The sequence below is a fragment of the Salvia hispanica genome, chromosome 5 (assembly GCF_029641045.1).
Source record: "Salvia hispanica isolate PSC_SH4W2 chromosome 5, Shi_PSC_v1, whole genome shotgun sequence".
In the NCBI taxonomy this organism is placed as follows: Eukaryota; Viridiplantae; Streptophyta; class Magnoliopsida; order Lamiales; family Lamiaceae; genus Salvia; species Salvia hispanica.
This window is the reverse complement of record NC_142696.1, coordinates 20110643-20182731: the sequence shown is the minus strand read 5'-3', so window position 1 is coordinate 20182731 and position 72089 is coordinate 20110643. Positions and strand designations below refer to the sequence as shown.

The following is a 72089-nucleotide window of genomic DNA, read 5'->3' as shown; positions in this document are numbered from 1 at the left end:
TGATACTAGTTGAATTAATAATCTAAACTTTATATTAAAAAATGACTATATTAGAGCTCAAAACATAAATATTCAAATTGATCCTATAACTTATAAATTCCTAAGGTAAGGATAAAACTTATAATTATTTTTTAAAAAGGCCCAAAACTTGCATTTTATATATGTATACATATTATAGATCACTAGTATTACACCTACCCGTGCGATTGCACGATCAATTTTTTTCACACTTATTTAATATAGACCAATTTTGCTTTAAAACATAATAAAAAATAAATCAATATGAATTACAATATCTTAATAATTTTAATCTATTAACCAATTTATTAAATATAGTATTAAAAAAAATCAAACTATAAGCTAAATCATCCAATTAAACGATCCGTTGAAAAGCCCATTCAATCCATTTTTTAAAAATTCATAAATATTAGTATTTGTTTAACCTTAAATTTATGCGTGGTTGCCTTGTCGCTTCTGTCGTTCTTCTTTATCGATTTATTTTTCTTCCCCTTTCCTTGAACTTTCCTTCTATATGGTTTCTTAAGATAAATTATAAATAGACTTTGTTATTTTTAAAATTAGAAACAATATTATTATACAAAAAATGTAAAAAAAAAATACAAATAATAATAACAAAGAATTATACAACTAAAAAATACTACTAATATATTTAAAATAATAAATACAACAAATTGTAAAAACTTGGGAGAACTCCGAGTCATAATAATTGGATGAGGAGCATTTGAAATAACTATCATTCAAATTCGGCATTTGAAAAAATCAATACACTCCCGTCACCTACAAAATACGAATCAAATTTAAATTACAAAAATATTTAATGCTTAATAAATCATAGAAACTAAAAAATATATTAGAATCAAGAAAAACTAAAAACATCCCCAGTACTATTTTTTTTTAATCCTAAAATGTAAATTATAATTTTAATAAAAATAGACCAATTTAAATTAAATTATTTATATTTTATTATGAATTCGATAATTCAATAATAACAAATTATAAAATTATTATGCAATAAATAATCAATTAAGATAAACTAATGATTTAGATAATATTAAAATAACAAAATTACTTCACGAAGAAAGAAACTCTAAATCCATTGGACTTACAAATCCTAAGATATTTCACCTTATATCAAGATCCAGATACAAAGGGTCCTATAAGACTTCCCTAAAAAGATTAAATATTTGTACGTATCCCAAAACAAACACTGACTTTGTACTTGTAATCATTTGCACTCAATACATAATGAAATGGTGGTTGTAGAACTAAAGATGAAAGAATTAATAATTTAGGATTGATGAAAGAATTAGAAATTTAGGATTCTTGCTGCCATTACATCTTGGCTTTGGAAATACCTGTCACGCCCGTATTTTACTAAGGATAGTAAAACATGGCTAATCGTGACCGGGGATGGGAATTAAGAAGAGGGGATAGAAATTGGGAAAAATAAACATGGGTAGATCATATATTCAAGGGTTATTTGAAAAGAATATACTTTGAATAGACTAGCTCGATCATAAAAACTCGAGTTAGAGGTTCATACAACACAGCTTTATCAAACATAAGAGTCATATAGAAGTGAATTGCTTCAATGCACAGCGGAAATGACTGAAACATGGTTCCATGTATGAAGACATGAACCTCCGAGAGTACTGCATAAGAATAAGAGTAAGCCCCACTTTGGATCAACACTCTCCACTTCATCACAGCTCAACCTGCACATTTAGAAATACATGCAGGGCTGAGTACAAAAGGTACTCAGTGAACACATTGCCGAAAGATACACATATACATTTATAAAATATTGGCAAGCCATCATTAGAGTAATTCTTGGGGTTTTTCCTTAAAAAGACCCAAGCTTACTAAATTCATTTACTTAAAAAGTTCGTCTGATCAGACTTCATTCCTTCTGTAATTTGCCATATCTGAACATTCCTTCTGTGCCGGGAAAGTGGCCACTTTCCACGGACACCGGACCGGCCAACCCTCTCGATGACACACAGTCCACGTGTACACTAGTCCGAGTAGGGACTCTCCCCTTGCTGGGACCCGAATTCGATTCTTACTTTGATTGGCATAGCACATTCGGTATAACCAACACAGATAGGCATCATTACATAAAACCAAAACAATTTATGGCAAGACAATATCATTTGCATAGATAAATATTATCTCAAAATATTTCATACTTTCATTTGTACATAAGTACGAAAGTTCACCTTGTATGCTTCCAAACTCCGTAAAATAATACTAACTCACTTGGAGTTACGTTCCTCGCGATGGACCTTGTCCAGTAAAAGATAATCACGATTTAACTTCAAGAATTAAATAAAAGCATATGATATGCACCTAGGATATGCATCCTATCTTCTTGTTCTTTCCAACGTTATTCCTTTCACTTAATTAAATAGAGAGATCACTTAACTAAATAAAATCAAGAATTTACTTTAACCAACTTACGCAAGCATACATATTTAAATTAATTCAAGGGAGTATAAGCCTAAGAAATTAATTTAATCCAAGCTAAATCTTAACTTAAAAATAAATCAAGTATAGTCTAATAACTTAACTAATCCAAGAGGAAACTAATTCATAAACATGGACTCATATATTATTTTTATTCTGACCCAAGCACTTAATCAATTTAACTATCTTGGCCCAAAGAATTAAATTAAGAGGTCCAACTTATTTAATTTAAAGAGGCCCAATCTTGAAAAAAAACTTAAAGCCCAAACTAATTTCAAATAAGAGCCCAAGACTATGAATAATGAGAGAACCTACTCTCATTCTCTCCTCTTACTTCCTGCGCCTCCATTCCACCCCCAACGTCTCTCTCTCCCTCTCTCAACTCCCTCAGCTTCGCCGGAATTCCGCCATGGCTCGTCGGCGTCGACCGGACCGCCGGTCAGCCTCCACCGGCGTCTCCCTTCTCTCCTTTCTCTCGTTTCTACCTCATTTCTCCCTCTCTCGGTCAGCCGCTGCCCAACTTAGGCTCGGCCTTCATCCAGCGACGATCTGGTCCCACCAGCCGCCGCCTGCCACCGCCGCCGCTGCGTACACGGCGGTCTCACCGCCGTCGACCGAGAGAGGTAAGGTTCTCACATCCCTTTTTATTTAATTTTTCTTACTAAAGATTTGATTTTGAAAACACAAAACTTAGTGTCTGATTTCGAAAGTTGTAGAAACGGATAGATCGTGAAAGAGGATCGAAAAGAAATGAATTTCGTTGTTGCTCGCCGGATAGCCGCCGGAGCTCCGTCGACATCGCCGGGCAGAAGCTTCGGCTTGAGGTGAGGCTCCTATTTCTCTAATTGTTTTATCGATTATATGACTTTACATAAATTGTATGTAAATTAGGCTCAACATAGAATAAAATGGTTTTTCACACTTTAAAAGAAAGAGCTGAAAGATTAATTATTTGGGAGCATGCTTGATTGTGATTCTACGTTCTATATGATTTCTTGCTAAAATGACATGCTTGATGAAATCATGCTTGAAAAAAAATTGAAAAGATTTAAAGGGAGTTTTGAGAAAATCCTACCTCAAAAGAATGATAAAGATTGTTTGATTTGTGCTTCAACTTGAAAATACTCCTCCCCTTGCTTGCTTGAAAATTTGCTCGTAAAAGAGGTTTTAAGTGTATAAAATTTTAGTGGAAAACTTGTATGTTTTTGAAGATGAAAACCATTCATGTTTTATACTACTTTTCTGACAAGAAAATAAGGATCATCATCCCATTGTAAAACACGTCTCGATCATGGTTTAACACGTACCTCTTTGCATGTAGTAACTCTCTTCGTTCAAAACACGTAGGTAGCAAATCCCTTGTTGATCAACACGTAGGTGATGAGTCTTTACTATGTAATTCATTTCGCTAGACATTTGCATATCTTTCGTGGCACGTTCGTCTGCATCGTGAAGGATGTTTTTGGCCCATTCTATTGAAATCTTAATAAGCATGAATAGTCCTTGACTATTCACCACTATTTCTTACTATTCACACCACTCATGAAGAGATACACCTACACACATATTTACACATATATATCTTCTCGTATGCATTGATGTCACTTTCAAGTGAATAGTAACATCTTTGTCTTTGATCCTCATTCATAGTTGACTAGGCTTAAAAGATGAGATTGATTTTCTTACCATGTCAACATTTCTTGTGTGTAGGATCATGATTTGAAGAAAAGGATGGCATCTAAAGAGTGTAGCTTTGGTTCTCCGAGAAGCCATTATTCTTCAGTATTTTTCTCACTTGTATAGAAGAGACTCTATTATGTATAAATAGACATTCAATATATACTTCTACTATAATTGTATATGGACAATTATTTCATAATTTCTTGTATGTTCTTGCACATCAAACTCTTAGATCAATTTTTTTCTTTCTCACATCAACACTTGATTATTAATATAAAATCAAGAACAAAGTATAAAATAATACTTTATTTATTTGACACGTCGAAATATATATATTTTTTATTTATTTATTTATTTTTTTCCGGGATGTTACATTCCATCCCCTTAGAAAAATTTCGTCCCGAAATTTGCGCGATTCATAGGAAACAATTTTGGATTTTGTTCGTTCATTTTCTCTTCAACCTTTCACGTTTCTTCTTTTCGTCTTTGGTATTTCAATAACACATTTATCCTTGGTGACTTATGTGTTCTTTAACTATTGCAACTTTCCATCTAATATAGCTTTCGCTCCTTCACGTAACTCCGATGTGTTTAGGATCACCCATCCATGGTGTATAATGCGTTTAGGGGCAAGTGTAATTTGAGTTTGTGTTATATGGAAAACGTTGTGCGCGAACTTGAAGCTTGGTAGTAATGTCACTTACTTTTTGGAGAAACCTATAAGGTTCTCTATAACGAGTCTTAACTTATTCTTGCAATCTAGTCTAGCTATACCCTTTTTGAAGAAGATAATTATAGGAAATACCTAGTCTCATAGGCGTTAAACTCTAATTTATTGCGGTTAGAAATTTGTACTCCCTCTGTCTCACGTTACTTGACTCTTGAGTCATTTCTTTTTTGCAGTCGTTTTGGAAAAATAATAATAAATAGTTCAAATGGAGAGAAAAAAAGTAAGAGAGAGAATAATGTAGAGAAGAGTCTTAACTATATTATTTTTTTTTACTTTATTTTCTCTTCACTTTAATTATTTATTATTATTTTTTCGAAACGAGTGCAAAAAAGAAGTGACTCAAGTAACGTGGGACGGAGGGAGTATAAAATTCCTTGTCAAGCATGTGCTTCTTTAATCATTTCTTGGATTTTCTGAATGATCTCCATCATCTGGTAGTCATGGTTCGAGTCCAATATTTTCCCTTCTATCAACTTAGTTCTAATAAAGATAAAATCTCCACATCTAGATGGCTTGAGTTGTGCTTGAGAGCTCTTGCAAGATTCTTTAGAATTTGAAGGTGAAATTTTGATTTGTGATATTACGTCATTACTGTCTTGCTATTCCACACATACGTTAGGATAATTCGGAATGAAAAACTGTATCAAGGGCACTCTTGGCATAATGATCTATAGTTACTTAAATGATGATATTTCCTTGTGTGGTCGTGGGTAAACGAACTCTACTGTTCTGCATTCCCAGTTCTATTTGGGTTTCTTCCATGATTTAAATTTTTTTCATCGAGTCGTTGGTGTAGGGCCTTAACTTGCTATCAGCCAATCGTTTCTCAACAAACGATGATATGCTTCTTTCTTGTCGAGTCATCAGCTTTTCTCATGTCTAGGTTTATTTTGGTACACTTGGAATGGCGGTGAAGAATATGTCTTAATTTTATTCATGATTTGCTTCTAAGCTCTTCATTATTTGGGATGTAAAGTCTTCATTCACGTGTGAGGGCGTTGTCATCCTTCTTACGATAGTTTCCATGATTGCTTTTATCTAGTCTTTGCGTGTTCTCAACTTGTCTTCTCAAATTGGATTCTACAACTAATGCAGTCATCCTCTTTTATGCTATTTCAAGTCCTTGCACGGTTTCGAACTTAGATTTCTAAATTCTCATATTAGATCTTTTTGAGTAAAGAGGTTTAGTGGGTGCCAAATCCTTTGGCTTTAAAGCATTGGCTGCTACTTTAGCCTTGCCAGAATGGAAGTTTACGCTACAATCGTAGTCCTTCGAGCCACCTTCGATGTCGCATATTTAGATCCTTCTGCTTGAAAAAGTGTTTACGGCTGTCATGATTCGTTAAAATCTCACATCGAACTCCATAGAGATGATGCCTTCAGATTTTAAGTGCGTGCACTATGGTGCGCGATTCCAAATCGTGTGTTGGATAATTTAGTTCATGTTGTTGAAGTTGTTGTGATGCATCAGGACGCTATTAGGTCCATTGCTTGATGCGTCGGTGATAACACCATAGCTTGTTCATAGCTACAAGATTGTTATTATGAGTACAATGATAATCTTCTCCTTTCGTAGTGACGATACAGAGTTTACTTTATATTCCATCCATGGTCACAATTTACGCCTTCTACCTCGATATCCTCCAATCACCATGCGTCATCTCCTCGTTTCTTTCACCTCCATCGTAAGTTCTCACCATCCTTGCTAGGTTTAGGCATCTCTGCTCATTTTTCAACAGCTGCCCCTTCAAGCTCCAACTTGAATCGCATTTCTCAAACTGTAGGCCCTCCAATCTCCCTCAACTCAAGGCCAAAGCAACACAAGCTAATCTCCTCAACTCAAGACCAAAGCAACACAAGCTAAATTTATAGAACATGGATAGCTTTTTGCATTCTTCTCGTAATAGAAATGACACACGTCACGTTACATTCTTACGTTTAAACCCCTTAATTATTTGCATAACCGTAAGCATTAAAACAATTAATCGTGTACTACATTTAAATATCTAGTAACATGTTGGAGGCCAATATTTCTAACGGACAAACATTATTGCTTTGAAACATGAAACACTAAATTGGACCTTACATTTCCTTTTCTTGTTATACTAACATGAGTCAACATAATGCAATTTTTCGATTATAGACTAACAATTAATAAAAAAACAGTTATAAGCATAATGGCATTTAATCTTACCATGAAATATTAAATGAGACCTTACATTTTCTCTTCTTGTTATAAAATCGATATTTTTAGTCAACATAACTGTTGGATATAACTGCCCTATAAGATTTTAAATTTGTATCTAATTATTGTATAAATTTAAATTAATTGCAAGTGCACCTAAAACTTGCAAATATTCAAAATTATGCCCAAAACTCGCCTTTTATAGATTAGTTTAGATTAGATTTTGTAGAAAAGAAAAGAAATCAGTTTTATTGTAATTAATTATTCCATAAATATTCAAATTGGTCCATAATTTATAAATATTTCAAAATAAGGACAAAACTTACAAATATTTCAAAAAACGGCCAAAACTCGCCTTTTACATATAGAACTAGTTTTAGCCCACGCGCTATGCGCGACACAAAATATTTTTGTTTTATTAATTAGACATTGTGAATAAGTAACATAAAATAAAAAATAACATCATTACATAAGATAAAAAAATAAAATGTAATACATTATAATCACAATATGGATTAACGATATAAAATTAAATAAGTTTAAATTAAATCAACACGAAATATTTATTAATTACAACACTTATATAGGTATTTACAACAAAGAAAATTACCATCCTTAATACTACATACTTTAATATTAAATTACTAATAATATTCAATTGGTATAATTATTTAATATACCACTACAAAATATAATTAAGACAATAATATCGCCATAAAATGATAAATAATGAATAACAAAACAAACAAAAAACACAAACCACATCTATCACGACTCTTCTTCAGCCTTATTTTTCTCCTTAATCTCTAAATTGATGATTTATGCGTATGTGCAAATGCAAATGTGATATTTATGATTTTTGTCTTCTTTGCTTCCTTTAGCCATTTCGTTGTTAGGTGTTTTTCTTTGCATGAAAATTATGGAAGTGACGAAGTTGGCGACGAATGTGTAAAGTTGTAGCTTCAAAATATTATAGATAGTCAACAACTTATGTGATTTCTTTATTTGTAAAAAACAAAATACTGTAGCCTAGACGAAAAAATAAAAAAAATTAACATGAAGAAAATACTTAGATATGAAATAATATCACTAAAATAGAATGATCTTCAAAAAGGATTTAAAAGTGCTCTTTGTCTTTTACCATCTTTTGCACAACTCTCTCTCCACTATCTCCGACTCACGTCTTTTGTTCTTCGTCTTTCACTCTCTCATATGACACTTGCTCCGCCTCATTTACCGTTTCCACAATGATAGAACATGTATTTATAGACAAAGATCACCAACAATTTCTAAAACCTTTCAAATGCAACTATACATCACAAAAAATGAAAGAACATTTATCTACCTAATAAATAGTAATTAAAACATATATTACTTTATGATATAAATAAAAAGCGTTAGAAATCATGTATAATCATATTCAATCCATAATCTTAATTGATTATTATTAGCTAAACCCTAAACCCTAGTATCAACCCGGTGTGTTGCACGACTCATTAATTTTTCTTTATATTAACTTATTAACTTTGTATTTTGTGATAAGTATTATGATACGAAATATAAAATCATAAATATATATAACTTGGGAGTATGAATAAAGTGTGATATTAAAACTTTTAATTAAATTTATTTATTTGAAAGTTGAGGTGTGCAAACATATTTTAGTTAGGTATGGAAATTTAGAAAACATGTTATAGGTTACATATATTTACTTAATGCAAAGAGAAAAGAGAAAAATTCAATTAGAAAAATTTACACAAATTTCTAGAAATTCTCTATCATTGTTTCTCCCTCGTGCCAATTTTAACTATTTACACCATTTACATCCTTGTTTCTTGAAGATTTCTTGCTAGTAGTTGCCGCTATCAGCTCGCTGTCAACGTCAATATCTTCCATTTCAGCCTCAGTCACTCTTTATTGTAGTCACAACACCCCATTCTCACTCACTCTTTATTGTAGTCACAACACCCCATGTCCTTCGTCTTTCACGGGTCTTTTAATGACTCAGAAGTATTGTTAGGATGTAGATCATCGAGAAAGGTAAATCCCAAAATTTCATTTTTTGCTGATAAGATCACATATTAGGAACATAATAATTGCACAAAAATAGTGCTTAAAATAGATAAATAATCACAATTTTTTTATAGAAAAAATTCAGTGATGCAACATGTATAAAGAATGCGATGAGGAAAGGAATTATAAGCCAGAAATGATACCATACCTTTGGATACATGAAATTTTGCCAACTTTTGGGGAAGTTGATTACCGTGGGAGGAAGTATAATGTATGATGTGTGAATATTTGGTGTGTGAATATTTGGAGTTGTGAGATAATATAGGGCATATATATAGAGGCTTTTCTTAATAGTATTCATATTGAAATTTATTATGTGTAACTCACATTTGATTGGGGGCAGTTTCATTTTTTAATTAGTGTAACCGAAAATTTATTTTTAGTGTAATTCACATTAATTGAAATTATGACTGTAGTAGCCGAATATCAACTCTGATTAAATTACGTAATCCAATGTATTCAACATGTCCAATGTGTTGTTGTATAGTGTAAAAATGATAAATTTGAATAGAAGAATAAACGGCTCAATTAATTATTTCATAATTATAAAGAATATTGTATTACGAATGAAATGAATAAAAAGCAATTAATGAAAATAATCATTATAACTGCTAGTACATTAAAATATTTTCACAGCTAAATTAATTTAATCAAAATTTACTTTTGCAGTTTTTATTTATTGCATTTACATCCCTTGCATAAAATAGTTATTCAAAATCACTCAAAACTCGCCTTTTATATATGTATAGATATATAGATTTAGATATAGATAAGTCATAAAAATTACAAACATTTCCTCTACCTGATCAACTCCCTCCGTCCCCGATTAAGAGTCACACTTAGACCGGGCACGAGTTTTAAGAAAATGTAAAGAAAAGTTGGTTAAAAAAGTTAGTGGAATGTGAGACCCTTTTTTATATTGATTTAATAATAAAATTGAGTGAATTGAGATAGTGGAATGTGTAATCTATTTACTATTTATAGTAAAATAAAGTATGACTATTAATTGGGGATGAACCGAAATGAAAAAGTGTGACTCTTCGAATTGGAATTGGGGCGGAGAGAGTATTTTGCAATCATTATTGCTTCAATGTACATGATTATTAATCTGGGCGGCCCACTTATCTAGCACATCTTTCAAAGCAAACACAAATCTGGCCCATTTATTTATTGAATAAAAACACATCTTTTGCGATCTCCTACGAGCACTTCTCTTCAAAAACACACCAATCATCTACTAGTACTACTACAGCCGTCGCCGCCTCCTCAGCCCCCTCTTATTGTTGGCTGACCGGCCAACTCGTCGACTCCCCCTCGCCGTTACGCCGTGTACTTGTGCTCGCTGTGTTCTTCTCTCCATCAACGCAGCAACATAGCCCTAGTTTTCTTTGTCCATCAGGTCACTTTTCTTCTTCGACGTTTCATCTTCTTCTTCCATCTCAGTCCACGATCTGCTGGTTTGCTTATTTTTCCTGAATTGGAATTTGTGTACCTAAAAATTAGAATAATAGTAAGATTTATGATCTATTGTCAAATTGTTTGATTTTCATTGTGAGGTGTAAATTTATTGGACAAATAAGTTCTCTTGGTGGTCTATTGGACAGTCACAGTAGCTTGTGGAGGGAAAATTGAATTTATGTAATTTCCCCTAAAATCTGCTTTTCTATTTAGCATAGATTGCCTGGACAGCTGGACTATTGCAGTTGCTATCATCGAGTTTTTGTTTCTAAGTGAATTTTTTTATGGAATCAGGAATACTTGTAATTGGGATGGTGTAGTCTGTTGGTCCAATTTCTTGCCTAAACACCTGGAAGGCACATCCTTTGTTCATGCCATGTCTAAATAACCACAGCCTGTATATTATGTGGTTATAAGAATCAGATGAACTGCATAGCATAATCCCCCTTATCTTATACTCCCTCTGGTACCCATTAGAAGTCCCATTTTGCCATTTTCATCCCGTCCCCATTAAAAGTCCCATTTCACTTTTATTATTTTTGATAAGTGGGCCCTACATTCCACTAACTTTTTCTATCATTTTTATTTATAAAGTCAAACAATTTCTTAAAACACGGGCTTGTAAAAAATGAGACTTCTAATGGGACCGGAGGGAGTAGTATCTTTTAACTAACACATTAGGGTCTTGCAGCCCACATTTGTACATTTCTTCATTAATTAGAGAGCATTTTATATGTTTGATGAATTAGGAATATAGTATGAAACTATATGCAAGTAGAGTTCCGGTATATGAAACTAAATTGTAGGTATGAATACTGTATTCTGCTGCTGGTTATGTGTGGAATTTCAATGTACTGATCTATTCCTTGAGGATGTAAAATTCACTCTTTTCGATCCTCTCCATCCTAACACAGGCACAAACGCTGTTTTAAGATGGCAACTCACGAGGCTGATGGAAATTTCCTTTCTCCATCTCAAATAGAATCACCCGAACTAGCAGCCATGCAGGAGAAAGCTCACAAAGGTTCTACAAGTTCTGGATCCAAGGTCTGGGAGATATAATTAGCTTATTTTGTTGGTGGCTCATCTACTTTCTGTTTTAATTGTTATTTCCATGCTGCAAGAGCCCAGTGCCCGAAATGCTGTTACCAATTTAAATAAATTAATGTGACATTGTTTCCTTTTTTGTTTGATGATTAATCTTACTAGGTTGGAAGATATATTTTTCTGGATTTCTTAATTGAACTTTTCTCTTATTGTGGATTTGGATGGTTTTGTTGGCTTAAGGACTGAGGTTAGTGACCTATGGGGGTAGTTTCTCAATCCACCCCAAAATGGGATATACTAAAGGTCTGCTCTTAGTTAAGTAAAATAAATTAATATATTCAGCATTTTTGGCTGGTAGTTTTAGATATTCCATATAAAAATCATGTTTTTTTGGAGAATGCTTGTTTCGCTTAGAAAGCAAGAATGACAGTTGATAAACTTCGCAGACAACTGGTGTTTGCCAAAAAACTTATAGTAGTGGAGAAAAAAAAATTAAATGAGAAAAATATCATATGCCATTAAATTCTGGAAACAATGTGGGGATCAGAGCATCCATATATTTTCATCTCACAAATGAAAAGGTCCACATGAAAACTGTTGCATGTTCTGGTTGTACTATTTCACAATTTTATATTCATCAGAAAGGTCAGTTGCAGAGCATACTTCTCCGATTGTCTGTTATCTATATGTTGCCTAATGTTACATTTATCAAACTTCACTTTTTGCAGCATGAATCTCGTGATCGTACAAGAGATAGGGAGAGGGAGTCTAAAAGCAGAGACAGGGCAAGGGAAAGAGGTAGAGACAAAGATAGAGACAGGGACAGAGAGAAGGATAGGGAAAGGGACAGAGACAGGGAAAGGGAAAAGGACAGGGATAAAGACAGGGAGAGGGAACGGGATAAAGATCGTGATCGACATCACCGAGATCGCCACAGAGACCGAAGTGAGAGAAGGGAGAGGACTGGAGATAGGGATGATGCCGATGACTACTACCGAAGCCGAGACTATGAGAGGTGAGACAAGTGCAACTTCTTTTGTAGTATCTACTCTACCAACAATTTCTTTCTTTGTTTCTGTTAAGGACTGAAATTTAAACATTCTAATTTCAGGCGGAAAGATTATGATAAAGATAGGGAGGAAAGGCACCGGCACAGATCTAGGTCTCGTTCAAGGGCTAAATCTGAGCACAGATCGAGGTCACGTTCACGCTCACGCTCCAAAAGGTAGTTTGTGATTGTACTTTCTGAGTCTGCTCTTGTTCTCTTTTTTGCCGATGTGAGTTCGGAAAGCCTTAGCAACATGGTGCTATAATTTGCAAAGAAAATCCATCACACTTGCAGAATGTTATATCTTGTTTCTTAATTCCTGACATTATATTCAGCCTTTGAGGGCAAGGGGTGGAAAAAAATAGGTACTGAATTCTGATTTAATGACTCATAGTAAATTAATAATTTTCTTTTACTCATGTATTGGGGTTGATGCATATAGTCAAATTTATAAAGTAAATGTAATTGATTTCACCTATTTAACAGATACCATTGGCCACTCTTTGTCTTAGGTGAATAAATGAAAACATCATCTTATTAGCTGACACGGTTGGAGGCTTTAGTTACACATAACTGGCTTAAACAGCATTGTTGCTTGGATATGTATGATTGCATCATACTCATTTGGCACTCTGAGTAACTGATATTCGTTTTTTAGAGTATGTTAGTGAGCAGTCATGTTACTGGTTTATAATATTGCTTGAAGTTAGTTAGTATTTACACCAATAATTGTTTTACTAATATGAATCCCTGCCCTTCTGTAATACCAGAATTAATTAATTTGGGGGTCAATAACTCGTTCAAATTACTTCATGTGTTTTAAATTCAACTATTACCGCCACATGTTTTGCTTGTCTCTGGCATTAATATTGTACATTACAGCAAAAGGATGAGTGGTTTTGACATGGCTCCTCCTACTGCATTGCTTCCAAATACTGCCGCTGCCGTTGCAGGTACAGCCAAACACTTGGCCTGCAGTTTTCTTTTTATGTTAACTATTATGTTTCTTTTCTGTGATATAGTGTGGAATGGTCGTATCAAAAAAATGGTTTCATTTTGGTAAGCGTACTCGGTCCTTCAATTGCACATCACATTTTGGAGTACTAGTCCCTAAAATTGACAGTTCAGTTTTTTATTTAATTATTTGCTTGGTGATGGAAACTGAGAGAGTTTTGGTTCTTGTTGTGTTTGTGTTTTCTTGTTTGTTTTGTATGTGCTATGTTATGTTCTAAGAAGGCAATGTTGGGCCACTAGCCCCACTGTGCTGACAATGGGCTTGAGCTGACTTCTGTAGCTTTTATGTACAAGGAAGAATGAATACAGGTCTTGTCCATCTCTGACCAGGATTGCATGTTTGGTAGCTTTACATAATTTCTGTTAGTTGTTAGAGTTCTATTGTAAATCGATATCCTATATTGGAATATAGTCATGGAGAAAATATAGTAATTAATATCAACTCCATCACTTGAGAATAAGATGGACTGCGTTTTTTATGATGGATGTAACTTGGTGTGACAACAGGTCAACTTTCGGGAGCCACCCCCACAATTCCAGGAATGTTCCCCAATATGTTACCTTTGCCAGGCGGACAGGTTTTCTAACTTTAACCTCTGACATTTATTGTAGCTCTTTAATATAGTTCCTGAAAACATATCTTAAATTTGATTTCAGTTTGGAGCCCTCCCTGTTATGCCTGTGCAGGCAATGACTCAGCAGGTCTCCTAATGCTGCTTTATGTATTATATGTTAAATCTTAATATGAGAAATCCTTTAAGAAATTTTGTTTTGTCAGGCTACTAGGCATGCTCGCAGGGTCTATGTTGGTGGACTTCCACCAACTGCTAATGAGCAGGTGATGCTACGTTCCATCTCTATAGCTCTTGTATTGTAGCTGGGTATATCCATTCCTAGATTTGGCAATTGGCACTAGATTCTTAATGTCTTGATTTTTATTGTTAAGTCTAACTCTTCTGCCACTAGTTAATGAAAGTTATAATTCTTCTCGTGCTGTTATTCGCATGTGAATGGAGTGATTCTGTTGGTACAACATATCCACATCCACAGTTTTCTTTAATATTTTGAGGGCAGCATATTCAATCATTTTAAAGGAGTCCTGTCCTTTTCACAGACTTTGCTGTTAATCCCTGATTTGTGTATTTCTTTCCTTCCTCGTATGTATTTTGTTTCATTTTTCTGTGTGATCAACAAGTAATTCATTTTTATGTTCTCCTTGTGCAGTCTGTGGCAACATTCTTTAGTCATGTTATGTCAGCAATAGGAGGAAATACGGCCGGTCCAGGTAACATCTCTACACTGTTATAAATCCTTTGGCTATCCATATATCTGTGAGGGATTTTATGTAATAATTCATATTGTTCTTTTCATTATTCAGGAGATGCTGTTGTCAATGTTTACATTAATCATGAAAAGAAATTTGCTTTTGTGGAGATGAGATCAGTTGAAGAGGCTAGCAATGCAATGTCTTTAGATGGCATTATTTTTGAGGTAGCAACTGATCTTACTGCAAGTTTAATTTTTTTTACTACAATCTTTTTACTTATTGCTTGTTTTGAGATGCCAATTGCATGCATTGCTATTGTGCATTTCGACTAATTTCTTCTTCATTATTCAGGGTGCACCTGTTAAAGTTAGAAGACCAAGTGACTATAACCCCTCTCTTGCTGCCACGCTGGGCCCCAGTCAACCTAATCCCAACCTGAATCTTGCAGCTGTTGGGTTAACACCAGGATCTGCTGGGGGGCTTGAGGGTCCTGACCGCATATTTGTTGGTGGGTTGCCGTATTATTTCACAGAATCGCAAATCAGGGAGCTTCTCGAATCCTTTGGACCGCTTCGGGGTTTTGATCTGGTTAAAGATAGAGAAACAGGGAACTCCAAAGGCTATGCATTTTGTGTTTACCAGGACTTATCTGTTACAGATATTGCTTGTGCAGCTCTTAATGGGATAAAGATGGGTGATAAAACGCTCACTGTTAGGCGTGCTAATCAAGGTACAACACAGCCTAAACCTGAGCAGGAGAGTGTGTTATTACATGCGCAACAACAAATTGCATTACAGGTAATAATACTCATGTTCTCTGATGTCCCTGTATTCTTATCATGATCCTCAAGGCTGTTGAATTTAAATGTGAGTCTGACTGGTACAGTTGTTGAAATTTGAAATGAATGTCATTTCTTTTGCAGAGACTCATGTTAGCACCGACTATTGCACCAGTTACAAAGGTTGTTTGCTTAACAAATGTGGTTACCCCCGATGAGCTCATGAATGACGAAGATTATGAAGATATAGTTGAAGACATGAGAATTGAATGTGCAAAGTTTGGTTAGTAATCTGAGCTCCTCTGCTTCTAAAATCATCTTTTTCTATTTTTCTTAGTTTTTAGTGGGGCTGAATAATTCATTTTGCGGGCAGCGTTTTCAACAACTTGTTCTGGTAAACGGAATATTTACATACAGAAAATCCTATTATAAATGTGGCTGATATACTTTCTTCAGTGGATAAAACACTGATTCTGAATTTTGAATTGAAATTTGCAGGTACATTGGTGACTTTGATAATACCCCGCCCAGTTCCCGATGTAGAAAATGCACCTGGTGTAGGGAAGGTTAGTTGTTAAGCATTCTTTCATCCCACTAGAAGAGATGTGTTGCCTGCAATCAAATATTTTGTTGTGCCACTGATGAATGAATATTGTAACTGGTGATGTAGGTTTATTTGGAATATGCGGACACTGAAAGTGCTGTAAAAGCTCGGCAAGGACTGAATGGAAGGAAATTTGGGGGAAATGAAGTTGTTGCAGTTTTCTACCCAGAAGATAAGTTTTGGGAGGGAGATTACAGCGGATAGTTCTGTCGGCTTGTAGGAAGTTTTCACTTATTTAAATTTGAAGTAGGTTTTGCTGCAAAGACCTGTTGTGATTTAGTTCGCTCTTAACGGCTTCTATAACAATTACTGTGTGTGATGTTATGATTTTGATAGGATGTTTCCTAGTCTGTTCTTGGTTCCTAGTAATTTACATCAACAGATACCTTATTCTCAAATCTTTGATAAAATGAGAAAAGAATTGGACAAGGGTTTGATCTACCTTAGTTAAGTGTTAGCTTAATTATGCAGAGGTGAGTGGAGATCACCCGAGTTTGATGCAATCAATCTTGTTTATTTTAGGGGAATATTTTGACCTGAAAAAATCAGATCGCCCCAGTTGATAATAATACATTAATAATAATAATAATAATAATAATAATAATAATAATAATAATTATTATTATTATTATTATTATTATTATTATTATTATTCCCTCTGTTCACGAAAATTCGTCCCGGTTTGATCGGGCACGGGTTTTTAGAAATGGAAAGTGGGTTGGAAAAGTTAGTGGATTGTGGGTCCTATTTTTATATATTAGTTTTATAATAAAATGTGAGTAGGAATGAGTTAGTGGAATATGAGATCCACTACCAAAAATGGTAAAAGTGAAATGGGACAATTTTGGGGGACGGACGGAAATGGAAAAATGGGACAAATTTTCGTGATCGGAGGGAGTATTATTTTATTTTATTTTTCCTTCCAGTTGATAATAATACATGTTCCTTAAAGTTATGCTTATAGGTTGACTTAAAATTCTCTTTTATCGTTTTATAGATATGCAAGTAGATAGCTAACAAACACTATAAATGCACAAAGGCAAACAAATTTTTAAGAACTCAAATTTTATTTTTCTAAATAATATGAGTACGTCGACATCCATAAAATTCCTCCAATCATGTGTATGTTTTATAAAAATGACATACACAATACTTGCAAAGTAAAAGGAAAAGGTTGCGAGACAAGAACATGTATTTAAAATTATGAAATCTCCATTTTTACCCAATTCTAATTTCTCTAAAATGACACATATTTTCAAAAGGCAATCGAACTTTGAGCATAAAAAACTGATCTATCAATGGAATAGCTAAAGCCCAGATATGTGTATATGTCAACCCAAATTATATCCGTGTTGTAAACAAATACTTGTAGTGTGCGAGTTCGAAGATAACATGCCTGGTTCATGTTCGAACTAATCATTTCCTTAAAAGTTCGGATTTTGTTTAGACATTATTGGGTTGGATTGTTATTAAGTTGACTTGAGAGTCGAGACCGACCCAACCAACACAATTTTCTAGGCATATTATACATAGAGAGAGAAATGTTATGTTACATACTGAGCACCATTAGCTAACATTGTTTTCGTTTAGTCTATGTTAGTATTAATTTTCTGCTTCAAAAATTAAGTTGAATTCCAATATTATAAATATTTTTGTTGACATTAAATTACATAAATATCAACAATTGATTATCCTTTTATTAATTTATTTGAAGTTGTAGATAAAATAATAAATTGAGACCTCAAAATTCTTAGTATTCCATATTTGCAACTCAAAAACTCCCAGGTAGAAAACTGGGTGTCTCCACAACAGAGACAAACAACTCTTTCGTCTCTGAAGAAGTCTGACCAACAATTTTCAAGCCAACTCTCTTTAAGTCGAGATCTTTTTGGAAGACTCGATAATAATTTGGTTAATATCAACCTTGGCATCCCATCAATTTTTTTACTATAAAATAGAGTTGCAAATACAATGAGTGACATTTCATTCTGAACAGAGGAGTGCAATGCTAATGTGTATCTGCTTCATTTCATACCAAACATTCGAAAATCATACTCTACAAGAAGCCAAACCAGCAGGACAGAAAAAACAACAATCAAGAAATGCAGAGAGCAGCAGCAATGGTTTACCATCTCATTCTTCAACCTCTTCAGTAACAGATGGCAACACGCCCTCTTTCACGAAGTTTGGATCAATAAATTTAGCCACAAAAGCCCACAACTTATATACATCATCAAAATTACTCAAAAATGCAAGTGAGGCAGTCACAACTTCAACTCTAATAAACCCACTTTTTCCCCCATTTGCCATTGGCTTGCAAAGGGTGGTATCATCAACACTCACAGGTCCACGCTGCTTCGACTCTTCTATGATACGTATGTGACTCAGTATTCCGACACCAAGACAGATACCATGCAATTCAGCGAGCTTTTGTACAACCTCCGGGCTGATCAGACCCCTAGTTCTGTCCCTCACATTGAAAGCCACTGCAGCGCCTCTTTCATATTTAATCTTTGGCCCGTATATGTGAACAAGCGGCACACTGTCTTGCCTACCCGAACTAGGCAACCTTAGTTGAAGCAGAGAGGTCACAAGCCAATTGATCAAGAAACGAAGCCGGGAGGTGGTCTTGTTCAGGCCCAACATATTTATATGATCCAGATGCTTGCAGATTATCTCAGGTTCACCCCTTTCTGATTCTTGCTCGTCATACTCCCCATTGCTCAAATAGTCATCATCGTCTATACTATTGGGAGACGTTTCTCCTGGCTCTGGAGCCTGACAAATATGAGCTCTGTTGTCTTCTGTGCTAAAGGATACCCTTCTCCCTTTATTTCCAGCTGTTTCACTCTCCTCTATCCCAAAAAACCTGCCTCCGGCAATTCTACTCTTTTCTCGCCTTTCCAGCAATCTAAATTCTCCCTCTGTCTCTCGTCTTACAGCACTCTCTTTCTCGAGGCATATCTCAGAAGCACAGCCAGTCTGAGTAGTCAGACGATTAGAGCCCCTAATAACAGAGCAAGTTGAATTGTTGATATCGACTTCTTCTTCAATCTCTTTGAATTGCTGATTATCCGGAGTCCTATATTCTCGTGAAGCTGGATATCCTTCCGAGAATGGCTCTTCTTCAGGTATCTCCTTGAAATGGTCTAGTTCTTGAGAAACTGATCGAACAGCAGCATCAAATGAAAGAACCTCATGATTCCCCGGGTTCAACTCCTTGTCATACATTCCGCTGCTTGGTAACTTTGAGGCATTCGGAGAAGTGAGTTTATTGTTCTTCCTGCTAAACCAAGCCGGCGGTAGAGGAGAGGATGCCATATGTTTGTTTGAAGGAGCTGCAGCATCCGATCCTATTGGACTCTGACCCAAATCAATCCAAAGTGAGTTATCCGATGATTCGTCTTCACTGAAGACTGGACTTTTCATCATCTCCCCGACAGAAACACTTTCAGTTTCTTCAAATATGGTGCTTGCCCCATCTCGGTCAGAGCTATTATCATGCTCCATCTCGGTCTCGAACACATCCCTCACCTGAGCAGAAGTGTAGGCACCAGAAAAGGCCGGCAGCTGAGAATCGCGACGATTCTCACAATTCACTTCACCAGTCCCATTCACTTCTTCATCCTCATCACACCCAAATCCAGGGATATTATCCATAGAATCACTCAAGTAGAGGGGAAAGACGGGGCTTATTTTGACTATACCCGACCCAGCATGACCCGATTGATTTTGAAGACTGCTCATCACAGATTTCTTGATCAAAAGGCATCCAAAACCAGTTGGATCATAGCCGAACACTCTGTAGAATGACGTGATGATGAAGTCTGGCCGGAACAAAGACAATCCAAGAGAATCCATGTCTTTCGGGCCCAATGCTCCAGCATCGAGCAAGACATGCCAGTTGTTCTGTTGGGCTAGAGCCATCCACTGATATGAGTACTTGGAACCAGTGACTCTCGACTGAACAGGGAACACGAATAGACCGGTTGCTGAATCTTTCTTCCTCTTCTTTTTGTTTGAAATCTGCTTCCTCAAGTCAGTCGAACAGAGCTTGAGAGTAGGCCATCTAAACCACGCGCTTTGAACCTTGGCACCTTTCTCTCTAGCACTCTGAGCCATCCAGTTCACAGATTGACTCTCGTGATCAAACATGGTCAACAACCTCTTGTTAGTGTGAAACGGATATGACTCAGCAAGCAACTTGAAAGCTGAGCCACGGCTCACAGTGAAAACAAGGCCGTATTCATTCTCAGGGATGTTCAAATAATCCATAATTCTAGTCTTGATATCATACTCTACAGTCCCAATCTCAGCTCCCCCGTATAAAGCATGATTACTTAAATTAGCCGTGATCTCAGACAAACTAAACGTCGACGATTCCCAATAATGGATACTTTGCAACAATGAAAACAATCCAAATCCACAGTAATCAAGGCATACCTTTGAACCAACACCCAAGAGATGCGAGTACTCATCCTTCCTTAGCTGCTCAATCTTCTCAGATGACTGGTATTTTGGATACATCGTCAGGAACTTGGAGAAGGCCTCAGTTAGCTGAGGAATCGAGTCCTCAGACTCGAATGTGCGCTCGGCTGCAAGAGCAGTGGCTCTGAGGAACTCCTTCTGGGCATTGAGCCGTGCCAGTGACCGCGAACGGCCTAACCCCTCATCTTGATTGGCCAATGACTCAGCATCAATGTCTTGGGACTTAACAAGGGAGCCATCTTCGGAAGCTTCTTCAAGAGCCTCCCTCAATTTGTGTTCGTGCAATTTTCTCAGAATTGAAGGATTAGCCTGAATTTCCTCATTTGAATGCTCAGAACCATCTCTTCTTCTGCTCTTTCTATCCAATAGCAGTGCAGCACAATGAGAGAGTGGTTTCCATAGAGAGAGATGCATTAAATCTTGCTTTCTTCCCCGTTGTTTGCTCTCAGAATTCAAGAAATTTAATCTGAAGTAGGTGTATAGAATTCAACAGAGCCAGGGAAAACAAAATGAAGCTCTCTTTTCCCCCCTTTATTGGTGAAGCCTTCTACTCGCTGAACCCAGATAAATAAAGGAAAACCAATTCAAACCTAATTTCAAAAGGAAAAAGGAATCAAAGCAAGAAAAAAGCTTCCTCAAGAATAAACCTTTGCTTTAAAAAAAAAAAACCATTTAAATCCCCCAGCTGAAGGAGGAAAAGGGCAAGAGCATTTGCTTTAAGCAAACATTCAAACAGCATGGATAGATATTTGAGTTTAATCATATGAAATGGACAAATGTAAATATCGGGGCAGATCAATGAAACCCTAAACGCAGCATTTATTCCGAATCAGCTCAGAGAAGATGAAAATGAAATTGCAAAATGATGCGTTCAAGATTAAAGTTTCGAACATCCAATTTTACAAAAACCTCATAAACGGAGTAATCAAAATCTACAATAAATTACCTAGCGATGTGCAGAAACAAAGTGGGGAATTTTGAAGCTTTTCGCAAATCGAATGAAGAACTGAAGAAGCCCCCTACCTCTTGTTTGTTCCTGACACCTGAAGCTACTATGAGCTATAAATCCTCAAAACTTGTGTTGAAACAATCATATCTCACTTCATTTCAGCAAACAAATTTAAAGCTGACCTTCTACAAGGAACGCATATTTACTACAGTTGTGAATCGCAAAACATACCTCAATTGATTACATTAACATACACTCTTACTAACATTGACCTATTAGGGTGCTCTCTATCTAAGCTAGTGGAATTCTTTATTGTAAAACACACTTAACCCAAACATGAGTTGACATGAAATGACAAATTGACTTTCTGTTATTAATAAATCTTTTATCCGCCAATTTCGTTTAATACTCTCATAGTCTAAAAAAAATACACATTGTACAAATTTTAATATATAATTAATAAAATAGAGTGACTACAAAAATAGTCTCTGGACTATAAGTTTATCTCGTCCATAATTCATGGACTTTGAAAATATCGCCAGACATCCCTGGACTAAGAATTTATTTCGAAAATGATCATTTTTCATCGTTTTCGGTCGAAAATACCCTTTTGGGGGTTTTTTGGAGGTTGGACAATTTGGTTTTTTTATACTTTTAACATTTTAAATTTGATATTATTTCAGTGATGTACTAAATCTAATATTATTTCAAAATTATCATTCCTCATCCCTTTTGTCATCCTTATTTTGTTTCTTTATTTCAATATTAGATTTAATTTTACGAAATTAAATTTTAAATTTCAATTTTTAAATATCAATAAATTTTTTAAATTTAAGAATTATTAAATAACAAAAATTAATAGTCATAATCAATATTTGATAGTGTCTAATATTTAATTAATAAGGTATGCCAACGCCTTAGTTTTAATCAATATTTAATAGCTTTAATCATAAATAGATCATATAACACGATTTATTCTGAAATAAATATGCATCTAATGTAAGACTGATATAATTTACGTTTATTAATTTGAAAACAATCAAAATTTACTAGAATATTTCAACAAAAATACTCCTATATAAAATTTTTAGCGAGATCAAATTTTTAGTGAACTTCATAATATTTAATCACAAGCAATTATAGTAGCCGAACGAAGGCTAAATAGAGTAGCTCTTATTTTTCATCATGATTAATATTATTTTTCTGTACTTCTTCAATTTAGCTGGATATCATATTAAATAACAAAAATTAATAGTTTTAATCAATATTTATAGTGTCCATGAATTAACAGTTTTAATTAAAAAAATTTATTGATATTTAAAAATTGAAATTTATAATTTAATTTTGTAAAATTAAATCTAATATTCAAATAAAGAAACAAAGTGAAGGATAGTAAAAGGGAAGAAGAATGATAATTTTGAAATAATATTAGATTTTGTACATCACTAAAATTTAATATCAGATTTAAAATGTTAAAAGTGTAAAAAGATCAAATTGCCCAAACCCTCCCCCTCCCAAGGGTATTTTCGACCGAAAACAGTGAAAGAAAGACCATTTTTGTGATAAACCCTTAGTCCAGGGATATCAGGCGATATTTTTAAAGTCCAGGGACTATGGGCGAGATAAACTCATAATCCAGGGACCATTTTTATAGTTCACTCAATAAAATAAAAGAGATAAAAATAATAATTAAATTATTTTTAATAGATAATACGGCTCACCTCATTAAAAAAAAATATTAAATATAAAAATATGCTATCTTTATACACATATGAAAATGAAAAGAGTTTTCAATTTTATGAGTCAAAGGGAGTAAAATAGGTTATTTTATGAGTCAAAGGGAGTAAAATAGGTTAAAGAGTTTTTTTTTAGAAAGGTCTTAGTTGGGGGGAGGGGGGGAACTTTTTTACTGATACTATTATTATACACTCCCTAAAGTTCCTACAAAGTACGAACATTGATTCGGCACCCACTTTAATGCATAATTGGAGAAAAGTAAGAGAGAGAAAGAAATAAAAAGTTTTTAAAGTATTTTTATCGGGGAATGAGTCCCACCTTATTAGAGAAAAGTTTCCAGAAATAGAAATTTCATACTTTTCAGGGACGTCTTCAGGAACGAATGGAGTATTATTTTGATGCAAATGGTCAATTTTAGGTGATAATTGCGTGCTAAAGATCATTAATTCCGACTTAATTCAAGTTCTTCCTATCTCTTGTAAACTTTAAAGCACTTACAATAAACGAGAGTTATAAACTTCTTAGCACTTACAATGGAGGAGAGGAGGGAAGGGAGTCCCAGCGCGTGGCTCCCGCATTGTGGGGTTTGAGGACTAGCATGGGGATCGAGTCGGGGATGGCCGGGAGGCCGTGAAGAGTGCCAGGAGAGATGCGACCACTTGCAATATCCAATGTGGCTGGCAAGTCTGTGCCGAAATGGAGTGCGGGGGTGGGTAGGGTTTTTGTATTTTTTTAAAATTTTTTCCAAAAAATCCTATAAATACATCTCAATCTCCGGTTCTTCTTCATTCCTTCACTTCTTCTCTTCCTATCAATACCATTCTCACTTGCTAAGAAAATCAAAGGAGCTGCTTCTTAGATATTTAATTGTATTCGTCGTTTTCAAGTTTTAGGATTTTGAATTTTCTAATTTTAAATTTTTACGATTTGTAATTTTATTTTATTATCTAAGAAGTATTTCTCCGCGGCTCCCCCATCGTGGTGTTCAGGGACGGGCGGGAGGCCAGGAGAGGCGCGGCCGCTTGCAACGCCCACTGTGGCTGGCGAGGCTGTGCTGGAATTGAGAGTGGATGGTTTATATAATTTTTTTAATTTTTTTTAGAAAATCCTATAAATACACCTTCATCTCCAATTCTTCTTCGTTCCTTCACCTCTTTTCTTCCTAGCAATATTATTCTCACTTGCTAAGAAAATCGAGCTTCTTTATAGAATTTTAATTGTAGTTGTCGTTTTCAATTTTTGGGATTTTGAATTTTCTAATTTTTAGGATTTGAAATTTTTAAATTTTTATGATTTACAATTTTATTTTATTACTCCCCTCGTCCCGGCTAAGATGACAAATTTCTTAGCTGGCACAAGATTTTAGGAGTTATTGGTTAATGTATTTAATTGGAGAGAGAAAATGTAGGTGTAAGTATTAAAATAGAGAGAGAAAGAAAGATGAATATTTAAATAGGACTGAGAAAAAGTGGTTAGGTGTATTAATTGGAGAGAGAAAATTACCAAAAAAGAAAATGTGTCATCTTTGTTGGGACAAACTAAAAAGGAAAACGTGTCATCTTAAATGGGACGAAGAGAGTATATAATAAGTATTTTTGCATTATATAGTGTCTTAGGGGTGTGATCAATTGCTAACTTTCTTAAGTTGCTAACTTGCTAACTCATCAACAATGTATTAAAAATGTCAACACAATGACATTAAAATGTCAACACATGATTATGTTGAACTTCAATATAATGTGTTGATATTATGTGTTGACATTTTAATGTCACCGTGTTGACATTTTTAATACACTGCATTGATTAGTTAGCAAAGTTAGCAACTTAAATAGTTAGCAATATAACACTCTGTGTGTCTTATATCTAACTTTTAGAGGTAAAACAATGAATAGTTTCAATTAAATGTTCTGGTTTAAGGAGAAGGCGTATATTGTAGGAGTTGTGATTTGAGACAGAAATGAGAGAGAATGAGACGGACCAAGAGTCCTGGCCTAGGGAGAGGGTGCACGTTTTAAACTCTCATGGACAACCGTAGAAGTTTAACCTTTTGTGATTTTTTCACAATTATGATTTTTGGTTAAACTGAAGTAGAGGTGCATTTGGATATCTATACTCTATAAATATATAAAAGGGGAGTTTTGGGAATAATTACACAAATGCCATCAATAATATAATTTTTTTTAATATACTTACTATATTATTAAATTTAAAATATTAACTTAAATGAAATATTAATACTATGACTCTTCATTTTTTTCATGATTAACTATCCACTAATGACATTCATTGCCACTTACCCACTAACCTATTAACTTTAGAATTTATATAGTCCTCGAACTGAAATAACAAGGCTTTATTTTGTTCATCTGCATTTGCAATTGCCGTATGAAACGAAACAACCCATCTACATTACATTCTTCTCCAACTTGAATCCTTCCCTTAATCCATAAAGTACTAGCCTTTCGCGGTTGAGATCAGGTGGAAGGGGCACAAGATTTCGCTGGGCTCCTTCAGGAGGAGTGTGAGGAGGAACTGTATTAGGGAGGAGATGGTGAAGAGGGTTGATGGCCCCTGGCCCCCTACGGCGCGTTTTGGAGTGGGATGAAGAGTTCCACACTGTTTGCACCCTCACTGGGAATAAGGAGAATGTGTTTAATTCGTGGTATGGGTGGTAGCAGCTACACGAGAAGTAGGCAATGTGGGGGTATACTATTAGAGTATACAACCAGTTTTTTTTTTTTTTGGCAAAATGCATGCATATTGATATCGGTTGTATATTCCATGCTATTTTTCTGATTAATTAAATATAGTTAACATAAAACTGTAGAAGGTTGTGGTAATATTCTTATTGTGGCACATTCATGCATTCTGCATATTGTTTGTCTTGAATGTATATTCCATGCTATTTTGTTCACTAATTAGATAGTTCTAGTAAGGCTATAAAAGGATGTGGTATTCTAATTACGTGGGTTGCGTGTAGTATCTTAATGCTTATGCATCAAGTATTGCTCTATAGTAATTGGAGCGACGTGATTATCCTTAAGAAGTTGTGTATGGCAGTGACTAGGATTGAGAGGATACAACTGTTTGTTTTTGCATTTCTACAATTATCTCTTGTGTCCAACATTAATTATCTTTTTTATAGATTTTGATATTCGGAAATTTAAATATTTTTTAATATTCATCCTAAATCGAGATAGTGAAAAGTTATATGGATTGCTTTCTTTTTCCCCTTTAATACCTAATATATTTTGATGCCCCGTCCAGTACCTATATAATTGTCCACCACTATATGCATTCTTTATTTTTATTTATTTTTATTATGTTACTGTATTTTTGTCGATGATTTTTATCGATTTGTCTATCTTCGAATATATATTTATACATTATTTTTATTGACATATGTTTGTGATTGATCTTTTGTAGTATAGATCGAAAAGTGATTTAAATGATAGTATGTGATTTGTGTGCAATTTTTAGTTTATAAATATATTTGATTATATTATTTTTTATTGATACAATAAATTGCTATTGTATAATTAGTGATTTTAGAACTTGAAATAATAATATTGTTTCTTATTTGGTATATGTAAATTCATAATTTTGAATTTATGCAAATAAAATGTAATACCCGCACCAGTATTTTGTTATCGATATAGTAATGTGGAACTAGAAATGTAACGTTCTCTCATTTCGTGAAAATAAATGGAACTCGAGCCGTTATTGAAACTTAACCTTTTAGTTACAAAAAAAAAACTAAAGAAGTAAGTGAGCGAATTAAAAACAGACTAAAGATACATTTCGGAAAAATAGAGTGTTTCGAATGGCATTTCATGTTCAATAAAATGAACAACTAATAAAATAGGTTACATGGATCAAAGTCCTCAAAGAAAGAAAACAAGGAAAGGAAAATATAAAATTTTGGGTGCACTTCGGGCCTTTTCTCCAGGCCCAAATTAGGGCCCGTTTCGAGCAGCCCGTCGGCCCAGACAACGAACCCAGGCCCGCTCGAGGTACAGCTAGGTAGTAGCCAAGATTTCTCTCTCACCTGCAAGATAAAAACAAGTTTTAATGGCTAAGGAACAAGAGTAATTAAGGGCTACTAATTGAAGAAAAGGGACAACATCTCTTTAGTTGAGAGACCAAAGACTTACCCAAAAGGGGCAAGTCCAGCCTGCAAATTCTCCACCCTAATGCAGCACCTGTTTCCCACCAGCCACAAGCAAACAATGGGAGTTAATAGCCAAGTACTAGGTACTCAAATAGAGCCAATTCTCAAGTATATCTTGCTGCAGAATCATAGTCAAAGGGGATCTCCTGCAAGATGAGAACAAAGTAGTATAACAGCCCAAATTAATTCCCCATAGTACCTCAAAAATCTGCCTATAAAAACCCTCCACACCACATATGAACCCTCTTCCACACCGCAAGAAATTTCAGCAAAACAAAGAGTTTGAGGGTGGAGCAAGTAGTGAGCAGCAACAAAGGCAGCCCATTCCTTCACTACTTCAAGAGGTAATACACCTCCACCCTTTCTCCCAATCAAATTTTCATGTCATCATATAGAGGCACCACAACTTAAGAATCACAATCAATATAACACAAGCACACCCTCTGCCCTTGTTAGAACATCATGCTAGCTCAAGAACATAGAATCATGGCTATAGGAATCTCATAACAGTAGTAGCCTTGTTAGAGCTTTAACACATAAATGGAACAAGAAGTACAATAGGCTGCCTTTATGCTCGAAATCAGTAGCACATATATGTAGAAATTCGTTCCAGGGAGCTAATGTTCCCTCCAAAAATCAACTCAATTAAACACAATCAATCGAACAAACCAGATTGAACACCCCCACGGCGGTTAATTGAAAATACAGAAAAGAACGTAACTTGGAGTAGAGAACTTATCTTCGGGGTGAGTCGGGGCTGTTCGGAGTTGTTTTGGGGACTGCCGTGGCGGTTCGAGAGTGTCTCGGCGAAGGACGGTGGCTGCCGGCTTCGTACGGGCAGCAGGGGCTGACCACGCGATGGAGGCAGCAACCGTGGCTGGAACTGTGACGTCGATTGGACGCGACGATGGCAGAAGTAGACGCCCTCTCTGGGGCGTTGAGATCCCGGCAGCGAGGCCTCGCGAAGCGGTGGCGGCGGCGCTGGTCTTCAAGGCGGACCAAGCAGCGTCTGCCTCAGCCGGAGATGCCGGCGACGACGCTGAGTCGCCGAGAACGAACGAGGGATGAACGGAGAGGGAATTGCAGAGGCGCTGTTTTTCCCCAATTTCTCGCGCGACGACAGCAGCAAGGGCTCGACGCCGGTCAATAGCTGGCGGCGTTGACGGCGAGACAGCAGCGACCCGACGAAGTGGCGGCGAACGGTGCTCCGGCGACCTGGTGGAGCGGCGATACCGCCGAGAGAGAAGAGGGAGAAGGGTTAGGGTTGTGTGTGTTTTTGATTTGAGAATTTTTGTTTGAGGGAGAGAGGCCGATGGATTAAGGGGAAGGAGTAGTGGGCCTCTTAAATTTTGTTGTTGGGCCTCTCCTTTTTAATTGTGTTGGGCTACCTTTTTTGTAATAAGTTGGGCCACCAACTAAATAAAGTATGGACTAAGAATTTAATTAAATCATGGACTCTCCTATGTTATGGATTAAATAATGGTCCGCTATTTATTTTCACGAGGATAAGTCTAACTTTCCGAATTTTAGTATAAATGCTCGAATGTTTAATTTTAAGAAATTAAGATGCGCTAACGATGAATAGACCTCGAGCCTTCTTTTTTTTTTGTGTACTTAAATAAATGGCATAGGAGGCAACACCCTCCCATTAAGCGAATAATTTTCCCAATTTAATTAAATCTACTGATTTAATTAATATTCAAGAATTCTAGAGCTTTTCTAGAAAATTAAGAGAAAGAATAAAATGACCACGCACTTAGGATGCATTCATGTTTAAGCTTAATGGATATCCCAAAATCTAATTAAGTATTATGTTATTTCCTAAAGGGGCGTCTACGAACGTCATCTAAGGCCAAGTTAAGGAAATTACGGAAGGAGCTTTAGCTTTTGAGGTGGGCATTTTGTCAAGCATGTTGTCATGCCATGTTTTGTTTTATGATTACCTATCTGCTTGGCTATGCCAATTTAAGTTAAATCGAATTCGGGTCCCAGTAGGGCCGCAAACCCTACTCGGACTAGTGTACACATAAGGGGACCGTGAGCTAACATAGGAGTTGGCCGGTCCAGTGACCGTCGTGGAATGTGGCCACATTCCCGGTTCACACAATGTTCAGATATGGTATATCCATGTTATGTGATTGCGAAATCAAAATCTTTACTAAAGGAAAAGTATTTAGTGACTCGGGTCTTTTTAGTAAAATCCCGTGATCACTCAACTGTGGCATTGACAATTTAAAATAGAACTGTTTTTGACAATGTGCCCACTGAGTATATCAAATACTCAGCCCTGCATGTTATTTTCAAATGTGCAGATTGAACGTGGACGAGGAAGCGAAGGTGTTGGGACAAGAATTTTAAATAAGTAGTTAGGTAGCCCAAAGTAGCATGTCTTCATACGTGCTATTTTGTCTTGGACTCTTCCGCTGCAATCTAGAGTTATGATCTAGAAAGTTATGAACTTAGTCTTGATACGCTGAATTCTTTTTGGCTAAGTACCCACATGCCTTTGAGACTATTATTGCTTTAAGTGATTTCACCCCTTTTTATGATGTCCCTTGATTATTGAGAATTGTTTAGTCGCGAAATAACTACGCTCACTAGCACTAGAAAGTTGTGGTCGTGACATAAAAAATTAACTGGGCCGTGCATCGCACGAGCTGTGATACTAGTTAGTATTAATGATTAACCTGTTAAAATTACATGTGCAAATTTGGATGTAAAGTTTCAGATGCACAAGTGAAGCATATCGGGTAAATCTAAGTGTCAGCCCAAGTGATGTTGTTAAATGGCCTAGGCCGACCCAGACCCGCCCTGGGACAGGAAACTTGGGTCCCGACTCAGCCCAAGCCTACAATTGGAGTGCGTTGGATTGAATTAAACATAAATTACATTATTTGTCCGTACCATATTTCTTTTTAGTTTGTCTCAATCAGCATAATCCTTTCTATATATTTTTTTAAATACAATTTTCATGTATTTTTAATTTTTTATATTAAAAACTAAAAATAGTTACTCCCTCCGTCCTCCAAATTTTATCACAGTTAGACCGGGTACGAGTTCTAAGAAATGTAATGGAAAGTGAGTTGAAAAAGTTGGTAGGATGTGGGTCCTAATTTTAAAGTATTAGTTCCATAATAAAATGTGAGTGAGAATAAGTTAGTGGAATGTGGGGTCCACTACAAAAAATGGTAAAAAGTGAAATGTGGAAAATTTTGTGAGACGGACGGAAATGAAAAAATGTGACAAAATTTCAGGGACAGAGGGAGTATATTTAAATGGTTAAACTATTTATATGATTAACTAATCCATCGGGGTGTGTTATATTTGCTAACTCACCCCTAAATTGCTAACTACAACTAAATGATAGTCATTAGATTTTTAAATTAAAGGTGAAGATCATTCAACCCTTGAGTATTAATATCATGCACAAAAAATATCAATAGGGGTATTAATGTCAATTAACTACAAAATTAGTTATAACTAACTTTTAAAAGAAATCCCAAAACTTAAATTCATATAACATATATCAAATTAAAGATAATTTTATAAGGATTCCAATGATAATCTACACGCATATGTTCCGACGTCAAAATTTGAAAAAAATTTCAAAATTTTTTAATTTTTTCGTACAGCAGATGTCAACATACTATATAAAATATGTCAATATAATACATGTAGAATGTCAATATAAGCAATTAGTTAGCAATGTGTTGACATTCTCAAAAGTATTGTGTTGATATTTTCGAAACACTATATTGACATTTTCATCCAAAACCCTAATTTGAAGTTTTCTTTTATCTTTTTCTCGATTTAATTAATAAAAATAAAAATTGCACGTGGCATATTTGTCATGACCGCACTTTGCTAAGGATAGCAAAGCCGGGAAGCCGTGACTAGGGGTGGGAGATACTGCAGTCAATCAAGGGTGTCCAAAATATAAGGGTAGCTTATTTTGTGTAAACTGAAAATGGGTCACAAACTGAAATTAGAAAAAAATGGTGACTGCTTATAGACATGAGTCATTTCAAGGTCTGAATCAAATAAACAGGTATGATAAATGCACCAAGTCAAGATGACGCCCGGAAAGATTTTCGGGCAAAGGTGCAATTAGTTGATCGAAAATTCTTTAGGGAATAAGCAAATAAATAGCACTCTCACCCTGAAAGAAAATTATGTGTGTCAAACTACGACGAGCTTAGAAATAAAATAATGAATTAGACACACGATAAACTTTGCACCACCCACCATGGAAGAATCAATATTTATCCATGATAGGTAATGCACTTTTTATTAGCACTAAATAAACCTGCAAGTATACAGAGTATATATAGTATAGCTAAAGGTTAGTACCGGATATCGAACACGGGAAAGACGAACACAAAGTGTCTATCCTCTACTAAGACTTAAATACTATCTGGAAAAACAATTGGGTTTTGAAAACATTTGAAAAACTAAAAACAATAGAAAGCATAGACCAACTAAAAAGCGAATAAAACACAGAGAAAGACGATAGAGATAAGGGAATCCCAGGGATGTGTGTTCACAGTTATGGTTATACAAAATTCCAACTACAATACCCTAGCACAGTTTATACTTTGAAAGGACGAGTCTCCTAGCTTATGCTCATGCGATACAAATGTTGATTACAAGATTAGGGTTGTCAATCATAACACGTAACTCCAAAAAGCTCCTAAGACCCTTGAAAAGTCATCACTCTCAATTAATAGTGCCGTTTTAAGGGAAGCTAACTGTAGTGTCTACTAAGTGAATCTAACTCGCTAGAACTCTGTCACAGTTATGAAGCAAGTTATATTAAATCATATATGATTGTGTCACTCAATCATGCAGCATCAAAACTACTTAGGGAAGAAACAAAGTAAAAACAAAACGGATATTAGATAGAAAAAGGAATTTGTATAACCAAAGTCGTTACTAACACATCCCCAGAATCCTATGAGTTTAGTTACACATAATTGAATAAGCTAAAAACATAGATTGAAGGGAAGACAATTTGAACATAAAACTAAAGCAAATAAAACTCGTAGGTTGAATCCTTGTCGTTCTTGATGTTCTTGAAATCCTTCTCCAACTCCTTGCACCAATGAAGTACTCTAGGTCTTGATCTCTATGAAGTATTTTGCAAGTAGAAGTTCTTTTGTTTTGATGAAGCTTGAGGTCTTATTTATAAGGGAAAGCCATGACTTGTTGTAGAAGGAAAAAATTTCCAAAATATGGTAAAACTGGGCGCAAATCTAGGGCATCTCGGATTCGCCGCCTTTCTCCGGCGGACCGCCGCACCTTGGCCGGCGGTCGCCGCATTGGACTCCAGAGAGTCTGTTCCCTCGGCGGCGAACCACCGCACATCTTCCGGCGGTCGCCGGACGAGACTTCTCTTCCAAGCACATTTTTCCGAGGCGGACCGCTGCGTTGATCTGCCCGCCGGGCGCCGGCGGTCGCCGCACCCATCCGCTGCAGTCGCCGGTCGCCGTCTGACTCCAGATTTCCAAACTTGGCGTTTTGGCTCCCTTTTTTGACTCAATTATGCACATTTCTCACAAAACACGTCAAAATACCAAAATAGACAAAATATGCAAATAATGGACGTGTAGAGTGACTTTGACATAAAAAACGGACCAAAGAATGGCCTTAAAACAATGCAAAATCCGAGCGTATCAACTCCCCCAAACATACATTTTTGTTTGTCCTCAAACAAAACAATAAAGACACCAAATAGACGCACGGGATGCACAAGGACTAGACGTCATAATTGCCTCAAAAGATGGAAGAACAATTTAAACATGTATTAACGCAATCGAATCAAGCATCGGTTATTAGTGCACTTTCATTACTAACTCGTGGAACACCTTGAATTCAAGCCCTCACATGTGGCAAACTTCCAAAGATGGGAAGTGTCCTCTCACTCTCAAAGTGTATAAGGGTAATGTGTACATAAGCACTCAAATCATGCATCATGCAAAGTTTACCATAGGCTTGCTCAAAGTCTACTCTCTCATCTACTAAATGTGATTAAGCTTCAAAAGTCCGAAAGGTCTTTATCTTTGGTTGTAATGTAGGCTCTTTGGTAGGTGATGAATATTTGGCTAAAAAGTGACTAAAAATAAAAATATCCCAAGTAGAGTAAAGATAACTCCACTTTTCTAACTCAAGGCACTTTTAACACTTCATTTATTTTTCTCCTTCAACTTACTTTCCAATCCTTTGATTTTCTTCTTCTTTTCACAACCTTTCACACTTTTTTTTTCTTTTTCTTTCTTACACATCCTTTCTTTTCTTTTCTAAGATCAAGCACATACTTGGAATTTTTCTCAACTTCACAACTTGTACTTTCTTTACATTAAGCACACTACTTTTATATTTCCCCCTTATCTCTCCAATTCCTTTACAAAATAAGATAGTAATGACTAACTAACCCAAGGAATTGTCCCATAATTTTGGCTTCCAAAGAAAGGACTTAAAGGCTCAAACTTGGGTCTGAAGGGAAAATTTTTTTTTAGAGGGTCATGGCTTTTTAGATAAAAGTAGGCTAAGAAAAGATGGTCAATCATCCTCCTAAATTGATTTAAACACTATGTAAACTTAGGCAAGATTAGGAGCAAGTTCTAGAAACATATACATGCATGCAGATAAATCACACAAGAATAAATTTTTGGCTCAAATCCTCACAAGGTATAAGCATGATTCAAGGCGAACAAACAATTCACTAATTATGCACCTTTTTACCAAACCATCAAATCAAAACGTTAAACCATACTTAAACATTAGATGGAATGTAATATCATCGGCAACTCGATCTAAAGTATGTCCCTAAGTATGCGTGTTTCTAAGTTCTTCATGTTGAGTTCACGACATGGATTCAAGAAAACATTTTTAGAACACAAAATTCACCTATGGGGTTTTTGAAAATAAAAGCAAAAACTAAACTCATGGTCCACCACTTCATCCCCCCAAACTTATTTACAACAAAGTGTAAAATAAGTTTGCAGAGTTGGTAGGGACGTGAGTGAACTACTGAAAAAAAAACGTACCTTGAAAATTCTCGCGTTGAGGCTTGACCGGGCGAAAGTTGAGAAACTTCGGAAAAATCACGCTGGAAAAAAAATACGCCCAAGCGGCGGCCCGCACGTCAACAGAAACTACCAGCGAGCAGGTGACGGACCGCCGCTTCGCATGCGGCGGTCGCCGCGGAGAGGTCAGAGCCTGCGAAAAAAAAAATTCAATGCACAAAATTAAACTAAAACTAACAATTCTTAACTTACGGCAAAAATTGTCAAAAAAAAGGTTGGGTTGCCTCCCAACAAGCGCTTATTTTTCCTCTTTAGCTTGACGTTCTTTGAAGTTCATGAGTTATCCCCCATCGTGAGGATTCCTTTGGTATGACTTTGTACCAACAATCTTAGTCTCTGCCACCGCAAATGGAACCAACTTGTTGAGAACTTTCTTCCACCATTTGAATTTTCCATTCGAGGTTTTGATCACGTAGATTTCGGGGTCATCGTGAGGTGGATTCTTCTTCCTCTTCTTTCTCTTGGGCTTTTCCTGCAGGTAGGCTTAGTAGGATTAGGCTCGCCCTTTTTAGGAGCTTGAGGCAAAGTGTTAACAATGAAAATAGTAGGGTTAGAAAGATCTTCCTCTCCAAATGGATCATAAGGCTTAGACAAATCGGTCACCATGACCTCCCTGCAATCATGCTCCATCTTAGCTTGTTTCGCCTCTTCATACTTAAGCATCGCGCTTTCGATGTTGTAGGTCGACTTTCCTCCATGGTCACTTATCGTGGTTTCTCCTCTACCTACATCATAAGAGCTTTGCATGTGGCTAGAAAATTTCTGCCTAAAATTAGAGGAACTTGTTTATCAACTTTCATGTCAAAAACAAAGAAATCGGCAGGGAATATTAAGTCATCAACCTTTACTAACACATCCTCGATTACCCCTACCGCATTTACCGCAGTGTTATCGACCATCCTTAAGCAGGTATCTGTGGATTTGAGCGGCCCGATGTTGAGCTTCTCGTAGTACTCCAATGGCATTATGTTGACGCTAGCTCCAAGATCACAAAGAGCCTTGTCTACCTTACCATTCCCAATGGAACAACGAATGATGAATTGTCCAGGGTCCCTTTGCTTGACAGTCCTTTGCTTTTGGATGATATCACTACAGTGAAGAGGTAGCTTTAGATCAGATTTCTGGAGCTTTTGCTTTTTCATCATCGCCTCTCTCAAGAGCTTGGCATACCTAGGTATTTCCTGCAATGCATCAACAAGGGGGAGGTTAGTATGACATTTACAGAACATATTTAAAAATTATCGGAATTGCTCTTCAAGCTTGAACGGCTTCCTCGGCTGGAAGGGGAGTACAATCCCGTTGTGCCGCACGAGTTCCTTCTTGGTGGGCGCCTCTGCCTCTTCAGTGGCGGGCCGCTGCGGTGTTTGCGGCGGTCCGCCAGGCGTCGAGCAGTCCCCAATACTCGTTCCAGAGGTGTTGGCTTCATCCTTGTTGATATCGACAACCTTGGCAACAGCCTTGCCTTTATCCTCCACTGCCTTCTTTTGGAATTGATCCATTTGTAACTTAATGATGGACACAGTGGAGACAACAGTGTTTAACCCAGATTCAAGCTTGGTCAGTCTTTCCTCTACAACTCCCATCTTGGTCTCGTTGTTCTTTCTATCCTCTAACATTAGCTCCAAGATCTTTTGGATGCCAGCCTCATATTTGTCTTCCTTGGTAGGTGGCTCCACTCCTTTCTCTTTCCCTAGATTGAACCCTGCATGAGATTGGACAAAATTATGATTATTAGCATGAGATACATGTGGATGTGGGTGATTTCCATTATAATTATTAAAATTACCACCCCCTGATTAGGGCGATAGTTATTATTATAAAGCCTATTGGGGATCACCCCCATTGTGGACATATTTGACATCTTTGATGACATTCCCCTCTTTGCCTGGAGCTTCTAATTTTTCAAGTCTTGCTCTGATGAATGCCAATTCTTGGGATGTCTCATTCCCACATGGTTTCTTCACTGCATCTAGCCTTTCAGCTTTGTGTTTTTCCTTAGACCAACCTTGACTGTTTGCGGCTAATTCATCTATTACCTCCATAGCAGCAACTTCTCCTTTCCTCAAGGATCCCCCATTCGCCCCTGAATCCAACAAACTAGAGATTTTTTCGTTAAACCCATTATAAATGATTCCTACCTGATGGTCTATTCCAAAACCATGGTTTGGGCACTTGCGGAGAAGAGCTTTGAAACGTGCGAGAGCTTCATATAGAGACTTATTAGATCCCTGCATGAATTGAAAGATCTCACACTTAAGCTTTAGGATGGTGCCAGGCGGGTAGTGCTTGTCGAGAAAGAGCACCACTAGATCCTTCCAATTGGTGGTTTTATCTGCAGGCAGACAATCATACCATTCTTTAGCAGCATCAGTCAATGAAAAGGGAAAAAGTCTTACCCTCACAATACCATCATCAACACCATTGATCTTGATTGTATTAGCTATTTCCACGAACTTGGTGAGATGTCGATTTGCGTCCTCGGTGTCTCTTCCTGCGAAGGCATTTTGTTCAACCCTATTGATTAAGGGTATCCCCAACTTGAAGTTGTTGGCCTCTATCTGCGGACCTGCAGGAATATCCACAATGTTACCATGACTAAACATATTCAAGAATGGAACTACCTCCCTTGCTCGTTTTTCTTTTCAGCTTTTGCCCGAGCTCTCTCTTCTCGCATCTCTTCCACCTCCTTTGAGAGGGCGATGAGAAGATCGTGGTTGGTAGGCTCCGCCATCTTATTATCTCAAGACACGCAAATCTGCACAACCTGCAGAAACTAAAAAAAAGAAAAATAAAAAATAAAAATAAGAACGAAAATTAAAATATAATTAAAAAAAATGAACGCAGTAAAATCCAAAGTAGTAAAATTATCCGTTTGAAGATATCACTCCAAAGTGAATTGTCTTCCCCGGCAACGGCGCCAAAAACTTGATGCACTTTTTATTAGCACTAAATAAACCTGCAAGTATACAGAGTATATATAGTATAGCTAAAGGTTAGTACTGGATATCGAACATGGGGAAGACGAACACAAAGTGTCTATCCTCTACTAAGACTCAAATGCTATCTGGAAAAACAATTGGGTTTTAAAAACTTTTGAAAACTAAAAACAATAGAAAGCATAGACCAACTAAAAAGCGAATAAGACGATAGAGATAAGGGAATCCCAGGGATGTGTGTTCACAGTTATGGTTATACAAAATTCCAACTACAATACCCTAGCACAGTTTATACTTTGAAAGGACGAGTCTCCTAGCTTATGCTCATGCGATACAAATGTTGATTACAAGATTAGGGTTGTCAATCATAACACGTAACTCCAAAAAGCTCCTAAGACCCTTGAAAAGTCCCCACTCTCAATTAACAGTGCCATTTTAAGGGAAGCTAACTGTAGTGTCTACTAAGTGAATCTAACTCGCTAAAACTGTGTCACAGTTATGAAGCATGTTATATTAAATCATACATGATTGTGTCACTCAATCATGCAGCATCAAAACTACTTAGGGAAGAAACAAAGTAAAAACAAAACGGATATTAGATAGAAAAAGGAATTTGTATAACCAAAGTCGTTACTAACACAGACCTAGAATCCTATGAGTTTAGTTACACATAATTGAATAAGCTAAAAACATAGATTGAAGGGAAGACAATTTGAACATAAAACTAAAGCAAATAAAACCCGTGGGTTGAATCCTTGTCGTTCTTGATGTTCTTGAAATCCTTCTCCAACTCCTTGCACCAATGAAGTACTCTAGGTCTTGATCTCTATGAAGTATTTTGCAAATAGAAATTCTTTCTTTTGATGAAGCTTGATGTCTTATTTATAAGGGAAAGCCATGACTTGTTGTAGAAGGAAAAAATCTCCAAAATATGGTAAAACTGGGCGCAAATCTAGGGCTTCTCGGATTTTCCGCCTTTCTCCGGCGGGCCGACGCACCTTGGCCGGCGGTCGCCGCATTGGACTCCATAGAGTCTGTTCCCCCGGCGGCAGACCGCCGCACATCTTCCGGCGGTCGCCGGACGAGACTTCTCTTCCAAGCACATTTTTTACGAGGCGGACCGCTGCGTTGATCTGCTCGCCGGGCGCCGGCCGTCGCCGCACACATCCGCGGTGGTCGCCGGTCGCCGTCTGACTCCAGATTTCTACACTTGGTGTTTTGGCTCCCTTTTTTTGGCTCAATTATGCACATTTCTCACAAAACACGTCAAAATACCAAAATAGACAAAATATGCAAATAATGGACGTGTAGAGTGACTTTGACATAAAAAAACGGACCAAATAATGACCTTAAAACAGTGCAAAATCCGAGCGTATCAATAGGGTAGAGAAATCTAGTGGGATGGTATGAAAAGGAGCATCCATGAATTCTTGGAAAAGGTGTAACAAAGGACTTTGTGGCATGTTTGCCCAAACTCAATTTAAGAATTATTGTTATGTGGGTAATCATTGATCATCACATCCAATTGAGATCCAGGATCACCTCGAGACTTTGAAAAGCTTTCAGAAGGAACTAGGCACTAAACTAAATTTTTAACACAACATTTCACTCAAAACAGACAAACAATCGAAAAGAAAACTTCAAACCTGGAGGCTATGCTAAGGGAAATCATGTATGGCAGAGGAAACAATTGGAAATCTGTCTTGCCCCTTGAAAAAAAAAAAAAATTTTTTTTGCATACAACAATAGTAATCAGGCGACCATTTATACGACACTTTACGTGGCACTATATGGGAGACTATATGAAAAAAATATAATGCCCTCACCACTTTACTGGGATGAAGGTCAAAACTATTGACTAAAATCATTTTCGTAATCTACAAGGGCGGTCAAAACTATGTCCGACGACTATAGTTGGAAATCATGGCTCCATAGTGTTCTCGGCCCGTTATAATGATCATCCTTGAAACACTTTATTTTTCTCTTTATTAGACAAGTCTAAGTTCTTTAACTAGATTTGAATCATATTCTCTGACCATGTACAAATACATTGTTCAATTGATTCGAAGGTACTATCTTTTGTTATAACTGGATTGTCACCTAGGGTAGTGGCACCCAGATTGTTCACTTTTGTGTGGACATAGAAGAGGGGTATCTAATTCCTAAAATTTTCTAGCAATATCCTTCGTTGTTGAAGTTCGTATTATGTTCTAAAAGGAATGCATAACTTAAAAGAATCTAAGTTCTTGAAAACATTAATTTTCCTTTATTTATGACATAATTCATGGCCTGACTCAAAATGCGACATTTTTTTTTATTACTAACTTTCTCTTTCTGATTACGTACTTTTTATATTCATGACTCGGAAAAGCGAGAAATGTTATAATTGTTCTTCTGTGTTCAAATCTATACAATGTTCTTAGGAGGAACTCATAACTTAAAATTCTAAGTTCTTGGAAATTTCTAATCTTCCCTTACATGCAATGTGATTCATGAATTTACGCGAAAAGATATATTCTTTCAAAAATCCTTTCTTTTCTTAATCGAGAAAATATTCCCTCCTTTTTTGTAATAACTTGCAAAGATACGTATATTTTCCATTTGCACCATTCACTACATCTACTTGAAAGAAAATGTAACTCATCCCTTCATCATTTAAAGTCTTTACTCGATAAAAACACATCAACTATTTTCTCAAACCCTTTACTCGATAAAGAAACATAATCTCCTTTCTCAAAATTTCCAAACTCTTTATTGAAAGTAACAAATTACTCTTTTCTTTATAACTCACACTTTCAACTCTTTCTTCTGAGTATCTACTCGATAGAACTCATCTTTCTCTAAAGTCTCATTTTTTTCCATCGCTTGAAACAACTTCCTCATAAAACTCATTATCTCTTTCTCTAAAATCTCATATTTTCATACCGGACCCGTTCATTTGAACATCTCTACTTCACTTTTAAAAGAAAGAACAAATTACCTTTTCCCTCGTTGAGCAGGTTTGGTGGGAATGCTTAGAGTTCGTTTACTAATTAGATAGTCTAGTGGAACAAGTCTAGACTAGTAACTGAAAAGAGACTCTTGGGTTCAGAGCATCAAAGGAACGGCTCTGATACCACTCTGTCACGACCGCACTTTGCTAAGGATAGCAAAGCCGGGAAGCCGTGACTAGGGGTGGGAGATAAGAAGAGAGGGACAGAAAGGGGATGAATAGAAAGGGGATGAATAGTGACTCAATACTCATTAATAAAGTGGAAACAACTTCAAATTAACTCTTGATCACCTGAACTTGAAAGAAAATCTTACATTTTATAATTATCAGAGCAACAGTCAATGTCATCTAGAACCTTAGTACGCAGCGGAATGAACACGGTCACATGTAAGGAGACATGCACCGCCAAGAGGCTCTACTTAAAATAAAAAGGATTTCATCAACTCAACATTCTCCACCGTCATTGCTCAACCTGCACATTTAGAAATATATGTAGGGTCGAGTATAAAAATACTCAGTGAACACAATGCCGAAATGTACATACATAAAATGAAAATATTGTCATGCCATCACAGTAACACTCGAGAGTTTTCTCTTAAAAGGCCCGAGCTTACTAAATTCTTTGTGAGCTAAAGTTCGACTGATCAGTCTAAGTTCTTTCTGTACTTCTGCCATATCTGAACACCAAGTGCCGTGGAGATGGTGCTCTCCCACGGTCACCTACATCTTTCTCCAGCGGGGGAGGTGGCCACCTCCCAACGGCCTCCACTATATCATCTTTGTGCCGTGGAAGGTGGCCACCTTCCAACGGTCACCTGTGTACACTAATCCGAGTAGGGACACCACCCTCACTCGGACCCGAATTCGATTCTTACGTTCCAACCAAACAGATAGGCTTCATACACATAAAATAAATCATTTATGGCTAGACAACATCATTTGTATAACTAAATATCATCTCAAAAATAATTTGTAATTTTTACCCACATTAGTATGTAGGATAGAAAAATTCACTCTTTCGTTTAATTTCCTTAACTTGAATTTCTCGCTCCGACTTTAACTTGCACAGATAACCTTTTTAAAAACACCAAATATAATATAAAATACTAATCAGACTTAAATAAATTCTTGAACCTTAATAGGAATGCATGCCTCATAATTAATTATCTTTTCTTATTTCACTTACCTTTAAGGAATTTCTAAAACTCATTTGTTATTGGATGATTCTTCTACCACTATTCTCGGGCTTCGATTAAATTGGTATTTCATACACTACTACAAATTTTACGCAGAGCTATGACAACTCGGATCGCAACTAATTATTTTAGCTTGCTTAGTCAATTTATTCTTCCGTCCAAAATTAAAATTTTGGAATTGGGCCTCTACAAATTATGTACTGCAAAAACCAATTAATTAGAAGTTGGGCTTGGATTTATTTCTTACCATAGTTTAGCCCAATAAATAAAATGCTAGCCCAATCAATTAAACCAAAACCCATATGCAAAGACCCCATTTCATCTTCCTCACTCCCAACCCAAATTGACGTGAGGGAACTCCTCCTTCTTAGGGCTGGGTCGATACGATATATCGTATCAAAAATTTTGTTTCGTTATCATACCGAAAATATCGATATGAAAGAATTTCATATCGTTATTGTTTCGAAAGTTTCGGTATACCGTATTTCGGTATACCGAAATTTCGATATGGAAAAAAACTATACCGTTACCGTTTCAAAATTTCGGTATATCGTACCGAACTTCGGTATACCGTTCTGAACGGTATATCGATATTTCGTATGATATACCGAAATTTTATACCATTTCGAATACCTGTATACCAAAAAATATAATTTCAAAACCGAAAAATAAAACCAAAATTAATATAATTTTAACATAATAAAATAAACGTTGTCCACATCTTCATAATCAAAAAATATATAATTAAGTTATATGGATATATTTATGATTTAAACTTTTAATCTTAAAAAATAAATTGTATTATTATTATTATTATTATTATTATTATTATTATTATTATTATTATTATTATTATCATCATCATCATCATCATCATCATCATCATCATCATCATCATCATCATCATCATCATCATCATCATCATCATCATCATCATCATCATCATCATCATCGGTATAAACGGTATAAACGATATGTATCGATAATTCGATACTTATTGATTTTCGATATATTTCGGTATATCGATAATATCGATATATATCGTATATTCGATATAAAACGGTATACCGTGGTATAAGAAAATTCATATCGTTATCATACCGAAAACTTTCGATACGGTATTATATCGTACCGAAAGTTTCGGTATACCGAAAATTCGATATTTTTCGATATTTTTCAATACGATACGATCGATATACCGTTTTTTCGGTATATTTACCCAGCCCTACTCCTTCTCACTACCTATTGCTGCCGCCGCCCCCAGCTCAGCGCCGCCTCCCGCCGTCCGCCTCCGGCGGCGCCCCTCTTCTCTTCTCCTCTCCGTCCCCTCCCCTCTCTCTCTTTCTCCCCTTTAAAATCTCTCCCTCTCTCGGATCTGTTACGCCGCCGTCGCGGCCCTCCATCTCTCCCTCTCGGATTCCACCGCCGTCTCCGTCATGCACCGCCTCAACCGCCGAACTCCCAAAAGGTAAGGATTGATTTATTATTCTTCCCTTTTATTTCATTTTCTAAGGATTTATAATCTTAGATCTCAAAGTTTTGGAATTTAACTTGTAGACTTGTAGAGGTGGTGAAATCAGTGACGAATCGGGGTGTGGGGCTGCCACCGTCGGCGACGGCGTGCCGAAACTCAGTCGCCGGAAATCCGGCAGATTTGATTCTTAAGATGAGTTCTTAACTTGTGCTTACTGTTGTTGTAGAACTTGGTTTATCTATTTTATGAATTCGATGAAAAGGAGTTATAAGAATTGTTGGCGGTATGTTTATGAAGTTCACTACTTTAGTATGAAATTTGTGTGTTTAATGGTACTATATGAGGGAAAAAGTTACCTGCATGATTATCGATAATCATGCTTGCTTTGGTGCTCAAGGTTTTCTGCGTGGAAGTGATTGTAGATTGTACATTGGTGGAAACTTTGGGACTAAATTTTATGATAAAGGTAACTAAGCAGGAGGTGGATGAGGGTATTCAAGCAGGAGGTGGTAGAGGATGGCTACGTGGCTTGAATGGGAGGAGAGTAATCGAGCATGAAGAAGGTGGAGGAAAGCTATTCCAACTTATGTAAAGGGGGACATTTGGGCTTCAAGAAGAAATTCTTTTAGTGATTTGGGTTTTTTAAGAATGGGCTCTAAAATAATGTAGTTTTTCTTTTTAATTTAGGCCCACAAGAAATAAATTCTTTTATTTCTAATATGTTTTATTTCTTGAATTTTAATTTATTACATAAAATTTACAATTTGTACTTTCGTGGCATGCTATGTACTAAACATGAATTACGCCTCCTCTCGATCGATTGCAAACATGTAATACTCCTTTAATTTTTAAAAAGGAATGGAGATTAAATGAAAATAATAAAAATTCGGACACCCATTTGACGCCTTTTCAAGATCAACTAAAAAGATAAGAAAGATTCGGGATGCTACAATATTGTAGACCACACTTTTTCTAAAATCCTATGGCCTTAAATTAGTTGTAGTTAGCAATTAAATAATGAGTTGACAATTGACCACTCCCCTAATACATAATAGTTAAGCAAAACTTATCTATAATAGCTTCAAATTCAAAACAGTTTTGAACCTCTGTCTCATAATAAATACTCCCTCCGTCCCAAAGAAGATGACCCCTTTCTTGGGCGGCACGAGATTTTATGCAAATTTATTTTGTGTGTTGAGAGGAGAGAGTAAAGTAAGAGAGATGTAATAAAGTAGAGATAAATGTGTTTCCATTTTAAGTAATGGGTCATCTTAGTTGGGACAAACTAAAAAGGAAAGTGGGTCATCTTCAATGGGACGGAGGGAGTATCACATTTTCCTTTTTAGCTTGTCCTATAAAAAATGATACATTTTCTTTTTTCGAAAAAAGTCCCCTATCACATTAATATAAATATACACTATTATATCTCTCCACTTATACACAAAACATCCCCTAAAATATTGTGTCATTATCCAAGTGTGTCATCTATTATGGAACCAAAGGAATAAGGAGTATAAAGTATACCACGGGCTACACTAGGGTTTCTACCTGTTACTGTTTTGATCAACTCGAGGCTGCGACATCATCTAAGAGCATCCACAATGGATGCCCGATCGCGCACCCGATCGGCCGAGATCGGGCTCGGGCGTGGTCGGGCATCCATTGCAGCCCTCGGTCACGCCCGAGCGCGACCGATAGTTCGGTCGCGCCCGATCCCGAGCCCGATCGATCGGGCGTGAGATCGGGCGCCCATTGCAGAGGCGCGCCCGATCACGCCCGAGCCCGATCACGCGTTTGTGATTTTTTTTTTTTTTTTCTTTTTCAATTCTATAAATATACCTTCATTTCACTCATTTTTCACACAACTCCCACACATCTCTCTCAACTCTCTCTCCATAGCAATATCTCTTTCACTCATTTTTCCAAAATGTTTCCCGGGGAAGATATTGGTCGGTCTATGGAACGCGCAATGTTTGCTTTCGGGAACCAGATTCTCGCCGGTATTCGTGCAATACATGAGCAAGAGCAAGCCGAACAGCAGGCCCAAGAGCAGGTCCCGAGGCCCATCTGCCGACGGACATCCATCCGTCGAGAGCATGTCCTAGCTCATCAACGTCTGTTCGAGGACTACTTCGCCGAACATCCCCGGTGGGGCGCGCCGGTTTTTCGCCGACGGTTTAGGATGCGGCGAGAGTTGTTTCTCCAGATTGTTCACGCGTTGGAGGCGCGCGACGAGTACTTCCAGTGGCGGGAAGATGCGGCCCATAGAAAGGGTCCATCCCCGCTGACGAAGTGCACTGTTGCGCTTCGTCAGTTGGCATACGGCACTACGGTGGACATGTTCGACGAGTATCTTCACGTCGGGGATACAACTGGCCGGGAGTGTCTGGTCAATTTTTGTGCGGGCGTTATTGACGCCTTCGGCGCCACATATTTGCGCAAGCCGAATGCCCAAGACTGGCAGGACCTGCTGCGGATGCACGATACGGTGCACGACTTTCCTGGAATGTTAGGGAGTATTGATTGTATGCATTGGGAGTGGAAGAATTGTCCTGCAGCGTGGAGAGGCCAATTCACCAGTGGGTATAAGGGTACCCACCCGACGATGATCCTTGAAGCAATCGTTGACCACAGTCTTTGGATTTGGCATGCTCACTTTGGCGTGACGGGGTCCAACAACGACATCAATGTGCTGAACTCGTCCAGTCTCTTCACCGAGCAATGCAATGGCAACGGTCCGGTTATCAGCTTCACTGCCAACGGACGACAACATCATATGGGGTACTACTTAGCCGACGACATTTACCCGAGATGGCCAGTTTTCTTGAAGACGATCTCTTGTCTAACGGGTGCGAGGAGAGAGTTTTTTGCGGCAAAGCAGGAGGTTGCACGGAAGGACGTAGAGCGAGGATTCGGTGTGCTTCAAGCGCGTTGGGGAATAGTGAAAGGCCCGGCTCGTTCCTGGTACAAGCATCATATCGCCAATGTCATGTACGCGTGCATCATCTTGCACAACATGATTATTCACGACGAAGGTCGTGCAGCTAGCCAGTGGTCCGACGATGAAGCCGCTCCGAGCGCAGGTCATGCAACCCCGCCGGTTGTTCGAGGTTTACCCTATGGACTCAGTGAGAGATTACAAGCTCAGGAGAGCATGCGCAACCAACAAGCTCATCTTGATCTCATGAACGACATGATTGAAGAAGTTTGAATACGTAGTGGTTGTTGAAATTGTACCTCTTTTTTGTAACTTAAAAAAAAAAATTAAATAATGTATGTGTTTTGCTAGTTCTTTAATTTAGAAGTCTAATTTTGCTATTTATAATTGGTAAACATAAAAAAAATTAAAACTAAAATTGAAATGAGAAATGGATAATAGATAGGGCATGTACTAGGACTCCACCATTGCAGAAAGATGGGACATGCTGACGTGGCAATCACTAGGGCTCTCATTGGGGCATGCACTAGGGCATCCATTGTGGATGCTCTAAAGGGCACGCATATCTCTAAAGGGAGTATGCTAATCTGTCTGTCGAGGACGGCGGGAATAAAATTTTCGACGTGGATGCAAAGGATTTAGTTGACGACGAAAATGTTGAATTCTGTATGGTGGGAAGATTCATGGATGGGGCACCGATTAAACTAGAAGCCATTAAACAAATCATGAAAATGCGATGGTGGCCATCCAAAAACATGAGTATTACAGATTTGGGGAATACTCTTTCCCAATTCCGCTTTTATTATCAGAGTGCTTTTGATAGAGCGATTGAAGGGTGATCGCAGCTCTAATTTTGTTAATCAGACTCCTCTCATGCTTGGCTTTCCTATCAATTTATTTTATTTTATTTTTATCAAATGTTGCTGCAAATCCAATGAGTGACAATTCATTCTGAACAGAGTGTAATGCTAAGGCGTATCTCATTCAGTTCATACTAAACATTAGAAAATCATAATCTACAAGAAGCCAAACCAGAGGGACAAAAACAACAAGCAACAAATGCAGAGAGCAGCAGCAATGGTGTACCATCTCATTCTTCAGCCTCTTCAGCAACAGATGGCAACACGCCCTCTTTCACGAAATTTGGATCAATAAATTTAGCCACAAATGCCCACAACTTATATACATCATCAAAATTACTTAGAAATGCAAGTGAAGCAGTCACAACTTCTACTCTGATGAACCCACTTTTTCCCCCATTCGCCATCGGCTTGCAAAGGGTGGTATCATCAACACTCACAGGTCCACGCTGCTTCGACCCTTCTATGATACGTATGTGACTCAGTATTCCAACACCTAGACAGATACCATTCGATTCAGCCAGCTTTTGTACAACCTCTGGGCTGATCAGACCCCTAGTTCTGTCCCTCACATTGAAAGCCACTGCAGCGCCTCTTTCATATTTAATCTTTGGCCCGTATATGTGAACAAGCGGCACACTGTCTTGCCTACCCGAACTAGGCAACCTTAGTTGCAGCAGAGAGGTCACAAGCCAATTGATCAAGAAACGGAGCCGGGATGTGGTCTTGTTCAGGCCCAACATATTTATATGATCCAGATGCTTGCAGATTATCTCAGGTTCACCCCTTTCTGATTCTTGCTCGTCATACTCCCCATTGCTCAAATAATCATCATCATCATCTATACTATTAGGAGACATTTCTCCCGGCTCCGGAGCCTGACTGATTTGAGCTCTGTTGTTGTCTTCTGTACTAAATGATACCCTTCTCCCTTTATTTCCAGCTGCCTCACTCTCCTCTATCCCGAAAAACCTGCCTCCGGCAATTCTACTCTTTTCTCGCCTTTCCAGCAATCTGAATTCTCCCTCTGTCTCTCGTCGTATCGCACTTTCTTTCTCGAGGCATATCTCAGAAGCACAGCCATTCTGAATAGTCAGACGATTGGAGCCCATAGTTGAATTGTTGATATCGACTTCATCTTTAATCTCTTGGAATTGCAGATTATTTGGAGTCCTATATTCTCGTGAAGCTGGATATACCTCCGAGAACGGCTCTTCTTCAGGTATCTCCTTGAAATGGTCTAGTTCTTGAGAAACTGATCGAACAGCAGCGTCAAATGACAGCACCTCATGATGCTCCGGGTTCAACTCATTGTCATACATTCCGCTGCTCGGTAACTTTGAGGCATTCGGAGAAGTGAGTTTATGGTTCTTCCGGCTAAACCACGCCGGCGGTAGGGGAGAGGATGCCATATGTTTGTTCGAAGGAGCTGCAGCATCTGATCCTATTGGACTCTGACCCAAATCAATCCAAAGTGAGTTATCAGATGATTCATCTTCACTGAAGACTGGACTTTTCATCATCTCCCCGACAGAAATACTTTCAGTTTCTTCAAATAAGGTGCTTTGCCCGTCTCGGTCAGAGCTATTATTATCATGCTCCATCTCGGTCTCGAACACATCCCTCACCTGAGCAGAAGTGTAGGCACCAGAAAAGGCCGGCAGCTGAGAATCACGACGATTCTCAGAATTCACTTCACCAGTCCCATTCACTTCTTCATCCTCATCACACCCAAATCCAGGGATATTATCCATAGAATCACTCAAGTAGAGGGGAAAGACGGGGCTTATTTTGACTATACCCGACCCAGCATGACCCGATTGATTTTGAAGACTGCTCATCACAGATTTCTTGATCAAAAGGCATCCAAAACCAGTTGGATCATAGCCGAACACTCTGTAGAATGACGTGATGATGAAGTCTGGCCGGAACAAAGACAATCCAAGAGAATCCATGTCTTTCGGGCCCAATGCTCCAGCATCGAGCAAGACATGCCAGTTGTTCTGTTGGGCAAGAGCCATCCACTGATATGAGTACTTGGAACCAGTGACTCTCGACTGAACAGGGAACACGAAAAGACCGGTTGCTGAATCTTTCTTCCTCTTCTTTTTGTTCGAAATCTGCTTCCTCAAGTCAGTCGAACAGAGCTTGAGAGTAGGCCATCTAAACCACGCACTTTGAACCTTGGCGCCTTTCTCTCTAGCACTCTGAGCCATCCAGTTCACAGATTGACTCTCGTGATCAAACATGGTCAACAACCTCTTGTTAGTGTGAAACGGATATGACTCAGCAAGCAACTTGAAGGCTGAGCCACGGCTCACAGTGAAAACAAGGCCGTATTCATTCTCAGGGATGTTCAAGTAATCCATAATTCTAGTCTTGATATCATACTCTACCGTCCCAATCTCAGCTCCCCCATACAGAGCATGATTACTTAAATTAGCTGTGATCTCAGACAAACTAAATGTTGATGATTCCCAATAATGCACACTTTGCAGCAACGAAAACAATCCAAATCCACAGTAATCAAGGCATACCTTTGAATCAATCCCCAAGAGATGCGAGTACTCATCCTGCCTTAGCTGCTCAATCCTCTCTGTCGACTGGTATTTTGGATACATTGTCAGGAACTTGGAGAAGGCCTCAGTGAGCTGAGGAATCGAGTCCTCAGACTCGAATGTGCGCTCGGCTGCAAGAGCAGTGGCTCTGAGGAACTCCTTCTGGGCATTAAGCCGTGCCAGTGACCGCGAACGGCCTAACCCCTCATCTTGATTGGCCACTGACTCAGCATCAATGTCTTGGGACTTAACAAGGGAGCCATCTTCAGAAGCTTCTTCAAGAGCCTCCCTCAATTTGTGTTCGTGCAATTTTCTCAGAATTGAAGGATTAGCCTGAATTTCCTCATTTGAATGCTCAGAACCATCTCTTCTTCTGCTCTTTCTATCCAATAGCAGTGCAGCACAATGAGAGAGTGGTTTCCATAGAGAGAGATGCATTAAATCTTGCTTTCTTCCCCGTTGTTTACTCTTAGAATTCAAGAAATTCAAACTGAAAAGAATTCAATAGAGCCAGGGAAATCAAAATGAAGCTTTCTTTTTTCCCCTTTATGGTGAAGCCTTCTACCCGCTGAGATAAAGGAGACCCAATTCAAAACCTAAGTTCAAAAGGCAAAAGGAATCAAAACAAGAATAAACCTTTGCTTTCAAAAAAACCAAAAAAATCCCCCAACTCAAGGAGGGAAAGGGCAAGAGCATTTGCTTTAGGCAAACATTCAAACAGCGCAGATAGATATTCGAGTTTAATCAAAAGAAATGGACAAAAATAAATATCACGGCAGATTAATGAAACCCTAAACTCAGCATTTCTTCGAGAATTAACTCAGAAAAGATGAAAATGAAATCGCAAAATGATGCGTTCAAGATTGAAGTTTCGAACATTCAATTTTACAAAAACCTCATAAATGGAGTAATCAAAATCGATAATAAATTACCTAGAGATGTTCAGAAACAAAGTTGGGAATTTTGAAGCTTTTCGCTACCTCTTGTTCTTGACACCTGAAGCTACTATGAGCTATAAAATCTTCAAAACTTGTGTTGAACTTGAAACAATCATATCTCTCTCTCTCTGTTTCTGCAAGCAAATTTAAAGCTGACCTTCCACAACGAACGCACATTTACTACAGTTGTGAATTGCAAAAAACATACTACTACTACTTCAATTGATTACATTTGATTTACCCCACTACACACACATTCTCTCTCTTAACATTGACCTTTTTGGGTTATTGTAAGATACACTTAACCCAAACATGAATAGAGGGGAAATGACAAATTGACTTTCTTAATTTAAAGTTATCATTCTGTTATTAATAAATCTTTGATTACAGCGATTTCGTTTAATACAAAATTCAATAAAATATATTGATGGTGGGACCTGCTTGCTTGGCTCAAAGTCAAATAATTTGCATATCTGTAGAAAGTTGTTCGCCCAAAAGTCCAACTGCTACCCACTCAACAATCAAGATCAAACTGCAGGGGATTTTTTGTTTTTAATATCATTTAAATATTGTCATTATTTATTTATTTATTTGGATTCAAATGGTTAAGTATTTAGGTGATAATTTTACTGATTAATAGATAGCGTATTGATATAATTTGGATGCAAACGGTTCAATAGTTAGGTGACAAAATTGTCCGCTAGAATCATTAATTTCGACTTAATTCAAATTCTGCCTATAGATTAAAGTATTTGAAGGGTTCAAATTTTACTTATTATAAGGAGAAACTTTTTAAATGTAAATTAATACAAAAATCTTGGATAAACATACATAAGGGAGTATTAGAAAATTAAATTAGAAATAACTAAAATATAGGATTATTTGAAGTGCGTAGAAAGAATTGGTCAAAGCTTGTGACTTTAGTAGTAATTATCCTAAAATGTAAATACAGTGACATCTTATGGATGTTATAATATCAAAACAGAGTTGTGATATGCAAAACTCAATCTTATTGCATTAGGAAATGCGGAGATCATTTATCGGTATCATGTATGTCATTATTAGTTTATAAAGGTCATAATAGAAGGATAATCTAAAATAATCTAAAAATGACCTAAAATTTGAATTTTTAAAAATAGCATAAAACTTACAATTTGACATCCGTATAAGATGTACTTTTTTAACTAATATATTGACAAATCTCATGGTCAAAATTTGACATGCATTTTGTATTAAAATTAATCTTGTTTTACTCAAAGTCCATCAAAAACGATTTACAGTACTACTTTGACAATCTAATTGAAGTATTTATGCCACATACTTTCTAAGTATTAGATGAGTATAATTATCCTAGTACACCTTCAATTTTGCATAAATATGACAAATAATACGTATATAAGTTTTTTTTAGGAAATTGTAGTGAGGGGTGTACATGGAAATATTTAAAATATGAGGGACTACATATGCAATATTGGAAAAGCAGAATAAATTGGAGAATAAATTGGTTGTAACGTTTATAGCTAACGTTTTGTAACTGATTTAGAGCTAACGGTTTAGCTCAAGTAGATGATACAAAAGAAGAGAGTGAGGAGCTCACTTGGTAGAGATATAATCTGGAAGAGTTTTCTTCGTGAGTTCAGAGAGATTAAAGAAGCCAAGTGTGTGGTGTTCTTTTGTGATACTCTCTGTATAATTCAGTAGTGTATCTCCTACATACTATCTTGGAATAAAATCATTCAAGCCGTTTATGCCCGTGGATGTAGACATTTACGTCGAACCACGTAATTCTTTGTGTGTTGTTCTTCGTTTCACTTTCAATTCTTTACAATTGTCGCCGTCTGTGGGAACGAAGATTGTTGATGGCGATGGCACGGTTTGAAGCTGAGAAATTCACCGGCAAAAATGATTTTGGGTTATGGCGCTTGAAGATGAAAGCGCTCCTCATTCAGCATGGATTGGCTGATGCCCTGACACCGGATAAAGATGGAGCCGAAGAACCCTCGGCTAAGCAGGTTGAGATCGCGGAAAAGGCACACAACGCGATTATTCTGAGTCTTGACGACAAGGTGTTGCGCGAGGTCTCGAAAGAGACGACGGCAGCTGGGATCTGGAATAAATTGGAAGAGCTCTACATGGTGAAATCTTTAGCCAATCGCTTGTACTTGAAACAGAGGCTGTACGCGTTTAGGTTCAGCGAGGATCGATCGATTGGAGAGCAATTGGATCAGTTTAACAAGTATGTTGACGATTTGGAAAACATCGACGTGGAGCTCGATGATGAGGACAAAGCGATTATCCTACTCGCCGCTTTGCCAAGATCTTTTGAGCAATTGAAGGACGCCATGTTGTATGGCAGAGAGAAGAGCATCACCTTCGTGGAGGTGCAATCAGCGCTCAAAACCAAAGAATTCCAGAAATCAAATGGTGGCCAAGAAGTTGCAACGGAAGTTTTGAACGTCAAGAAGTCCAAGCAACCGAGTACGAAGGGGAAAAATGTATTTCCCAAGCCTCAAACTCATAAAGGGAAGGAGAAATTTGAGGGTAAAGAGACCCGATCCTGCCACTATTGCAAGAAACCCGGACATATTAAGAAAAATTGTTTTGCTTGGAAAAGAAAACAGAAGAAGGAGGATATGAATCAAGGGACATCTGATGTGATCCAAGAGGCTGATCCAGCAGAAATATTGAACGTTGGTGAGAGAGATATAGAAGAAGAGTGGATCCTTGATTCAGGGTGTAGCTTCCACATCAGCTCTCATAAGGAATGGTTCGAACAACTAGAGCCTGCTCGAGGATCGGTCCTGCTAGGAAATAACCAGGTATGCACTATTCATGGCATTGGTAATATTAGAATGAAATTACATGATGGGAGCATTAGAGTACTGGGAGAAGTTCGATTTATACCTGAGGTTAAGAAATCTTATCTCGCTGGGTATGTTGGAGCGCAGAGGTTTTGGTTTGGTGATGAGTGCAGTCAGGAAAGGCAGCTTGTATTACTTGAATGGAGAATTGATTGTGGGGGGTTCAAATGCAGTCCAGCATCTTGATCTTGATGCATGGCATAGGAGACTGGGACATATTGGTCAGAAGGGTTTGCGGCAGCTCCTAGGAAAGGGATTGATCCGAAGTACAGGTGATGCAAAAGAGATCAAGAAATGTGAAGAGTGCATTATGGGGAAGGGAAAGAAACTTCCGTTCCCTAAGGGCAAGCACACCTCCACCGCAGTCTTGGACTATGCCCATAGCGATTTGTGGGGTCCTTGTAATCCGGCCACTGCCAGCGGAGGAAGATATTTCATGACAATAATCGATGATTATTCCAGGAAACTTTGGGTGAAAATTCTCAAGGAAAAGTCAGAGGCCTTTAGTTTCTTTAAGGAGTGGCAGCTGCATGTAGAGAGGGAGAAGAGAGTCAGCCTGAAGTGCTTAAGAACTGACAACGGATTGGAGTTCCTATCAGCAGAATTTGAAGGATTTTGCAAGATGAAAGGAATAAAGAGACACAAGACTGCTCCTAGAAATCCCCAACAAAATGAAGTGGCGGAAAGAATGAATAGGTCCATTCTTGAAAGAGTCAGGTGCATGCTGCTGTCTTCTGGAATGCCAAAGTGTTTTTGGGGAGAAGCTGTTCTTACTGAATCAAAATTGATAAATAAATCACCATCCTCGGCTATTGATAATCAGACACCAGATTCAAGATGGTATGGGAGGGAGTCGGATTATTCCACTTTGAGGCCATTCGGCTGCAGAGCTTATGCTCATGTTAAACAGGGCAAGCTGGATAGTAGGGCCATAAAATGTGTCTTACTTGGGTATCAGGACGGAGTGAAGGGATTCAGACTTTGGTGTCCTACAGCTGAAGGTCAGAAATTGATCATTAGCAGGGATGTGTATTTTGATAGAGACACAAATGCCTTTTCTCATCAAGGAGAAGGATGGTACAAGATTTGAGGTGGAGCCTCATGTTGAGCAGAATGACTCAAGTATCAGAACTCAAAGTGATGAAGAAGAGGTTGATGGGAGAGAAGAGAGAGTCATTGAAATTCCAAGTCAGGAAGCACAACAGCATGATGATCAGAATAGGCCAACTTTGGATAAACCTAGAAGAGAGAGGAGACTTCCAAAGAAATTTAGTGATTATGAGATGGTATTCTATGCTCTATGTGTAGCTGAAAACATAGAGTATTACGCGCCTAGCAGCTACCAAGAAGCCATGAGATCAAAGGAATGGAAGCAATGGCTGATAGCAATGGAGGAAGAAATTGTTTCCTTGCTTAAAAATGGAACTTGGATCTTGGTGGATGCATCTGCATATCAGAAAGCTATAGGGTGCAAGTGGATATTCAAGAAAAAGATAGAAATGACTCAAGCAAACAAAATCAGATTCAAAGCTAGGTTGGTGGCTAAGGGCTATAATCAGAATGAGGGGATTGATTTTAATGAGGTATTCTCACCCGTAGTTAAGCATAGCTCCATACGAATTTTGTTGGCTGTTGTTGTTCACAGAGGATGGGAATTACACCAAATGGATGTGAAGACAGCGTTTTTGCATGGAGAACTTGAAGAAACAATAGTGATGGTTCAACCTGAAGGCTTTGAAGTGAAGGGGTCAGAGGATAAAGTTTGTCTACTTAAAAGAAGTATCTACGGCCTGAAACAAAGTAGTCGACAATGGTATAGAAAATTTGATACTCACATGTCAGACGTTGGGTTCAAAAAATTTGCATATGATGGATGTGTGTACATCAAATATAACAGTGAGGGTGTTGGCATTGCATACTTGGTTCTGTACGTAGATGACATGCTTGTAGCAGCTGAGAACTTGAAGGAAATTCAGAATGTGAAATAGCAGTTAAAGAAGGAATTTGAGATGAAGGACTTGGGTGAAGCAAAGAGAATTCTTGGCATGGATATTCAGAGAGATAGAGCTAAGGGATCGTTGTGGCTGAATCAATCTGAGTATATTAGCAAAGTCATATCCAAGTTCAAAATGCAAGATTCCAGAGATGTCTCTACTCCTCTAGCACAACATTTCAAGCTGTCGCTGGACCAGGCTCCAAAGACTGAAGAAGAAAGAGATGAAATGTCAAAGATACCATATGCCAACATAGTTGGAAGTATTATGTACATCATGATTTGTACACGGCCTGATTTAGCACACGCGATAAGTGTTGCTAGTAGATACATGCAGGATCATGGGAAGGAGCATTGGTCTGCACTGAAGTGGATCTTGAGATACATGAAGGGCTCCAGAAATGTTGGATTACTGTATAAGCAGAAGATGGAAAGGGGGAATGAGGTATTAGTAGGGTATTGTGATTCAGACTTCGCCTCTAATATGGATAATAGAAAATCTCAGACCGGGTATATCTTCAACTTGTATGGGACAGCAGTGAGCTGGAAATCTACCCTTCAATCTGTGGTAGCACTAAGTACTACAGAAGCCGAGTACATTGCCTTGACTGAGGCAGTAAAGGAAGGAATATGGCTGAAAGGAATGCTGCAAGACTTTGGAGTTGTGCAGGAAGCTGTCATTATCCTTTGTGACAATAATAGTGCCATTTGCTTGGCGAAGCACCAAGTCTTTCACGAGAGAAGTAAACATATTGACGTGAGACTTCATTTTATAAGAGATGAAGTTGAGAAAGGAGGCATCAAGATCACTAAAGTAAAGACAGAGGAAAATGCTGCAGATTCTCTTACCAAAGCCTTACCAGTTTCAAAATTCAAGCATTGCTTGAAACTGGTGGGTGTGACTGACGAGTAAGGAGGAGGTGTTATGGCATGAAGGCTTGAGTTTTTCCATGTCCAAGGTGGAGATTGTAGTGAGGGGTGTCCATGGAAATATTTAAACTATGAGGGACTACATATGCAATATTGGAAAAGCAGAATAAATTGGAGAATAAATTGGTTGTAACGTTCATAGCTAACGTTTTGTAACTGATTTGGAGCTAACGGTTTAGCTCAAGTAGATGATACAAAAGAAGAGAGTGAGGAGCTCACTTGGTAGAGATATCATCTGGAAGAGTTTTCTTCGTGAGTTCAGAGAGATTATAGAAGCCAAGTGTGTGGTGTTCTTTTGTGATACTCTCTGTATAATTCAATAGTGTATCTCCTACATACTATCTTGGAATAAAATCATTCAAGCCGTTTATGCCCGTGGATGTAGACATTTACGTCGAACCACGTAATTCTTTGTGTGTTGTTCTTCGTTTCACTTTCAATTCTTTACAGAAATAATATGTATATAAGTTAAAACTTTTGAAAGTATTAGTTCCAGCTGCCAAGTCGGTCTTTCACTCTTGAAAAAAAATGCAATAGCCATTTTGAAATATGAATAGTGCCAAATCGGTCTTTAAACATTTATGATGTGCTGATTGCTAATTATTTTGGTCAGTCTGACTGATCAATTATTGCAATTTACTGATTTTGCTTTTGCATGTGCTTTATGTAATGGTTCAGCGTAACATACTTTTTTTAATGCACGCCCATTTTACCTTTCCAGTAGATGTGATATTCACAATAATGATTCCTTACAATGAAATTGTATGCAATCTGTTTCAAGTCACCTTCAAATCCTACTTTTTAGTAGTAGTGGTATTATCGGAGGGTGGAGTCGATATATCCTTAATCATATCTGTTGATATTTGACTATTTTTACGAATTCTCTTTAGTGAAACATATCAGGATAATTGATGTTTTTTTAGAGTAATTGTAGTTTATTTTAGAACGAAAACGAACTTCAGTTATATACATCATGACATCTAAAAAAATGTTTTATGTTGAAAAATATTTAACTAATGTTCGAAAATTGTTTTTTGGTGAGAAATATTTGACTCATGTCTAAACGATCTTCATGCTTATGGATATTTTAACGTTGGATCCAAGCCGCTACTAATACATAGTAGTAGTAATATTTTTCACTGGATAGTAGGGGACAGCGATGGAGATGAGTAACGTGAGAAATAATTAGTGGATAAGCGATGGAAACCAGAATTACATATAAAATTATTGTTATAAAAAACAACTTCGACATTAAAAGAGTCAACAATATTGAAAAGTGCTAGTCGCCCTGTTATAAATGCTAAATTATCACACAGTCTTAGCATCTAAGCAACACAATACAAAATAAATCATATAATCTTTAAATTTTCTCCCTTTTAATGTTTTTTTTTATAAAAATAAAATGCTCAAACCATGAGTGATGAGCACAAGTCCGCAAGGCGGCAAAACCAAGCACAAAAACTATCCCAGCTGTCAAACTCCCTTAGAACTCAAACGCTACAAACCCTAACAAGACCATTACACTAATGCAAATGAACCTTGGAGAAAGCCAACAAAAAACAAAAACAACCCAAAAGAAAAAAACCAAGTACAAAGGCCTTTAAGAAAAGGATCAACCCTCACCCAAAATCTCTGTTGGAAAGGAAGAATTTGGGTGCCGGCATCTTGTCCACAATCTTAGTCGCCAAATCAATTTTTTCTTCTCAAGCTCCCAATCCGGCATAAAACTTTGGAAAATCATTTTATTCCAAATATCCCATATCGAACATGAGATAAAAAAGAACAGAGAAATCCACACCTTTTTGTTGGCTTTGTGAAGGGGAGTGCTCAGCCATGAGAGGAAGCATGCTATCGGGTCCTTAGGCAAGCACAAGGATAAATTCCATTGAGCACAATAGTAATACCATATACCACTCGAGATTCTACAGCTAAAAAAGACGTGCTCCAAAGTCTCTGGCTCTTCCTTGTTTAAAATACATCTATCATCCTCAATTCTGGCTCTTCTCTCTTTTAATGTTAATGATTCAAATACTAAATATTGTTTTGCTGATTTTTTTAAGCATCTTTAATTCAAGAAGTAAAATCCATAATGAAATTTAATGTAGATGGTAAAAAATGAATGAAAGTATAATTTTCTTATAATTAAGATCAAAGTTTAATAATTAAATTTATTGATAGTGCTATATGATATTGTTTGGATATATACTAAAAAACATGTTCATACTGCTTGTAAAATTTAATTTCCAAGCATTTAGGTTAAGAAATTTATTTACCGTATGATTTTTTATATATATTATTTGTTGATTATATTCATAGAAAATAATAAATAATACTAACAGTCTTTATTCTAGACTTATGGTTACAGAAGATCTTTCTATCCGGACCTTGTAGAATTAAGTTATCATTATTCTGAATCTAGACAGATGTGAACAATTTATCACGAAGGTTGATCTAAAGTCACTTCATATCTTGGATGACTAATAACACTAGAGTGTGGTGTATCATTGAACGATACTTTAAGATAAGTACTTCTTGTTGGTTAAACTAAGTACGAGGTCTAAGCGGTGATTGATTTCTTAATCTATATAAGTAACATTGAGCATACAATCCTAAAAATACGCTACCCTGACTCGCTATATGTGCCGATTTTTTCGCAATCCAATGTCATCTTGGGAAGCGGTGCTCAAAATACGAGAAGAAATAGTAATGTTACTTTGTGTCTTGGTTATGCATAGATTGATATTGTCCCCAATAGATTTTGTGATCAATTTTATATTCTAAAAAAACCTAGTTAGTAGGAATTTGTTCCAGTACAATAAATAAGGCCATGCTGAAACTCTTAGCACTCTTTTGAAATAAAAGTAATTAGATTGAGCTAATTAACAACAAGCAAGTTCGATTAATTAATGGACATTGGAATATCTTAAACACGATAAGTGAATTAAATTTAAAAGGAGAGCATGAATTATGACTATGTAATATGAATTTGAATAATAAATTAATATTAATCAAGATAGTCATACTAATTAATATTTCTTACAAAGTCTACTAAAATAAGACCTATCCAAATCACTTTAATTGAGCTAATTTAGTTAAGCAAAGTCTACTAAAATAAGACCTATCCAAATCACTTTAAAGTTGTGGCCAATCCCAACAAGTACTATATAAATATGGGAGGTGAATCGGATAACAAGGCACTCCTTACAAGGGGACACCACGCACTGCGCCATATGTAACACCCAAAATATACAAAGAAATTTGCAATAATAATAATAATAATAACAATAATAATAATAATAATTATTATTATTGTTATTGTTATTGTTATTGTTATTGTTATTGTTATTGTTATTGTTATTGTTATTGTTATTGTTATTATTATTATTATTATTATTATTATTATTATATTATGTGGCGTAGACTATTAATTTTTAATTGCATGCGCCGGCAATATATGTATATATTTGGTCAACTTAATTGTGATAATCACGTTGCTTAGGAGATCAGATTGCTGTCCCTTTTCTTGTTTTTGATAGAGACCAATACAATACACACCTTGTCCCTTTCTACTATCCATTCTGTTTGATTCTCATTAGTAGAAATGAAAATAAATCTAGATGAATTTGGTACCAAGATACACAGATTTACATCCTGCCATTCACTTTTGCAAGAGAAAAAAAAATCTTTACATTATTAGTAAAGTTAGTATTTTCTTCAAGAGAATTGTATTTTTAGAGTTTCGCGTTGTTGTTTTTTTTTTAAAAATAAAATCAATGGCGACTTAGCGAAAAGACTTTTTAAAAGTAAATGTGTAGAGTAATTTTGAATCGTTACTATACCAACTCATGCAGGAGAAATTTGAAATTATTGTGTTTTCTTTAATGTTAGTGCTTTTGCTTTATGATCTTTGGTCACTTTTTTAAAGGATGTGGTGCTAATTCAAAACCAGCACTTTTACAAGGTGCCACTATTTTGATTAATCTATACAAGAATGTGGATATGTTGAAGTATATTCCATTATGCTAGTACTATATTTTACTTTCTGAGATTAATAAATTTGAACACAACTTCTCGTTTTAGAACCCACTTGAATCAGTTCAAGGCCACACTATTACTCATTTCATCCGAATCATTTTAACACTTTGATGGTTGATTTATGACTTAATAAATCAAAGCTCCAAATTTTATCATTTACAGGTGGTCATATATTTTATTGTTTATAGTTAAATGGTAGTAGATGATTCAGATTCATATTTTTTTGAAATAAAGTGACATGCTTGAGATGGGTATATCCATAACAAAGGATCATGGCCGGTTCATTTTGATGGGTATATGTGTATCCATTTGTGCAAATGTTTTGGTCTGCTTTGGATAATCAGGTTTAGTAGAGGTAAAGCCCAACAGGCCCAGTTGATCTTCTGCAGCTCTATTCTCTCTCACTTCATCTCCATAAGACCAAAACCTCCTCTATACCTTTTCACCGGAGGAGTCGTCAATTGTAGGAAATCTTCAAAAGCGACTAACCTATAATTTTTACTGACAAATTTTAAGTTTATGGAAAATATGTTATTCGTTCAATGTTCATAATATTAACGACTAATTGTCTATTTGTCTTAGTTTAATTTCGAGTGGACTTAATAATTAGAGCCTAGAAAATGAGATTTGATCATTTTAGGTGTTTGAAATAGGAAAAATTACGTTTCAAAAAGGACAACGAAAATTTACATACGAAGTGTTTCTGATGACCATTTTGCCCTTTAGGCCATGAAGGATGTATGAGTTTTTTTTTTATTTCTAATTATTACTACTTTATAATGAAATCATCATTCATGTAATAAATACATGTCATATTTTTTATGATTGCATTGGTTTTCTTAATTTTTTTTATTTCAATAAACATACACACACTATATCTAAGCAAGACTTTTATCTCTTTCTCTTACACTTTTGCTAGGTGTAATTAAAAACTTTTCAAAATGGATGCGTAGGAGTATATATTAAAGAAGTTTAATTATGAGAAAATATCGACCTATTGTCTTATCACTCACCTCTATCATCTTCGATTAATAATTAAATTGTTCATAAACAAAATTACGTATGGTGACATTGGCAAAAGGATTTCGTACTTTGATAATTGCTAGTAGAGGAAGCCAACGCGTCAAGATTCCACCTAAAATTCAAATCATGCGATAGACTTAGAAAAATTGAAACTTAATAATTTAATTAGCGAATTTCAAACTTTGTGGGATAGACTATATTTTGACCAAACTTAACGATTTAAATGGTTATTTCCCAAACAAAAAAATTACAAAATGATATAATAAAATAGATGTGTGGAGGGGAAGAGAGAGGAAAGACGAGTTTGTCCTCAATTGCAAAACAGAAAGAAATAAAGCATGAGAGGGATATAACAACAACAAGATTTTTAATATTGGCTCATATATATATTAGTATAGGGTAGTGATAAAATGCAAACCCATATATTGTACAAACTCTAAACTTTTTCAACACAATATCAACATAATGTCAACAAAGTATAAAATTTCAAGATTCTGATATCAACACAATATCAATACAATGTCAACACAATTTCAACACAATTTCAACACAACATCAACCGTTGACATTGTGTTGACATTTTTTGTTGCTATTATTTCATGATCTGTTGATATTTTCTAATGGTCCAGATCATAGTTTGGAGTTTGTACAATATTTAGAGTTTGCATTTGATCACGTCCCTATTAGTATATCTGTACAAGGGCCATGTTAAAATGCTTATAGTATTTCAATTCAAAACTAAGACCCATCCTACTGTTAGAGTTTGTATACTAGAAATCACCTTTCGAGTGATTGAATACTGTTAAAACTCTTATTTTATTTTCCAAAGGAATAAACAGATTATTTTTGTCATAATATTGTTATGTTTTACATTTAATAGATGTTTATTACATGTTTAAATGTATAAGTAACTTAACAAAGTCTAAGTCTTTGTTTTAGTAGACTGGTTGTGGGCGTCGTTCACTTTAAGGTAACACGGTCAGTTCTAAACAAAGAAAAAGAATAATTTCACAACCTAGATAGGCTTAGACTACCTATTGTGAAAGGTTGCAATGTCAGTCCGATTATTTCTAAACCTTATTGAAATAAGGTGACATTGATGTGGTATAGCACTGAAAGGATCTAACAACGAGACAGTCTTTATGCTATCTACTGAAAGACGAGATCTTGTAAATTGTTATTTCTTAATCAATGTACATTAGCATTGAGCATACGGTATTGATTATGCACTACTTTGACTTATCAAATGGTGCGGGTTTTTCGCAACCCAATAAGCCTGGTATATTGGGTAGTGGTGATTAATATCTAGCGGTGCTAGGATTGCTATTATGTTGAATCGTGCGCGAGGTGAGTCTCGTTTGATAACATCCTCAAGAGAAGCTTGAAATAAGGTTTTATTATTCGGAACCTAGCTAGTTGGAGATTAATTACTCTATGAATAATAAATAAGATTTTCTTTCTGAGTCCTCTCTTGGAATAAATAAGATATTAATTAATTAAGTACATAGCAGACAATAATTAATTAATGGATGTTTCTACCTTAAGCGCGAGAAATAAATATCAAGTAATGGAAACCCGAAGTACTTATAATTTCGGATTTGGATGGGGAGTGCAATATTACTTCTGTAGTGGCTGCTCGTAATATTCCAATTATAAGCTTATATTAAATTGGGTTTAATTTAATTAGTAAAAAGCTAATTGGAGGAGTCTATGTCCAAAACCTTCCATAGATCCCTATCTGGGCCCAATATGTGACTTATTATTAATAGGAGAATAAAGGAGACAGAAAAACAGTTGTTTTTCTATCTAAAATTTTCGTCCCCCTCTCTTCATAGAAGAGGGACGATTTTTCTTCTCCTCTGTGGGAATGGATTTCTGTCTTCTTTATTTAAGTCCTAGTACACTGGTGAGATCAGCCTACCTTGATATCAATTTACAGTCCGGAAACCAGAAAGAAGATCCGTGGTTTTGTACTAAAGATCTTCACGGGGAGAAGGCGCTAGCTATCTTCGATTCTTTGGAGAATCTTCAAGGTATAATGGCTAAACCGTAGAAAAGCATGTTTTAGGTTTCAATTAATTTAAAACATGTTTTATTTGAGTTATGAGCATGATACATGTGATAATTACGCGAATAGAATTTGTCTAAATAATCCGCTAAATAGATCGGAATTATTATGTAATTGATTTATGTGAGCGCTTCCGCTGCCAACCCCTTCTTCACCTACACCATTAGATGTTAAAACGAGTGGATGGGATAAATCTCACAAACTTCAATAAATAATATTCCCTCCATTTCGTGGTAGTGGAGGCGTTTCTTTTTGGCACGCAATTTAAGAAAAATTGTGTGAAGTGAGTTAAATAAAGGAAGAATAAATTAGGAAATGAAAAAGGCAGAGAGATGAAGAAATAATAAAGTAAGAGAGAGTAAAGTAAGTGAAAAGAAATCTGTTGATTTTTACTTAAAATGGAAATGATTTCACTACTATGGGACGAACCAAAATGACAAAATGAATCTACTACTATGGAACGGAGGGAGTAGATAAAATATCAATAAAAGGGTAATATCGTCAATCTGTCATAATATATCAATTTTTTTTATTATTCTGATATCAGTGTATTAAATATGAGAAGATGTTTTATGTGAATTTATATCATATATAATTTTTCGTTGGTAATCCGCCAATAATAATAATCCGTCGTTAAACAGTGATAACGACGGAAAATTCCGTCGGTAAATTTACTGTACTTTGTACAGTATTTTTTGTGTTAGTTTTATACATTATCCGTTGGTAAATTTAATGTTTTTTTTAGTGTTTTCGTGTTAGTTTTATACATTTTCCATTGGTAAATTTAATGTATTTTTTTGGTATTTTCGTGTTAGTTTTAGGCCATCCGCAACGCTGTCTCTTATCCGTCTTTTAACCGTTTCATCTCTTAACTATTCATTGGTCCCACTGTACTTTTCAGCTCATCTCTTAACTAAGAGACAACACCTGCATCCCTTCATCTCTTAACCATCTCTTAACCATCTCTTAAACTATTCATTCAATTTCATTTTTTATTTTTAATTCCAACAAATTCAATTAATAAAAAACACGCTTCATTAAATAAAATAAAATTACAATTTAAATACCTAAAAAAATAAAAAAGACATAATTAAAAAACTAGAAATTACAAATTGCACACTTAAACTCAAATAAAAAAAATGGAGGCAAAGAAGCAGAAGAAGGAGTTCTCTAGTGACGATCATCTACAGTTGCCAAATTTTGCCCAAATGTGCTCCATTAGATCTTCCTGGAGTTGGGTATGGGCGGTAGAATCATGTGTCCTTGCCCGAATAGACAATCGCTCTTGCAAAGACGGATGCACTCCCATTCCAGGCGGATTACTTGCGGTTGAGCTTCCCGGGGTTTTAGGGTCGAACCAATTTCCCGCCTCAGGTCCTTCGTCGGCGACAATCATGTTGTGCAAGATTATGCACGTATGCATGATGTCGACCATATTCTCCATAAACCACTGTCGAGCCGGGGCTTTGATAATGTTCCATCGAGCTTGGAGAACCCCGAACGCTCTCTCCACATCCTTGCGAGCAGACTCTTGCTTCTGCGCAAAAAGAGACTGCTTTTCGTCCGCAGGCCTGTTGAACGTCTTCACGAAGGTTGGCCACTTCGGATAGATGCCGTCGGCAAGATAGTACCCCATTTTATACTGGCGATTGTTAGCGATGAAGTTGGTGGCCGGCGCTTTACCATTCAGAACTTCAGCGAAGAGGTCGGAGTTGTTGAGCACGTTGACGCCGTTGTTCGAGCCAGGAACCCGAAATACGCATGCCAAATCCATAGCCGGTAGTCGGCGACGGCCTCGAGTATAACGGTGGGATGGGTGCCTTTGTGTCCGCTCGTGTGTTACCCCCTCCACGCCACAGGGCAATTCTTCCATTGCCAATGCATGCAATCGACACTCCCGAGCATCCCGGGGAATCCGTGCACTTGTTCGTGAAGACGGAGCAGAAACTGACAATCTGCGGTGGTTGGCTTCTTCAGAAATTCGGCGGTGAAGGCTGGCCGGACGCCTTTGCAGAAGTTCAACAAACAAAGTCTCCCAATGGATTCTCCGACGTGCAGGTATTCGTCGAACGAATCCGCCGTTTGTCCAGTAGCAAGCTGACGGATCGCCGCAGTACATTTCTGGAGCGTCGTGTGGCTAGGACGGCCAACAGCGTCGAACCCTTCTCTGAAGAACTCTTCCCGTGCCGCCAATGTAATCGCGATATGCAAAAATAGCGCGCGTGACATACGGAAACGGCGACGGAAGTAGACATCTCCCCATACCGGGTTCCGACTGAAGTAATCACGTTCCAACCTTGCGGCGGCTTCCTCCCGGTTACGATGGATGTAAGTCCGGCGTCGCCTTTGAGGAGGCGCGGCTTCCTCCTCTCTACGTCGATCTTCTTCTAGCGATTCTTCCATTATTCGACGCATTTGCTCAAATGGATCCATAATGGATTAAATTTGGGAGAAGAAAAATATAGATGTGTGTTTGTGATCGACGATTTTGTAGAAGTGATTGGAGAGGAAAGAAAGAGAGACGAGATAATAGATGTGTGTTTGTGTTGTGTAAAATGGAGAATGGAGAAGAGTATATATAGAATTAAAAAAAAATTAAAAATATGACCGTTGAACGGTCATATTACCGTTTTTTTTTAAATTTTTTTTTGAAAAATTGATTTTTAAAAAAAAATGAATTATGACGTCATAATTCCGACGCCCACTTGCGGGTCGGCGAGTGGGCGTCATGCCAGCCGCCCGCCCGCGCGCGCCACGTTACGCCGGGCGCGTGTCTCGCGAGCTCGAGGCCGGCCTCGCCGGGACGCATCGGGCATGATTGCAGGGAGGTCATGGTGACCGATTTGTCGAAGCCTGACCATAGGCTTTACCATAGGCTTGCTCAAAGTCTAAGCCTGACCATAGGCTTTACCGTTCTTTCTCTCACTCTCAAAGTGTATAAAGGTAAAGTGTAAATCACTCAAATCATGCATCATGCAAAGTTTACCATAGGCTTGCTCAAAGTCTAATCCCTCCTCTACTCAATGTGATTAAGCATCAAAAGTCCGAAAGGTCTTTCTTTTCGGTTGTAACGTAGGCTCTTTGGTAGGTGAGGAATATTTGGCTAAAAAGTGACTCAAATATAAAAATATCCCAAGTAGAGTTAAGATGACTCCACTTTTCTAAAACTTAAGGCACTTCTAACACTTTATTTTTCTCCTTCAATTTACTTTCAATCCTTTGATTTTATTTTCTTTTCACAACCTTTCACACATTTTTTTTTCTTTTTTTTTTCTTCTTTTTTTTACACATCCTTTCTTTTTTTTTCCTAAGATCAAGCACATATTTGGAATTTTTCTCAATTTCACAACTTGTACTTTCTTAATATTAAGCACACTACTTTTTATACTTTCCTCCTTATCTCTCCAATTCCTATACAAAAGAAGATAACAAAAACTATACTAACCCAAGGAATTGTCCCCCCATTTATTTTGGCTTCCAAAGAAAAGGCTTAAAGGCTCAAAATTGGCTCCAAAGGAAAAAAATTGAGAAGGTCGAAAATTTTGGATATAAAAGTAGCTAAGAAAAGACGGCCTAACATCCTCCTAAATCAACTTAAACACTATGTAAACTTAGGCAGACTAGGAGCAAGTTCTAGAAACATATACATGCATACAGATAAATCACACAAGAAAGAATTTAAGGCTCAAATCTCACAAGGTAGAAGCACGATTCAAGGCGAACAAGCAATTCACTAATTATGCACCTTTTCACCCAACCATCATATCAAAACGTTAAGCCACACTTAAACATAGATGGAATATAATATCATTGGCAACTCGGTCTAATGTGTCCCTAAGCATGCGTGTTTCTAAGTTCTTCATGTTATGTTCATGACATGGATTCAAGAAAACATTTTTAGAACACAAAAAAAATCTCCTACGGGTTTTTTGGAAAATTAAAGCAAAAACAACTAACAACAAAAAGAAAACCCTAAACTCACGGTCCACCACTTCATCCCCCCAAACTTATTTACAACAAAGTGTAAAATAAGTTTGTAGAGTCGGTAGGGACGTGAGTATACTACTGAAAACAAAAACGTACCCTGAAAAATTTCGCGTAGAGGTTGAGCGGGGCGAAAATTTGAAGAATTTCGAAAAATCGCGCTGGAAAATTGTGCCCAGGTGGTGGTCCGCCGCAGCTGTTCGGCGGTTGCCGCACGTCAAAGATGCTTTCCAGCGTTCAGGTGGCGGACCGCCGCAGAGCTTGCGGCGGTCGCCACGGAGAGGTCAGAACCTGCGAAAATTTTTGCAAAGCACAAAATTAAACCAAAACCAAAAATACTTAAAATTAAAGCAAAAATTGTTGGGTTGCCTCCCAACAAGCGCTTATTTTTCGTCTTTAGCTTGACGTTCTTTGAAGCTCATGAGTTATCCCCCATCGTGAGGATTCCTTTGGGATGCCTTTGTACCAACAATCTTAGTCTCTGCCACCGCGAATGGAACCAACTTGTTGAGAACTTTCTTCCACCATTTGAAGTTCCATTCGAGGTTTTGATCACGTAGATTTCAGGGTCATCTTGAGGTGGAGTCTTCTTCCGCTTCTTTTTCTTGGGCTTTTCCTGCAAGATAGGCTTAGTAGGATTAGGCTCGCCCTTTTTAGGAGCTTGAGGTAAAGTGTTAACGATGAAAATAGTAGGGTTAGAAGGATCTTCCCCTCCAAATGGATCATAAGGCTTCGACAAATCGGTCACCATGACCTCCCTGCAATCATGCTCCATTATTTGCATATTCTATACATTTTGGTATTTTGACGTGTTTTGTGAGAAATGTGCATATTTGAGCCGAAAAGGGGAGTAAAAACGCATAGTCTGGAAATCTGGAGTCAAACGGCGACCAGCGACCGCCGCGAAGTTGTACGGCGACCGCCGGCGCCCGGCGGGCAGAGCTATGTGGCGGCCCGCCTCGGAAATTTACGCTAGGAGAAGAGTCTCGCCCGGCGACCGCCGGAGGACATGTGGCGGTCCGCCACCGAAGGGTCAGAGTCTCTGGACTCCAACGCGGCGACCGCCGGCCAAGGTGCGGCGGCCCGCCGGAGAAAGGCGGTGAATCCGACCAGCCCTAGATTTGCTCCAAGATTTACCAAATTTTGAAGATCTTTTCCTTCTATGATGAGGAATAATCTTCCCCTATAAATAGGACCTCAAGCTTTATCAAAAGAGAGTTTTTTTCACACAACAAGAACACATTCATAGAGATCAAAAGCTAGAGTACTTCAATTGTGCAAGGAGTTGAAGAAGGATTTCAAGAACATCAAGAACGACAAGGATTCAACCTACGGGTTTTATTTGCTTTAGTTTTATGTTCAGATTGTTTTCCCTTCAATCTATGTTTTTAGTTTATTCAGTCATGTGTAACTAAACTCATAGGATTCTAGGGATGTGATAGTAGCAACTTTGGTTATACAATTCCGTTTTCTATTTAATATCCGTTTTGTTTTTACTTTGTTTCTTCCCTAAGTTAATCATGATGCTTCATAATTGAGTGACACGATTATGTATGATTAAATACAACTTGCTTCGTAACTGTGACAGAGTTCTAGCGAGTTAGATCCACTTAGTAGACACTACAGTTAGCTTCCTTTAAAACGGCACTGTTAATTGAGAGTGAGGACTTTTCAAGGGTCTTAGGAGCTTTTTGGAGTTACGTGTTAGGATTGACAACCCTAATGTTAGTAATCAACGTTTGTATCGCATGAGCATAAGCTAGGTGACTCGTCCTTTCAAAGTATTAACTGTGCTAGGGTATTGTAGTTTGGAATTTGTATAACCATAAAAGCGAAAGCACATCCCTGGAATTCCCCTTATCTCTATACTTTTCTCTCCGTGATTTGCTTGCAGTTAGTTGTTTACTGTTTTTAATATTTACTGTTTTCAAAAAGTTACAAAAAATTCTTGTTTCTCCAGATAGTAATTGAGTTCTAGTAGAAGATAGACACTTTGTGTACATCTTCCCCGTGTTCGATACCCGGTACTAACCATTTGCTATACTATACCTACTCTGTATACTTGCAGGTATTTATAGTGCAAATAAAAAGTGCATCAGCATGATGAACCCAAGAACAATCGAAACAAAGAACTCAAATATTTGGAACGCTAGAGACGTGCGATTCGTCGGCGCTTGCGCCGAGACGAATCGCGCGACACGCGATTCAAATAGGGTTGTCGAGCGAGTGGGAGACGCGGCGGCGATCAATCGGCGACGCGCGAACGAGAATGGACTCGTGCGCGCCGCCGGGATGACCTCCAAGGCCGGCGATCTCCGGTAAATCGCGCCGAACAGTGGGAGAATTCCGATGATCGGGCGGTGATGTGAATGCGAGCGAGGGCTCGTCCACGCCGCCGACCTGACCGCGATTGCGATCTCCCTTGGATGAACGGCGATCGACGCAGGGAGGCTGGGGAAGCTGCTGCTCGTCCGAGAGTAGCGGCGGTTCTACCGACGCGGAACCCTAACCCTAGGTTTAACCCTAACCCTAGTCGGAACCTTGGCCGATCAACGCTGAACCGAGAGCTGTGACGCTGCTTAAGGCGGCAGCTGGTTCCGGCGAAGACGATCGGGGAGAAAGGTGCTCGCCGGTGCGGCGTGGCGTAAGCCGCCCGCTGTGCGACTTCGACGGAGGGAAGTTCTCGGCGTCTTTGCGCCGAGGAGGGAGAACGGAAGCAGCCGCGCCGTCGCGCGGGCTGCCGGCGGTGGCTGGGAGGCGAAATCGCCGTCCCGGCGGATCAACCCCGGTGTGATTTTGTCGTTCATCGTACGTGCGAACCTCGTTCGATGAGATAACGACGAAATATTATTTTATTGATTATTTAATTCCTAAATTAATAGAAATCATTAAAATATTATTATTTAATTGAAATAAAATATTTTGGGAAGATTTCCCTAGATTTTAGGAATATTTTGATTATTTTCTATATCTATGAATATTTTATATCCTAGATGATATAGATGAGAATAATTAAATAGTTTCCTAAATTATATTATATATCTAGAATCCTAATAAGGATAGATATGTGGGATTTCATTAAATAATAAAATATATTCTCTTCCCAATCTTAATAAGGAATTAATTTAAGTTTATTTATTCATGTCCGTAAAAGATATAAATAATCAATTATTTTAGATAAATCTTATAGAAGACATGAATATGGATTAAACTTTAGTAATTAATATATTATCCTTTGATAAGATATTTATAAGATTATAAAAGATTTAATTATCCAGTCAATTAAATACCAACAGAATTTAAATAAGCCTTTAATCTGCACTAAGGCTAAGGATAATTAATGAAAAACCATAACTTAAATATCTAAGCGATGATTACGAACTAAGTTTGTATATGGTCTCCATCGATTGGTCCACAACTTATGGAGCTGATTTCTAATATTATCGCCACCCATGCTTTGGGGACAATAATCCTAAGAAATAGCAAGTTCGTATAGGTGGACTTCTCATTTGTAAATAGTATGGACTAGAAAGTGGTTTCTAATATTATCGCCACCCATGCTGTGGGGACAATAATCCTAAGAAATTACAAGCTTCAGAAGTTCAAACAGAATTTACGAGATAGCTTGGTCTTGTTATCAACGCACGAGCATTGTTATGGGAGTGTGTTGTAGAAACGAGATTCTGTAATGCTAAATTTGATGGTCGTGCTTAGGCAACATTAGGCGGCCATGCCGTGCTGCGGTCTCTGGACTATTCGTCGATGTTGTGACCAGTAAAAATGTTAAGATTTTAATGCGTATTTACCTCTGCTTGAGGGTACAAAATTTTAATTTTACAGTTGTGAGAATTTGAAAAGTTTTATGGTTTAATCTACTCAATTTCTTCACATAAGTTTATGACAAATAGTAAATAATTCTGTTTTGCAGTGCAACCTAAATCGTCAACATGTCACTCAATCCTCTTTCTGCAATTCTTAAAGAAAACAAACTCGAGGGCCAAAAATACATAGAATGGAAACAAAATTTGGACATCGTTCTCACGGCTGATGAGTACAAGTTTGTGCTCACTACTCCTCGGCCCCCAGTGCCGGCGGCTAACGCCGCGCAGGCAACGCGAGATGCCCATAGACGGTGGCACAAGGCGAATGAGATGGCTAAGTGTTATATGTTGGCCTCCATGTCAACAGTGCTTAGACATCAGCATGCCGCCATGGCAACTGCCACCGAGATTATGGAAAATCTCACGAATCTCTTTGGTACTCAGAATCGAACGGCTAAGTCTCAAGCCTTTCGGAGTATCATGTGCAAGACTATGAAGGAAGGCTCGTCTGTGAGGGATCATGTCCTCGAGATGATGAGCCATCTCAATCAAATTGAGGTATTGGGAGGTGTCATTGATGCCGATTCCCAAGTTACTATTATCCTTCAGAGTCTGCCTCCTAGCTTCTAGCAGTTCAAGCTCAATTTTGAGATGAACAAAAGGAATTACACCTTGGCTGA

General features: G+C 37.3%; 4 protein-coding genes, 4 long non-coding RNA genes and 1 pseudogene across 14 annotated transcripts; 4 read left to right on the top strand and 5 right to left on the bottom strand.

The window, feature by feature from the left end:
* Window positions 1-1465: 1465 nt before the first annotated feature.
* On the bottom strand, window positions 1466-3682 carry LOC125186419 (uncharacterized). The gene is made up of 3 exons (XR_007170440.2): window positions 3563-3682; window positions 2241-2306; window positions 1466-1736 (listed from the first exon to the last, which is right to left on the bottom strand). It is a non-coding gene; the product is annotated as an uncharacterized LOC125186419 (long non-coding RNA).
* On the top strand, window positions 2803-4366 carry LOC125186418 (uncharacterized). 2 transcript variants are annotated; one of them, XR_016130377.1, is made up of 3 exons: window positions 2803-3110; window positions 3204-3311; window positions 4198-4366. It is a non-coding gene; the product is annotated as an uncharacterized LOC125186418 (long non-coding RNA). The 2 variants fall into 2 exon arrangements; XR_007170438.2 differs by having other exon boundaries at window positions 3198-3311.
* A 5985-nt stretch (window positions 4367-10351) lies between these two features.
* On the top strand, window positions 10352-16751 carry LOC125187966 (splicing factor U2af large subunit A). The gene is made up of 14 exons (XM_048084660.2): window positions 10352-10554; window positions 11528-11660; window positions 12389-12675; window positions 12772-12885; window positions 13591-13661; window positions 14230-14300; window positions 14380-14424; window positions 14501-14560; window positions 14947-15007; window positions 15101-15213; window positions 15341-15787; window positions 15913-16051; window positions 16267-16334; window positions 16439-16751. Exons 2-14 carry the CDS (start codon window positions 11547-11549, stop codon window positions 16574-16576), a joined length of 1728 nt encoding a protein of 575 aa, XP_047940617.1. The 5' UTR covers window positions 10352-10554; window positions 11528-11546; the 3' UTR covers window positions 16577-16751.
* A 1622-nt stretch (window positions 16752-18373) lies between these two features.
* LOC125188902 (uncharacterized) lies at window positions 18374-22110 on the bottom strand. 4 transcript variants are annotated; one of them, XM_048085996.2, is made up of 2 exons: window positions 21807-22110; window positions 18374-21450 (listed from the first exon to the last, which is right to left on the bottom strand). In XM_048085996.2, the coding sequence occupies exon 2, from the start codon at window positions 21272-21274 to the stop codon at window positions 18506-18508; it is 2769 nt and encodes a 922-aa protein (XP_047941953.1). In that variant the 5' UTR covers window positions 21275-21450; window positions 21807-22110; the 3' UTR covers window positions 18374-18505. The 4 variants fall into 4 exon arrangements, with proteins under 4 accessions (XP_047941953.1, XP_047941954.1, XP_047941956.1 ...); XM_048085997.2 differs by having other exon boundaries at window positions 18374-21414; XM_048085999.2 differs by having other exon boundaries at window positions 21884-22110.
* Window positions 22111-27361: 5251 nt separating this feature from the next.
* LOC148926425 (uncharacterized) lies at window positions 27362-28981 on the bottom strand. The gene is made up of 2 exons (XR_016130967.1): window positions 27701-28981; window positions 27362-27594 (listed from the first exon to the last, which is right to left on the bottom strand). It is a non-coding gene; the product is annotated as an uncharacterized LOC148926425 (long non-coding RNA).
* A 6229-nt stretch (window positions 28982-35210) lies between these two features.
* On the bottom strand, window positions 35211-35944 carry LOC148926424 (uncharacterized; annotated as a pseudogene).
* A 7089-nt stretch (window positions 35945-43033) lies between these two features.
* LOC148926423 (uncharacterized) lies at window positions 43034-44118 on the top strand. The gene is made up of 2 exons (XR_016130221.1): window positions 43034-43394; window positions 43484-44118. It is a non-coding gene; the product is annotated as an uncharacterized LOC148926423 (long non-coding RNA).
* Window positions 44119-46005: 1887 nt separating this feature from the next.
* Window positions 46006-46611, top strand: LOC148926422 (uncharacterized). The gene has a single exon (XM_089059127.1). The coding sequence runs from the start codon at window positions 46006-46008 to the stop codon at window positions 46609-46611; it is 606 nt and encodes a 201-aa protein (XP_088915253.1).
* Window positions 46612-47301: 690 nt separating this feature from the next.
* Window positions 47302-51005, bottom strand: LOC125188982 (uncharacterized). 3 transcript variants are annotated; one of them, XM_089059399.1, is made up of 2 exons: window positions 50689-51005; window positions 47302-50324 (listed from the first exon to the last, which is right to left on the bottom strand). In XM_089059399.1, exon 2 carries the CDS (start codon window positions 50192-50194, stop codon window positions 47429-47431), a length of 2766 nt encoding a protein of 921 aa, XP_088915525.1. In that variant the 5' UTR covers window positions 50195-50324; window positions 50689-51005; the 3' UTR covers window positions 47302-47428. The 3 variants fall into 3 exon arrangements, with proteins under 3 accessions (XP_088915525.1, XP_088915524.1, XP_047942078.1); XM_089059398.1 differs by having other exon boundaries at window positions 47302-50352; window positions 50689-51004; XM_048086121.2 differs by having other exon boundaries at window positions 47302-50352; window positions 50737-51004.
* Window positions 51006-72089: the final 21084 nt, after the last annotated feature.

Excerpts from the sequence above, each read along its gene's own strand:
- LOC148926422 (XM_089059127.1), top strand. The coding sequence starts at position 46,006 with ATGATCCTTGAAGCAATCGTTGACCACAGTCTTTGGATTTGGCATGCT.
- LOC125188982 (XM_089059399.1), bottom strand. The coding sequence starts at position 50,194 with ATGCATCTCTCTCTATGGAAACCACTCTCTCATTGTGCTGCACTGCTA.
- LOC125188902 (XM_048085996.2), bottom strand. The coding sequence starts at position 21,274 with ATGCATCTCTCTCTATGGAAACCACTCTCTCATTGTGCTGCACTGCTA.
- LOC125187966 (XM_048084660.2), top strand. The coding sequence starts at position 11,547 with ATGGCAACTCACGAGGCTGATGGAAATTTCCTTTCTCCATCTCAAATA. Across the intron at positions 14,301-14,379 it reads TACCTTTGCCAGGCGGACAG|TTTGGAGCCCTCCCTGTTAT; the intron begins GTTTTCTAACTT and ends ATTTGATTTCAG. Across the intron at positions 14,425-14,500 it reads TGCAGGCAATGACTCAGCAG|GCTACTAGGCATGCTCGCAG; the intron begins GTCTCCTAATGC and ends TTGTTTTGTCAG.